The sequence below is a fragment of the Myotis brandtii genome, unplaced genomic scaffold, assembly GCF_000412655.1.
Source record: "Myotis brandtii unplaced genomic scaffold, ASM41265v1 scaffold506, whole genome shotgun sequence".
NCBI classification, from domain to species: Eukaryota; Metazoa; Chordata; class Mammalia; order Chiroptera; family Vespertilionidae; genus Myotis; species Myotis brandtii.
This window is the reverse complement of record NW_005369287.1, coordinates 3,354,273-3,425,909: the sequence shown is the minus strand read 5'-3', so window position 1 is coordinate 3,425,909 and position 71,637 is coordinate 3,354,273. Positions and strand designations below refer to the sequence as shown.

Here is a 71,637-nt window from a genome sequence, read left to right as displayed (position 1 = left end):
TCTGTTTCCCAGCAGAGGCATGGTCTTCCTCAGCACGATCCCCGTGTCTTCCCCCTGTGCCCCAGCTGGGGTCTGTCCGTCAGGGTTCCCCCAGCAGAAGGCCCACCACGGGAGACCTCTCGTGGGTTAACATGAGTTGCAGTTGATGGCGTCCTTTGAGCTGAAGTCCATCACAGGGTTTACCCTTCTAACCACATGTCCCTCCGTTTCCCTTCACCTCTTGTCCTGCACAGAACTGTGAATCCCTTCTTCCTTATTTATCTCTGATTGAATGGTGAGCCTTTGAGAGCAAAAGCATTGCCTTTCCTCTGTTGTGGCACCAGCGCCTTAGACAGAAGCTACTCAGTAAATATTCGATAACTGAGATAAGTGAGTGAGTGAGGTTATTGAGGAGGCCAGGGAGGAGGCAGCATGAGGTCCCAGTGACCTCACGTGAGTAAATAATATAACTGGAGTTTCCCTGACTTATTTTCGTCCTGACGTTTTATGCCCCATCACACCCCAAAGGATTCACAGACATGGTCTGGTGGGCTTAGTTCTTAAACAGTTCTAATGTTCACTTAAATTTTTCCAACTTAGTCATTTCAGCGGATGCTACAGGTTTGCTTCTGGTTTTATTTTTTATTTTTTTTTTTTAATATATTTTATTGATTTTTTACAGAGAGGAAGGGAGAGGGATAGAGAGTTAGAAACACCGATGAGAGAGAAACATCAATCAGCTGCCTCCTGCACATCTCCCACTGGGGATGTGCCCGCAACCCAGGTACATGCCCCTGACCGGAATCGAACCTGGGACCCCTCAGTCCACAGGCCGACGCTCTATCCACTGAGCCAAACCGGTTTCGGCTGCTTCTGGTTTTAAATAAATGCTTGGCTTCCCCACCAGGGGGCTGAAAAGGGAGTGTACTCCAGTAAGATCATGGGGAAGGGTCTTGTGGTTTGGTTTATTTTCCCACTTGATTTATTTGACTTGGATTCCTAGTGTCTTAGAGACGCCCCCCCTCAATTTGCTCAATTCCCCAGAATCATGCTTGCTCTCTTGTTGACCTTGTGTGAGTTTCTTAATGTCAGGGAACCCTGAGTCTGAGCTGCTATCTTGCCGTGACGACGTGAGCAGCTATTTCCAAGATGAGAATAAAGGTGAGAGTGATGGTGGGGAGATTCTTGGCCTCTTTTTTTTTTTTTACAGAGTGTCAGGAGGAGAATTGCATCGATGGGTATTTAGCTAATAAACTGTCCTGCTGGCATAGAATAAGGATTTTACAGGTAAAGCCTCAGAGCTTTGCTATTGACAGCTCTTCTCTTGTGAGGGAGGAGGCACCAATGTTCTAGATCATTCAGCAGATCTGCTGTTCTCAGTCCCTGGCTGCTCACATCAGTCCCTGGGGAGCTCTAAAAACTGCCAGTGCCTGATCCCACTCCAGAAGAACCGATTTCGTTGGCCTGGGGTGTGGCCTGGGACTCTGGGGATGTCCCAGGTAATTCTAAGGGGCAGCCAAAGTTGAGAACCACTGGCTTAGCTTATCCATTCTATCTCAGGAATGGGAAAATAATTCTAATATAGAGATAATTATTTGATTTTTTCTGGTTGTTAAAGCACAAAGGTTTATATGCTGGGATGAATTAGGGTTGGGTTAGAATAACTGAGATTTATCAGAGAGTAAGGATAAAGATCTCCAGTATGTTCCTCTTGTCAGCTTAGGCCCCACCGTCTTCTGATATCACCCATTCCTTTATCCCACCAAATTGTCTCCAGAATTGACTGTCATTTAAGATTGCAAAATAGGAATGCAACATTTCCCAGTTTTCAAATTTCTTCCAAGTTCCTCCGATTTGATTCATCGCAGATATTCTCTGTTGTTATTAAATGGGCTCATTACACAGTGTATTGTCGTCGGTGAAGGAATTTTGTTAATACATTTTTTAATGTATCTGTGATGTAAAAACAGTCCTCCGTTTTCAGAAAATACTTGTGAATTAATTTAGCATAGAATTCTCTGCCTAACAAGAACCATGATTTCACTCATCTGTGGGATATGAAAGCAACAAAAAAGTTTTCTTGAGAAAACTAGAGAATTAAACTGTAATTTTATGCTCTTAAGCTGCTGCGTTTCACCAAATTTAGAATTCATCTCAGTTTCTTATTAGAAAAAGCAATGACCACCCCAACACATGAATTTGCAAAGCGCTGTTTACCTTTCTTTCGTTTGCTCATCACACCAGGAAACTTGTCTAAGAAACAAACTATTTCTCTCGTTCAAAGTCCTACAGTAGAAGCTTCTTGGCCCAGCTGGGATCAGGTTCCCACCCCGGACCAATCAGTGGCCCCATCAGCAGAGCCTTGGCCCACTGTGCAATGAGCACATTTGTGAGGTGGGCACAGGTGCCTGGACCAACCATGAACTCCTCTGTCACGGTCACTAGCCGCAGACCCTTAGCCCTTGTCTGTAGGACCGGCATTAACTAGTCGGAGTGCCTTCTCTTCCCTTGTTGGAAAGCCTAAGGGGCAACTGGTTTGTTACCAGAATGTTTGGTCAACAGAGATGCAGAAGATGGGAGCTTGCTGGGCTGGGGGCCAGCTGGATGTCTGCTGGGGGAACCAAACACTCAGGCCCCCCAGAACATGGGCTCTCACTCTGCTCTTTTTCTGGAATCCACTCTGGTTCTTATCTTTCCATTATGACTGTAGTTCCCCCAGAACATAGTTTATAATCTGGGGGTTGGCCATCCAGAGCTGTCATGGCATCTCTACTCAATGGCATCGGTGTCCAGGCTCCTTCTCTTGTTACGTTGCTGTGTGTAATTTTCACTCCTAAGATCTCCTCACAGCCCAGAGGGCTGCTGGAGTCCCAACAATCACGCTCTGTCTTCTAGCCACAGAAAGAAGGAGGGGATAAAGAAAAAGGAGACCAAGGGCACCTCACAGTAATTACATTTGTTATTTTTATTCCATCTTTTAGGTGGATTTCTCTTCTGCCTGTGATCCTCTCTTCCAAGACAGGTTGACCTTTCCTAGTTTTAAGGGGTGGTGCTTTTTGACCTTGTACCTAATTCTGGGGCTTTCCTGATCACAGGGGTGGTATTTGCAGATGAAAACCACTAAGTTTCGCATGGCTCATGGCTTCACATCTTGAGTTACAAGTTCAGTGCTTGAATCAGAACCAGAATGCGAGGCTTCTGAATTAGAATCTAATGCATTTTCTCTTCCGCCCAAGTGAGTTTAATTTTGTTTTCCACTGTTTCTTGTAGGGGTTCCGCTGTTGCAAAAATAATTGGTAATAATGTCAAGAAGCTTCAGAAGTTCGCCTCCACGGTCAACATGTGGGTCTTTGAAGAAATGGTTGACGGGAGAAAACTGACAGACATCATAAATAATGACCACGAGAATGTGAAATATCTCCCTGGACACAAGCTGCCTGACAATGTGGTAAGGCTGTAGGAATGAAAAGTACATCTGGTTAGGTTGGAAAGCTATGTTTACCTGAGTCAACACCTGGGACTTGAGGAAATACAAAAACTATTTCCCTCTTCCCCTCTTCCTTCCACCTACCAAGTTCTTGGCTTGGTCAGTTTTGGTTTTCTAGACTCTGAAATGGGCTCTGGTTTAGTTTGCTAGGGCTGCCATAACAAAGGACAATAGACCAGATGGCTTAAACCACAGAATTTTATTTGTTCACAATGCCGGAGGCTTCATGTCTACTAAGATCAAGATGTCAGTAGGGTTGGTTTCTCCTGAAGTTCTCTCCTTGACCTGTAGGTGGCCACCTTCTTCCTGTGTCTCCACATGGTCTTCCCTCTGTGTTGTCTGTGTCCTAATCGTGTTGGTATTAGGGCGTCTCCTAAGGACCTTGTTTTAGCCTAATTACCTCTACAAAGACCCTATCTCCAAACACAGTCACATTCCGAGGTACTAGGGTTATGACATAGGAATCTTGGGGAGACACAATTTGGCTCATGACAGGTTACTTTCTTAGCATTCAAAGTGCAGGTCCCATCAAAGCTGGACTAACAACCTTGCCTTTGGCCGGTCGTGTTCCCTGGTAACTCCCAATATATCCTTTCTGGGTACGTGGACTTTGATCCACTCCCTAGGACACTTGACCTTGGTCTGTAATTACAATCAGGGTCAAGGGCTAAATTACAGGAGATCAGAAAAAAAATAGAAAATTGTAAGACTGACAGTTTAAAATTCAAGCTTATTAGGTCTGGGAGGGGAAAATACAGGTTACTGCCTGGCCTCATTCCAGTGACTTGCAGGGGAAGGAAGAAATGAGCATGTGACACAGAAAGAGGCTACCCCGCTGCTTGTCTGAGTGGAGTGTATGAACTTCTGTTGCCAGCGTCACCCCTGGGTAGCTTTCTGTAATTGTTTGAAAACCAGATCACCGAGGCTGCCTCATTCCTGTGGTTAACCAGCAAAGCTCTCCTTTGTTAAAGAAATACCCATCCCTGCACATATTCACTCACCAAACCTTGCTGAGCAGGCACTGTGCATGCAAAGCCCAGCGCTGGGTGCTGGAAACAGAGGAGTAAGATGACCTTGCTTCCCTCATGAGTCCGGCAGGGGGGCAGGTTTGTAACCTGACAAGTGCCGGGAGTTGGGAGCGACAGAGAGCTGGCTCCCCGAAGACTGTTGTTTGGCTTTTGGTTACAGAGCTCATTAGTGTTAAGCACTATGCTAAGTAGTTCACGGATATTGTCCCATGCTGTCAATAACCCTCTTGGGTTTGGTAAAGAACAAAATTCAACCAAGTAAACTTGAGGACCCAATTGGCTTTGATTAAGCTATTCATGAATTCCATCTAGCATTCCACCCAGCAAGGAGAGAGGTGCTCAGAGTTGTACAAAATGGGGTTTTTTTATGGGCAGAAAGAGAGTTGAACAAGAAAGTTAAACGAGTGGGTTAGCCCAGCGGGCATGGCTCAGTGGTTGAACGTCAACCTATGAACCAGGAGGTCACCGTTCAATTCTCTGTTCAGAGCACATGCCTGGGTTTGGGGCTCAATAGGGGGTGTGCAGGAGGCAGCCGATCAATGATTCTCTTTCATCATTGATGTTTCTATATCTCTCTCTCCCTTCCTCTCTGAAATCAATAAAAATATATTTTAAAAAATAAAATAAAAGAGTGGTTTATTTCAAGCACAGTCACCGTCCTGTAGGGGAAAGCAGGGGATTTTAGGGCAGATTACCTCACTAGTGTTGATCAGGAAATCAGAGTGATTGGTTTAAAAAGTCCACTCCCCAGAGAGACTGAAACTGCAGTTAGGTTAGTTATTAAGTTTTGTTTTGGTGACTTGGCTTAGCAAAAGCGATTCTATTATGGCCTGTTGTTTCTTTCTTCCTTCCTTTTTATTCTAACGGGTTGTAACTATGAGTTTTCCTATGATGCTGATGATTCTGATTTCATAGGGGAAGAAACCAAGGCTTAGAGAGGTTAATGAACTTGTCCGAGGCCACATAGTTAGACCTCGGGTTGGAATTTGATTCCTGGTGGACTCATTCCTGTGCCTGCTGAATCTGTTGCCTTCTAACGATGATGATTCTCTATTCTGTGTCACAGAACTAAGGCCAGGCAGCATTTCCCATGGTTATGCTTTTTTTAAATTTTTACCGACAGTTGACATTTAACATTATTTTTTACTAGTTTCAGGCCCACGGTTATTCTTGACGCTGGTGGTGGAGAGAGAAAGGATCCCTAGGGTTCTGACTTGGGAAGTTAAGTTTATCCAAGTATCTGATGGAAAGAATTAGGGGGGAAGCTAGCTATTCCCACGGCAGTGCAAGACCTTCTATGTGCCCATTGGCTTGAACAAGTTGAAGGTCACCTGTGGAGCAGAGGAGGGGCCAATTCCACCTAAATTGCAAGGTTAAAGTGGAGAAGCCTTTCCTGGCATTTATGAGCCTAGCCCCAAACTGGGGGTTTTCTTGCTAAGGAAGAAGGTAGAACAGTCATCGGGCACCAACAGACAGCCTCTGCCAGAGACCACACACTCCCTCGTCCTCACTAGATGCCCTCACCTCTGTCCTAGTGTCTGAGTCTGTGTCTCTCTGCCCATGTTAAATTTTAAAACCCGTTTCTGTATTTAACTGAAGGAAACAAATCATCCTAAGAGCTGACATGTATTAAGTGCATGCCAGGTGTCAGGAATTTTTCTGAATCATTTATTCTTTTTTTAAAAAATATATTTTTATGGATTTCAGAGAGGAAGGGAGGGGAAGAGAGAGATAGAAACATCAATGATGAGAGAGAACCATTGATCAGCTGCCTCTTGCACGCCCCACACTGGGGACCGAGCCTGCAACACGGGCATGTGCCCAGACCGGGAATTGAACCATGACCTTCTGGTTCATAGATCTGTGCTCAACCACTGAGCCACGCTGGCTGGGCTGAATCATTTATTCTTCACAACAGCACTCTCAAAGTGCTTAACCAGGGAGAGTTTACTGTGGGACTGTTCACCGAATGTGGGGAGAATCGAGGGAACCAAAAGGCGTTGGTGCAGTGCCCAGAGATTAGCAACAGCAGGAAGCCATGCCACCCCTGAAAGGACAAGGGGACAGACTGGTGTCACCACACAAGCCTGACAAGAGCTTAGAGACGTGGAAGAGGGGGCTGCCCGTCAGGAGGTATAACTGTAGAATGACGCCATGCCAGCACGCCTGCGAGCCCAGGCAGGAGTGGCCCAAGGAAACCGTGGCCTGTCTGTCGTCCCCTGACCGTGCCCCTCTTTGGCTAAAGCAACTGGAGGGCAGAGAGCAAGGGGCCCAGAGGAAACAGCCCGTAATAAGCAGCCCCCCAGGGAACAGAGTGGGGCAAAGATGGACAGAAAATGGGTTGGGGGGCTGGGTGAGCAACAGGGAACAGCCCACACAGTATCATGATGACTCTTACAAGGGGTAAGGAAACTGAGGCATGGAGAGGCAGGACCCTCCTGGCTTCAGGAGCAAGTCGGGAATGAGGAAGGCAGAGCACAGCCCACACTTGCCTGGACTGTCTGTCCGCACAGTGCTTGCTCTGCACATAGTAGGCATCTGATAAAGGGTCCGAGAATGGAATCACTTGGCCCGGCATGTTTGGGTAGAGGTGTAACCATTTCCTCCTCCTCGCCATGGCAGGTTGCCGTCCCAAACCTCCAAGAGGCCGTGCAGGATGCAGACATGCTGGTGTTCGTCATTCCCCACCAGTTCATCCACAGAATCTGCGACGAGATCACCGGGAAAGTGCCCAAGAAAGCGCGGGGAATCACGCTCATCAAGGTGATGCGCCCGAGATGGTGGCTGGGGCAGGAGAACATCGCTAGACATTAGTTCCTGGGAAGTGTCGCTTCCTCTCACTTTCATCTGTTGGAGACAAGGAAGTGAAGGGAAGGTGATGGCAGGTTTTAGGGGTTTTGTTTTTGTAAAGATGCCTGGAAGGGGGTGGCTCCTCCTGGTGGGCCTCGCTGTCAGAAAGATCCTTCCCGACCAGGTCCTGGGTCTCACCCACATTCTGGAAATCACCAGTGGTTTGTATTAGTTCCCACGCCTGGTATTTTCCCTAAAGAGGGAGTTTATTTTATTTTATTTTTTTATATATATATTTTACTGATTTTTTACAGAGAGGAAGGGAGAGGGATAGAGAGTTAGAAACATCGATGGGAGAGAAACATCGATCCGCTGCCTCCTGCATACCTCCTACTGGGGATGTTCCCGCAACCAAGGTACATGCCCTTGGCCGGAATCGAACCTGGGACCCTTCAGTCCGCAGGCCGACGCTCTATTCACTGAGCCATACCGGTCAGGGCTAAAGAGGGAGTTTTTAACCAGCAGTCCACGAACCACCCCCACAGATCCATGCACAGAATTCAGGAGGTCCATTGTTTTAACTGTGGGGGAGAAATTGCATTTTTATCTGTCTTAACCTCTAACTAAAATGAGCATTTTCTTCATTTGCAGAGGAAAACCACAAGGTAGAGTTTCAGTAACAGTATTAGCAGGACCTGGGACCCTCTTGTCAATAGAAATCGCGGATATGTTCATGTCAGATAGCTCAAGTGTCATTTATGCTCATCACTACTTTGAAATTACAGTAATTGTTAGACCTGCCATGACATCTCTTTCTAATTGCATTAATAAAACGGCACATTTATTACTTTTATAAAAAAAATTTTTTTAATCATCACCCAAGGATATTTTTAGAGAGAGTGGAAGAGAGAGGGAAAGACAGACAGAGCTAGTCGGTTTGGCTCAGTGGGTAGAGTGTCGGCTTGCAGACTGAAGGGTCCTGGGTTCCATTCCGATCAAGGGCACTTGCCCAGGTTGCAGGCTGGATCCCCAGTGGGGGGCATACAGGAAGCAGCCACTCAATGATTCTCTCTCATCATTGCTGTTTCCTATCTCTCCCTCTCCCTTCCTCTCTGAAATCAATAAAATCATATTTTTAAAAAAAGAATCAACCAATGAATATAAATAAGTGGAACAACAAATCGGTGTTTTTTCTCCCTTCCTCGATCTAAGATCAATAAATTTTTTTAAAAAGAATTTTAAAAAAAGAAAGAAAAAAGAAAGAAAAGCATGGAAGCGGTGCATATAGAATTCAGGATAGTGGTTCACCCTGGAGGATGGATGGACTTGGGGAGAGACGCAGGGGATTTCAATGGTGTTGGTCATGTTCTGTATCTTCACCTGGGCAGTTCCACATGTTCATTTTCTTGTTATTCTTTAAACAGTACATTCTCAGCATATGTGTTTTCTCTTGCAAGAGATGTTTTTCAAGATGTACATACTATTGGATGTTTGAACCTAGATAACTTACAAAGCAATGATCCCATACCTCTTCTCTACGGGTGGTTTGCTTTTCCCTAACTTCTTAACCTCCTTATAGGGCATAGACGAGGGCCCCGAGGGGCTGAAACTCATCTCCGACATCATCCGAGAGAAGATGGGCATTGACATCAGTGTGCTGATGGGAGCCAACATTGCCAACGAGGTGGCAGCGGAGAAGTTCTGTGAGACCACCATCGGTGAGCTGCGGGGCGCGGGGCCTGGGCCTCTGGTGGTGTTACATGTACATTTCCCCTGTCTGAGATTTCATGGAGTGGACTCTCCCCTGCCCCTTCACATTCCTGCGGTGGACCTTTAGGGGGTTGGGATTTTAAGCAAAGAGGCCCTTCTGAGGAACTGAAGTGTTTTTAGCAACTTCCAGAATGAAGGGAAAGCCACACATTCCTGCGGTGGACCTTTAGGGGGTTGGGATTTTATGCAAAGAGGCCCTTCTGAGGAACTGAAGTGTTTCAGCAACTTCCAGAATGAAGGGAAAGCCATGGGGGCCATTTTGACCCGATAACATTATCGAGGTTAAACACAGAAATAACGGTTGCTTGTGCCAACGCGCAGGTGATTACGTCTGGTGGGGCTCTCCCCTGGCCGTAGAAAACCAGCTTTTGTTTACTCACAGATGCCAGTATCTGGATCATCATTGGGTTCCATTGAGGTCTGAAAATGGGTGGGAATGACCTGTTTTCAGGTGAATAAGCTGAGGCTCAGGGAATGTTACCTGCCCCAAGATCACACAGCTCATACAGAACCCAGGCATGAACTAGGATCTCCTGTTTCCTGAAAGAGAAAGTTCTTTGTAGTCTTACATACAACCTTGACGTAAAAAAGTTTTGTTTCTTTAGGAATTCTCAAGTGCTTGTGTATCATAATAAAGGGCTCAGTGGTCTTACATACAACCTTGACGTAAAAAAGTTTTGTTTCTCTAGGGCTTTGGAATTCTCAAGTGCTTGTGTATCATAGTAAAGGGCTCGTAGAAGAGTAATATGTTTGTATTTGCAGTTGTTTTGCAAGAGTTTATTTAAATGTCTCTACCACTTGCGAACTTAATTCCACCCTTGTCAAACACTCGGGCAGTGTGAGTCATCTCGCCCTGGCAGATTTGTAACCGGAAGCTCTGAGGGAGGTCAGGCTCTCCTCACTAAGATGGGATGCATGGGGAGATGTAGCTCCTGATTCTCATAGGGCATTTATACTTTTTTTTTGCATTTTTCACTTTATTTTTAATTGCATAGATATTATGCCATTAGTGTGGAAAATAAAGGTAATCAAAAGAAAACCATTTTTATTATTTCATTTGATTTCCATTATTTTTTCTGTTTGTCCACAAAGTTTATGGTTTGTAGTTTAAATCCATGTTATTTTATAGTTGCTTTATTAATATATAACAACTTTCAAAGTCCCATCAACATATATCTTCATAGCTGCATAGTATTCCACCGACAATCCCATATGTGTGGGCACTTAAAACTCTTTTTTTCTGAGAAATAATATTTTTGGAGAGGAGAGGTATCACAAATAATATAAAGAACAAAACAAAGTGACCTAGAATATCATTTCCCAGGTTGACATTTTCAAAAGTGATACAGCCACTGATAAATCAATTCAAACAATATGAGAAGTTACAAAATTAGAATTAAGATGGTAATTTCCCACCTACTCCCTCTTCCCAAAGGGAATCACTGTTAGCAGTTTCTAAGTATCCTTCCAGAAAAAAAATTTACATATGTATATATACCACTGTATATAAAGGTTTTATTTTTTCAGTTAATTCTTTTATCCATCTGTGATTTAATATAGCCTGTGAAATGATGCAATTCAGTTTTTCCCAAAAAATTATTAACCAGTTTTTCCAGCACAGTCCTATTTGCCAATAATCGATTGGCAATCAGTTTTGCCAATTAGTTGGTTGGAATCGACTGGTTATCCCAACCATTCCATAAGGCTGAGCCTTGCTCTCCAATCCCTGATTTAAACCTTGTGTCTACCTATAGATTTTGGTGAGGATTTTTACCTGCCTCTAAGCTCTGTTTGCTGTAGGAAGGTTTCCAGTGGGGTGCAATAGGCTCTGCTGGTTTGTAAAGACAGACAAACGCACAGAACACCACCTCTTTCCCTCTGGCTTCTGTTGACCCAGTGCATCCACTGCCTTCGCTGTGGGTTGGATCATAAATGACAATAAAAGGCTTAAGGAAGTGTCACAGGCTAAAGAAGGTCAGGGAGTGAAGGACAACACTGAAAGACAGCATCGCCATCATTGTTAAGATTGGAATATGGTTGTATGCCAGATCATTTATTTGACATTAAATTCCCTGTATTTGATAATTGCACTGTGCTTATCTGGATCCCCTTTCTTGATGACATTAGCAACCAACACATTTTTAATTATGGTAGATGCAGGGATTTCAGCCCACTTGAGTCTTCCATAGAAGAAGAAGAGAAAATGGCATTGTTTTTAGTATCTTCTATAAATATTAACTGTCATGGTGAACTATGGTGCCCCCTTGTGGTAAGAGTTCCCTTCATACTTGGGACTGATCTCACAGAATCCAGTACTTTTACTCAGTCATCCCCCAAGTATTTTTCAAAGCCTATTATGTGTCAGGCACGCCCTAACCAAGTGAGCTACCCGGCCAGGACTGACCATTTTTTATTTCATCTGTTTCCCCGCACTCTCTCCACTCACCCCTGGATTGCATCGAGGGTTTCGAAGGAGTCATTAAAGAGGTTGACTCTCTCCCTGACTTGGCCTGAAAGAGAAGGGGATTTTCCTGTCCTTTGGTTCCTACTGAGTTTGGAGCGGCCCTTCCACCTGGCTGTTGGGCGTTACCTGTTCCGTACCAGATGGTCTGGGGCCCTGCTTGCCACTTTACTGCTTATGACTGGTAATAGTCATAATACGGTTAGGGCTTTCTTAGCCATGATTTAAAACAATCTTCTCAAAGTACACTTGAGAAACAGCGTTGATTGCTGTAAATCGAGCTCACCTCTCGTCGACACTGTGAGTGATTTGCTGCCGCAGAAGAACTGACAGATCCCACTTTGTGTCTGCGGCAAATGGAGAGCGCACTTCTCCCGGCCTGTTTCTCAGATGGCTCACAGCAGACAGCTGGGTGAGCATCACGTGGTGCTCAGAAGCATCCTTCATGTTGGAGGCACTGAGCAGTGGCCATGGTGAGGGACAGAGGAGAGAGACAGCAACGATGTCGTGGTGTGGAGGCCGGGAGCTAGTTGACCCAACCCGGGTGATGAAACAGGATTGCACAGAATCACCCAGGTGGTCTGGGGACTGTTTAAAAAAAGGAAGAGGACGGTTTGCTCAAACGGACACAGTTATATTTGGAAAAAGGAGAACTCTGCTAAATAATTGGTAATAGCAATGCATGTAGAATAGAAAACGTGTTTCTAGGTATTGGGTATAGATACTTTAGACATTTTATTATGGAAAATCTCCTAAAAAACAAAAGTAAGTAGAACAATATCATGAGCCCCATGCGCCCCTTGCCCATCTTTAGTAATGATTAACTTCTGGCCATTCTTTTTTTTTTTTTTAAATTGATGAGCAAGAGAGAAACATTAATTTGTTGTTCCACTTATTTATGCATTGTTTTTTTTCTTGTATGTGCCCTGACCAGGGATCGAACCTGCTCTAACCAACTCAGTTACCCAGCCATTCTTATTTCATCTGTGTCCCTACCCTCTCTCCACTCACCCCTGGATTGTTTTGAAATTATGTCATTTGTGAGTGTAATTTTAATGTTGACAATCATTTTTTTTTTCTGCATTGGAAGAATAGAGTTCTACTAGTATTGTTTTTTGCTGGTTTATCTTCTCTTTTTTCTTACCCCTGAGAGGCACCATAGCATAGAGAGTCAGCGCTCTGGAGCCAGGACCCCTGGGTTAGAATTTGGGCTCTGCCTCCTACTGGCTTTGTGACTCTGGACAAGTTGGTGAACCTCTCTGGGCCTCCTCTCTGTAAATGTGGAAAATCATAGTCACAAGCATGAGGATTGTCACCTCGCTCACCGTTATTACATGAGACCTTGAGTGCTCGTTACGACAGATAGCCTGTTCCACACCTGATTCTCACAGTGACCTCACAGTAGGCCTAAAAGTGCCCTCGTGCTTTACTCATGAAGAAACTGAGGCTAGAGGAAGTTAAATCAGGTTTGCAAACTCGTCTGCCCATTGGAATTGCCTGGGGAGCTTCACTAATGACTGATGCCTGCTCTACCCCAGAGACCAATTTCATGGGTCTGGAATGTGGCCTGGGCTTTGGTGTTTTTAAAGATCCCCGGGTGACTGTAATGTGCAGACAGGCTCGGGAACAAGCACAGGAGCCTAGACCAGCGGTCGCCAACCTTTTGGGCCTCCGGTTGGCGATCGCTGGCCTAGAGGCCTAGTACTGTAGCCTTCAGTGAGCGTTCTGCCATCTGGTGGAGACGTTGACTTGGGAGCCAGGGCTTGGGTGGTGGGTTTATCATCTGATTTCTAGAGCCAAGCCCTCCCCTCTGGGCCCCAACAACGAGAGCACACTTCACATCAGGTTTTATGTGTAACGTTTTACTTTTGTTTGTTTTTAACCCGAAGTCCCTAAACCACAGCAACAAAAAGTCCAAAAACTACTGAGCATCCGTCTCATTCTAGGAACTGTCCTGAGGGAGGGGATCTAGTGGTAGCAAAAACAAGGACTCTGAATGCTGTTCTGTGTGAAAATATTTGTCGGTGTTGCATCCGTTCTCTATTGTCATAGTGATGCCAAGTAATAATCACAGAATCTCAGTGGCGTACAAAATAAGCACAGCTAACACTTCCGTGGGCCTCTGGGAGTCCACAGATCTTGGCCGGGACAGCCAGTTGGCTCTGGTCCATGTGTCTGTCATCTTCCTGCTGGGCCTCGTGGGTGAACCAGGGCATCTTCTCTCTTTTTTTTAAATTTTTAATATATATTTTTATTGATTTCAGAGAGGAAGGGAGAGGGAGAGAGAGATAAAAACATCAATGATGAGAGAGAATCATTGATCAGCTGCCCCCTGCATGCCCCCTGGTGGGGATCAAGCCTGCCACCCAGCATGTACCCTTGGTCGGAATCAAGCCCGGACCCTTCAGTCCGCAGGCTGACGCTCTATCCACTGAGCCAACCTGACTAGGGTGAGCCAGGGCATCTTCTCACAGCGACGGCAGAGGCACAAGGGAACGAGCCCTACTGCACAGAGGGCATCACGCTTCTCCTGCATCCTGTCTGTTAATGTCCCCTTGACCAAAGCAAATCCCACGGCTGAGCCCAAAGGCGGCAGGCAGGGACGTATGCCCACTTGCTGTGAGTCTAAGCATGTTGGATAGTCAAGCCTAACGTCCATAGAAAGGGATGCACTCTGCTTCCTCGGAAACAGGGTGGATGATTTTTAACAATAATCTGTAATAGATACAAACACAGAAATCCAGCTTATAAGTGTTCATGGTAGCAAAAAGTTGGCAATAGTTTTAGATTGAAAATGGTGTACAAGCCCTGGTCGGTTTGTCTCAGTAGATAGAGTGTTGGCCTGTGGACTGAAGGGTTCCAGGTTCGATTCCATTCAAGGGCACATGCCAGGATTGCGGGCTCGATCCCCAGTGGGGGGGGGGGGTGTGCAGGAGGCAGCCAATCAATGATTCTCTCTCATCATTGATGTTTCTGTCTCTTTCTCCCTCTCCGTTCCTCTCTGAAATCAATAAAAATATTTTTAAAAAATAAAGAAGAAATAAAAGAAAACTTTTAAAGAAAGAAAGAGAGAGAGAAAATGATGTAGAAAAGATATGCTGTCGTTGAAAATTAGTCATGCTGAGGCCCTGGCCGGGTAGCTCAGTTGGTTAGAGCATCATCCCAATGCACCAAGGTTTCGGGTTTGATCCCTGATCAGGGCACATAGAGGAGTCAACCAATGAATGAGTAAATAAGTGGACCAACAAATTGATGTTTCTCTCTCCCCTTCCTCTCTTTCTCTAAAATCAATCAATCAATAAATAAAAACAAAGAAAATTAGTTATGCCATAAGATGAGAACCACATATACATTATGTTCCCAAGTTTGAGAACAGCTATGTATATTCATACTTCAGTCAGTGGAAGATGTATGCCAAATTGTGAGTGATCGTCTGTGGTGAAATTCTGGAATATTTTTATCTTCTACTTCTACTCTTACGAATTTTGTAAATGCTCTATAATGACCATATGTTACTGTTATAATAAGGAAAAACGTATTTAAAACTGTGTTAGGTGTGAACAGTTAAGATTAGAGATGGTTATGAGTTTCCTTTTTTCCTAACTTTTCAACAGGCAGCAAAGTACTGGAGAATGGCCTTCTCTTCAAAGAACTTCTGCAGACTCCAAATTTTCGCATCACGGTGGTTCAGGACGCAGATACTGTTGAGCTCTGTGGTGCTCTGAAGGTAAAGTCAGCCTCTTATTCCTGCTCAGGGGGAGGAATCCATCCTGTTAGCGTTGCTGAATCTAATCCGGAAGAATGGGCCCCGTGTTCTGTGCACTTAACTACGGCAAAGAATAGTGAATGGCGAGCCTTGTTTATCACTTCCTGCTCTGCCCTCGCCTTTCCTGGGTGGGCCCAGTTCCTCTCTCACTTCTGGTTTGCTTTTCTAAATCTGGGAGAATTGTGGTGTTTTGTTCTTTGGGCAGTTGGCAGCATTAATGTTTGGGAAGCATGGTGAGCACCTCGATTGCAGAGGTCTACCCGGGGGCAAAGTCTCCTAGGAAAAGGAACTGTTGCCTCTGAATTACACAGTCTGTTGGTGTGATGGTTCAGTTGGTTGTTCTTGTTAAAGAAAAGGAGTCTGCTGCTTAGGGAGGTTTCTTTTTTCAAGAATCGTTTTATCTCAGGGGAAAGATCAGCTTCAAGAAGCAGTTCTGTTAACGTAAAAAAACCATTGAAACCTGTAAAGAATTTTTGTGAGTTTATTTGAGCCAAACTGTCGACATATGCGAGGAAGCAGAACCCCAACGAATTGAGATAGTGCTCCGGAGAATGGCGGGGTTACATCCGTATTTATACATTCCAATCAAAGGAGGAACATAGGTGGGTTACATGAAATTCATTGGTGATAGATTAAGGAGGTGGGATTAAGCGAAGCAGGGAAACCTCTGGGATAGGATAAAAAGTAAAATGACGGACACATACTTAGGTGGGTGCAGGATCAATTAGCATGATGATGAAGGAATTTGTGGTATCTGTCCTGGGGCCCAGCACACCTGGTTGTGCCCCAGGGGCTCCAGATACAGGGAAGTCACAAGTTACCCAGACATTTCAAGGGTGTGTTATCATAGATGCAAAAAGACAGATAGACTCAGTTAAGGTAAAGGTTGACCTTATCAGTGAAGATACTGGCCTAGGACGTAACTGCCCACCATAACTGCTTTTAGTTAAAGTTTAATTTCAGACCATCCTTTGTGGTTGCTTTAGGTCTTTGAGTCTGCAAAACTGCCATGCAGGCCTCTCCTGAGCTTGTCAGGTCAGCATGTGGCCCCTTTTGTCCACAGTTCCTATTGGCCAGGGGCTTGGGAGGGTAAAATAAAGGGAAGTTTTCACACTTGGGCTCCTTACTTGCCTCCACTTTAAAAATATATATATATAAATAATATTTTTTTTATATAAAAAATATATTTTTTTTCATTGATTTCAGAGAGGGAGAGAGATAGAAACATCAATGATGAGAGAGAATCATCAATCGGACCTCCTGCACACCCCTCACTGGGGATCAAGCCTAAAACCTGGACATGTACCCTGACTGGGAATTGAACAGTGACCTCCAGGTTCATGGGTCAACGTTCAAGCAGTGAGCCACGCCGGCCGGGCTTGCCTCTACTTTGACTAGGTCAAAGTCCCTCTCACTATCCTGGCTCTGGGAGTAGCCTGGAGCTGGGTTGCTGAGTCATTCCTTTTGTCAGCAAAAACTGCTTTCCAGGAATTTGAACACCTAGGGAAGGAAATTAGGTGATCTGGCATTCACCTCACTTTGTTAGGTAAGAATTGCAACGATAAAAAGAATGTCAAGGAGACCAAAATCCAAAGAATGCCTTCCCACTCTTTCTCTAAATTGTACGTCTTGTTTTCTCGTCAAAATTTAAAGCCACTTATTAGAATTAATATGTGTGTACATGCGGCCACATGTCCCTGTACAATGAGAATTTTAAAAAATTAAAGCCAATCAAAGGCCTGGGCTCCCAGGCAGCACATGCCTATATTTCTAAATGCTTGTGTGGGGCGTTCTTCTCATTCTAGGCAGGTCCTCTTATATATTTGAGATGCTGGCTTCTGCTGCTCTGTTTATGTTTGTTGGTTGGGATTTTTATGTGTTTTTAATGGTCCTTCGTTAGTTTAATGACCACTCGGCAGCAGGAGCATCATGAATGCCTAATTGCTCAGCGCTGGTCTGTGTGGCTCCAGAGCTGTTTTTAAGTGACTGGATATTTTGGGTGGTGGATGGGGAAGCACTGAGATCCTGTGCTGGGGAGAAGATTCTAGAAAGATGGACAGCTCTGGCAAAGCTCTGCAAATGAACGGGACCCATGCTGGTCTCATGTTTGAGCTTAGAATGGCTTTTCATTTGTGTTGGCAGGAAGCTAGCTCGGCTCCCCCACCTTGCCGACACAGCGACAGGAAGCAGAGAGAGAGAGAACTCTGTGTGGAGAGGGGTTTTATAGGGGGTTGGAGTAAGGGGAGGAGAAAGGGCTGTGGCCTTGCCGATTGGCCAGGCGCAAGTCGGTGTCTTGTTCCTGGGTGTGGTTAGCAGAGGCTTAGACTTCCGGGAAGAAGCTCCTTGCCAACCACATGGCCAAGGTAAGATGGAGCGCTTACCCTGGGGCAAGATGGAGGGCGTAGCCCTCACCCTTTCAGTGAGAACCGTCTATCTTCCTTCCCCTCGGCCATCCTCTGAAACAGGATCAGTTACGCTCATTCCTGTTGGCTTGCATCGAAGCTGGGATTTTTGCAGGCCGAGAAACAGGCATTTTGGCAGTAATTGAGTCTAACCATGCCATCGCACAGATAGGGAGATAGAGATCCAGAGACCGTAAGTGGCTCAAACAGCAAATATTGGCACCAATGCAGGTTTCAAGTGTCTTGGTCTGGTTCCTTGGTTACTATGTCCAACCTGACTTTTCTGGTTTGTGTCTGGGCAGTTGAATAAAATGAAGCCCTCCCTTGTCAGAGCTTTCCAAAGCAAGGACAAATGGACATATGTTGGTTTTATTACATAATTAATCATTGTGTTTTCCTGATTATAAAGTCGTGCACATTTTACACAACAGCAGAGAGATGTAAAGAAGAAAGTCACCAGTAATCCTTATATCCTGAGACAACCACGTCAGTGTTCGCTGTATCCCCTTCTAATCTTTCAGCAAGTGAGTGTATGTCCCCTTTTTATCTCAGGGAAAGGGAAGGAGAGGGAGAGAGAGATAGAAACATCAGTGATGAGAGAGAATCATCGATCAGCTGCCTCCTGCATGTCCCCTACTGGGGATGGAGCCCGCAACCCCGGTATGTGCTCTGACTGGGAATTGAACCGTGACCTCCTGGCTCATGGATGGATGCTCAACCACTGAGCCATACCAGCCAGGTACTATGTCCCCTTTTAAAACGAAGACTGGATCTTACTGTTCAAATAGTTTGGCATGTTTTACTCCTTTTCTCATTAACCTTTAGTAATCTCCATACTCGAAAATTTTAAAAATGTACATTCTTTTTTGTGCTCAAAAACATGAGGTCATGTGACTGGGGGTGGGGGGAGGGAGGAAAACAGCTCCTTACAAGGAAAACAATAAAAAGAAAATGCAAAAGGATTATGCAAAATCATTTTGTACCAGTGCCTTCAGAATGTCCTGCACCTCCTACCTATGTTCATCTCTGAAGCAGTAACGGAATGTTCTTTTTTAAATGTCAACTTTCTTTAAGCACAATTCATGTACGTTAAACTGCATCTATTTAAAGGATGTAATGCACTGGGCCCATTCCCTGCCCCAGTCAGGCAGCCACTGATCTGCTTTTTTTTTTTTTTAAATGTATTACTTTATTGATTTCAGAAAGAAAGGGAGAGGGAGAGGGAGAGAGAAACATCAATGATGAAAATCATTGATTGGCTGCCTCCAGCATGTCCCCTACTGGCATGTGCCCTTGGCCGGAATTGAAACTGGGGCCCTTCAGTCCACAGGCCAACGCTCTATCCACTGAGTCAAACCAGCTAGGATTGATCTGCTTTTGTACACGAGATACTTGCATTTTCTAGAAATTTTATAATGAAGTTATACAGGGTATCTCCTTCTGTGTCTGGCTTCTTTCACTGGGGAGGTATTTGTGTTTTCATGTAAATTTTAAGAGGTACTTCATACAGAAAAGTAGAAAAATCTTAAGTGTAGAGCTCAACCTATGTTATCATTTTGAAAAATGCTTTATCAGGATTAAGTTTCTTTAATGGAGACCCAACATAATAGTGGCTGTGAACAGGTAAAAGTGTATTTCTTAGGTAAAAATCCTGAATCCCTATGACAACTCAATTGCACAGAATTCTTAGGAACCCAGGCTCCTTCCAGCTCACAAGGGTGTGGCCCTTGTCCTTGTGGGGCAGGAAGAGACGTTCCTCTACCCATTCTAGGTCCTTCTGTCTGGTCTAATCATTAAATTGACTATGAGCCAGATTCGCAAGAGAAAATAACAAAATTTAATTACATACCTATGTACGGGAACCCCATATACCTGACCGAGTCAGAGACCCCACATAATGAGAGGTTCCAGAACAGAAGTATACGTGACTTTCTGGGCTAAGGAAGGAGGTGAGGCTCCTGGGGTTCTGGATTCACATGCCAAAGTGGCACATGTTGGGGAGGCCTGTGCTGAACCCCTTCATCATCCTTATGTTCTAAGATGGTGACCAGAGCTCCAACCTTCACATCTGCCTTCCAGGCAGGGAAAGAAATAGAAACAAAGGACAAAGACCATGTGCAACTGTCTTTTATTTTTTTTAATATTCATTTCTTTTTTTAAAAAAAATATATTTTATTGATTTTAGAGAGGAAGGGAGAGGGAGAGAGAGATAGAAACATCAATGATGAGAGAGAATCATTGATTGGCTGCCTCCTGCTTGCCCCCTACCGGGGGTCGAGCCTGCAACCCAGGCTTGTGCCCTTGGCCAGAATTGAACCCGGGACCCTTCAGTCCGCAGGTTGACGCTCTATCTATTGAGCCAAACCAGCTAGGGCAATGTGCAACTGTCTTTTAAGGCAGGTTCTGGGAAGTTGCAATGGGGTCCTTTGCCCTCATCTCAATGGACAGTACTTAATTGTGTGACCACACCTCGCTGCAAGGGACATTGGGAATTGGTCACTCCCCCTCCCCCAGTAGTCATATACTTGCATGAAAATCAGGGACTCTGTTACTCTGGAAGACGGGGAGAATAGATTGGGGGATAAACCCGGGTCGTTCCTTCGTAGGGTTGTCTGTAGGGAGGTTAACCGCTCCTCCTTGCCGGAAACGTAGGTTTCCTCCAGGGTTTTGGCTTTGACAAACCTTGCTGTGATGACACCCTTGCGCCTCTTCTTTAGCCAGGCCCTTTGGCAATATGTGGTTATTTACTTTTACATTCAAGCTAATTAACACTTTAAAAAAATTCAATTCAGTTTCTGAGCCATAGTAGCCCCATTTCAAAGACTCAGTAGCCATGTGAGAGTCAGTGGCCAGTGGCTGCTGGCTGCTGTAATGGATAAGCAGATATAAAATATTTACATCATTGCAGAAACGTGTACGGACAACACTGCTCAAGCTAAGACATCTTTCAGGGTGCCGGGCCTGGCGGTCCACGGGTGGGCTTACTCAGCCCCCTTGACATCATCTCAGCCAGGCTGCCTTCTCCAGGGCCCAGCCTGCAAACCACACGTGCTCTTTCCCCTTATGGTCGGCCCACCCTCTGCAGACAGAACTTCGTCTTAGGTCACGTGCCCTGGGAGCTGTCATCTTAGGTCACGTGCCCTGGGAGCTGGCCTCTGGACGAGTGGGCTGGGTTGTGGACTTACAGAAAATAGCGAGCACTGACTTGGTTTTCGTGGAGCCATTCTTCCTAGGTGGTGAGAGTGTCGGCATGGCCTGCGGGTAGCCTGGGCCGCCTCGCCAGTTTTATATTCCTTTTGTGGGAGGATAGGATGGGAGCGGGAGGAATTGAGTCCGCCTAACCGCCCCGAGTCAGAATTGCAAAGGTGGCACTGCGGGGTGGATGAATGCCATCACCCAGGAAATGGAGAAGGGCTTAAGCACGTCTGTCTTCTGAAAACCGCGGTATGTTTAGCTCCACAGCAGTTTAAAGCAGATTTAAATGCACAGTGGATAGTGATAACTTTCACAGCTGAGCGGCCTCGGAGGACATCTGCTCGGATGCTATGCAAACACAATCTGCCTGGCTCCGTGTGTTTATTTTTCTTTTGACAGTGATAAGTGCTAGAGGGAGAGAGCGAGGATTTCAAGATCCATCATAGAGTAAACTGGGTTGGGGCCCAAGGTCTCCTCGGAAGGAAGAGTTTACGCTGCAGTAGCCCCTTTTCCCCCCAACCCCACCCCCCATGGGGAGATTGGATGTCTAGTGGAGACAGTGAGGTGGTCTGCCGGGGTTCTTGTTCCAGCATCTAGAAGGGTTCAGCAATCTGGAGAAGGGCTGTGTGTAGCTTAATAAAGAGTCCAGAGACAAGCAAAGGGTCAGGTTTCATTTACAGAGTCCATTGTCAGATTGGAAGAATTTGCCTACGGCTGTTCAGGTGTTTGGCCAGTAGGAGGCAATAACATGTAGATTAAGATGCCCTGAGCTGTCTGGCAGCCAAGCAATCATCCCTTTTCAGGTTTGGGGAAATGCCCTTGCCACTCCAGACGATTCAGCCCTGCTGTCATGCTGGAATTGGCTTCCGGCAGTGGTCCTGACCTGTGTGTTCTGCAGTGAAGGGGCCGACAGAGTGGCCGGAGCCCCCAGGCCACGGGCACCTTCATCTGCCTTTTCTCTGGGTGCAGTGACATGAAAGGTCAGAGGCAGTTCGTTGGAGCTCAGGGCCGGGATCCTTCCAGTGGCTGACAGCTCACCCCTTTGTCTAAGTCTCTTCGGTTGGGTGGGGTCAGCTCTTCCTGTTAGAAAGTTCTCATCTTGACTCTGCGGTGGCCCCTCTGTGCCCTGGAGCAATGAGCTGTGACCTGCTCCCTGGAGAGGACTGGGGAGACGGCTCCTGGGTTGGAGACCCAGCTCTGCAGTCCTGGCTGTGTGGCCCTGCAGGCTACTTATCCTGTGCCCTTGAGTTTCCTACTTCCCACCCCGCATCTACTAGGACCTGCCTCGTAGGAATGTTGTGAAGATTGAATGCGTTAATAATATATGAAGCATTGAGAACATTTTGCTAAGGTTAACTTGTGTTGTTACTTTTATTATTTGCTCCCATAAATCTTTTTCCTCCTAAGCCTCCTTGCAGGCAGGCAGGTGGGTGGTCACCCCTCCCCCCTGACATCTAACCAGAGGGTTCAGGCAGGTCTCTGACCCAGGGAGGAGCGGGTGGCCAGGCCAAATTGGCCACAGCGTGGAAGCTGGCAGGCACAGGGAAGAGTGGAGCTGTGGAACCAGGCAGTCGACCCTTAGTGCTGACCCCTGCACTGGATTATCACCTTCTGCAGAGGCAGGTCTAGCACGGGCAATGACTTAGCAATTCCACTCCTAGGTATGTACCCAAGAGAAATACCTGTGTGTGGTCGCCGACGGATATGTACCTGGGTGTCCTTACAGCACCCTTTGAAAGCTACCCCAATGCCAACTAATAAAAGAATGGATAAATAGATTGCACTGTGTTCACACAGTGGAATACAATACAGCAATGAAAATAATTGTTCTGTGTGTAAAAACAGGGCTGAATCTCACAAACATGTCAAATTCGAGACAAAGCTAGACAGAAAAGATTACATGCTGTATGATTCTATTCGTATAAAGTTTAAAGACAGGTAAAGCGAATCTGCTGTTATAAGTCAGGAGAGTGGTTACCTTTGGTGGGAGGGGATGGCCAGGAGGGCACCTGAAGGGTGACTCGGGGCCCTGGTTATGTTCTCTGTGTGTTTTTTTTAATCAGGGCGTGTTCAATTTGTGAAAATTATGATTTGTGCTTTTCTTTATAAATGTTATATTTAAATAAAGTATTTGATTTGAAAACAAACCCAAAAGGTAAGGCAGTTGATCCAAACAGTATTTCACTGGAGACCACTATCAGCGTTCTAGTTTTCTGGCTGATGCTCGTCAATTGCTGCCTCCTGGTGACCCCAGATCTGGGCTCCTGTCCTGAAAATGGGCCCCTTCTTTCATCTCTCTTGCTCACGGTCCAAGAGCAGAACCGAGGACTGTGCGGGAACCCGTGGTCCTGCCTTGGCCTCCCCCCACCTGCCCCGCGTCCTTACCCGCAGGGATGTGTGACAGCTTTCTGGCCTCCTTGTCTCCTTCGCAGAACATCGTAGCGGTGGGAGCGGGCTTCTGCGACGGTCTCCACTGCGGAGACAACACCAAAGCTGCCGTCATCCGCCTGGGACTCATGGAAATGATCGCCTTTGCCAAGATCTTCTGCAAGGGCCAGGTGTCCACAGCCACCTTCCTGGAGAGCTGCGGCGTGGCCGACCTGATCACCACCTGCTATGGGGGCCGGAACCGCAGGGTGGCCGAGGCCTTTGCCCGGACTGGAAAGGTAGCCCCTGGCCTGCCCTCCCCACCCCCATCTCCCACTTGTGACCCCTGGGCTGGGTGGGGTGAGCACAGTGCAGCGGAGGTGGAGGCCAGGGTTTGATGGGTGCTGGTTTGTCCTGTTTACCTGTCTGCTTTCACTTAAAGTGCTTCAGTCTTACATCCTTTATCTTCTACATCTGTTTTTTAATATATATATTTATATTGATTTCAGAGAGGAAGGGAGAGGGAGAGAGAGAGAGAAAAACATCAATGATGAGAGATCATTGATTGTATATATTTATATTGATTTCAGAGAGGAAGGGAGAGGGAGAGAGAGAGAGAAAAACATCAATGATGAGAGAGAATCATTGATTGGCTGCCTCCTGCACGCCCCACACTGGGGATCCAGCCTGCAACCTGGGCATGTGCCCTGACTGGGAATTGAACCGTGACCTCCTGGTTCCTAGTCAATGCTCAACCACTGAGCCATGCCGGCCGGGCTGTCTTGTACGTCTTCATCTTTCTTAGGCTTGTAGCAGAGGAATGCAGCTCCGCTTCCCCACTCTCCTCCGGAAATGAGTGACTCTCTAGTCCTTACCGGAGATTATTTCTCATCCTTTGTTTTTAAGACCATTGAAGAACTGGAGAAGGAGATGCTGAATGGGCAGAAGCTCCAAGGACCTCTGACTTCGGCGGAAGTGTACCGCATCCTCAAGCAGAAGGGGCTGCTGGACAAGTAAGTCCCGTGTCTCCCTGACACCGGAGAAACACTCATCATCCCTCTCCCCTCATGACCTGGTCCGTGCACACGCGCACAGCTGTGTCACGAGTGTGCCAGGACTTTCTGAGGTTAGCGCCATCCTTTGTGTGACGTGAACATCTGTGGCAGGAAACACCCACCTGCCCTGAAAATGGGTGTTGACACAAAACACAGGCCCAGCTTAGCTTCGGGAAGAAGAGCTTCATTCTTCGTATTATAAAACAGGAAGTTTAGGACTCTGGATTGTTTGGTAAGAGCTACATGTTACCAGTTTTAAATTTAAAAAAAAAATGAATGCTTTGTTGGCTTTGTAAAAAGATAGAATCTTGTTAATAAACTGCCAAGCAATTCAGAAATGAAGGGAAGACACGTCACCCCAGAATTCAACTGCGGGCAGTGAAGGGACCTGTGTGAAGGATTGGTGAGCAGCCTTGCAGCCTGCCCTCGTGTGGATGGATGGATGGATGGATGGATGTTTGGACGGACGGACGGATGCATGCATGCATCCGGATAGAATCTTGTTAATAAACTGCCAAGCAATTCAGAAGTGAAGGGAAGACACGTCACCCCAGAATTCAACTGTGGGCGGTGAAGGGACCTGTGTGAAGGATCAGTGAGCAGCCTTGCAGCCTGCCCTCGTGTGGATGGATAGATGGATGTTTGGACGGACGGATGCATGCATGCATCCCGTCTCCGCTGCACCTTTCAGGCTGGTCACATGGTAAAGGTGGGCTCAGGTCAGCTGGATTTGCCACCCGATCGAGGGAGGAAGCCCCACAGCACCTCCAAAGCTACCCGGCCACCCTGAGGCTGCCCCTTGCTGATTTGTTGAGCCTTCCTCCATAATCACAATGCTTTACATTGATGTTTCCATCTCTCTCTCCCTCTCCCTTACTCTCTAATGCAGAGGTTCTCAACCTGTGGGTCGCGACCCCTTTGGCAGTCGAACGACCCTTTCACAGGGGTCACCTAAGACCATCCTGCATATCAGATATTTACATTACAATTCATAACAGTAGCAACATTACAGTTATGAAGTAGCAACGAAAATAATTTTGTGGTTGGGTCACAACATGAGGAACTGTATTTAAAGGGCCAGAAGGTTGAGAACCACTGCAATGCTTATGCAGTGTATCTGTGTATCCTTAACTCTCCGTAATTCTCTGTGGGACAGAGGATGTCTGATTGCCTGGGAGAGTAGGGAGCTAGGCAGCTCTGTGGATGCTGCCAGGAGGTGGGTTACAGGCAGCGTCTCTCTAGTTGCGTCTCCTTCATCCTCTCACGTCAGCCCAGGTGTCTGCTGGTCCCAACCTGGCATCCTTACCTTACCCTGCTCTCCTCTTTCTACCCATAGAATTCCCTAAGGAAAGTGGAAAATGAGGGAGGACAGGGCATTTGTCTTCCTTCTTTAATTTGCATTTTATATTTCCGAAATGGCTTTTAAAATCGGCCAGGCAGAGATGGAAGTCATAAACAAGCCCTCAGAGGAGGAGAATTACCTTTAAACCGTGACTTCCAGGAAAACACCTCCGACACGCATGGTTCTCCTCACATACTTAACAGCAGACAGTGATGCGCTGGTGTGCGTGGCTGGCCTCCTCAGTGGCCATTCGTTCTTTATCAGGGATGTGTCTAAAGTCTTAAACAATACCTGGGTGTTTGGTGATGGTTAGTATCTCCCAATCACCATTTTAAAGAGGGATCCGTGTGACGAGTTTATAAATTCACAAGTTGGCTGGCCGTCTGCATTCATCACTTCACCTGGGAGAACACAGCCTGGAACGGGCATTCTGGGATCGGGCCCTGCCTGCTTTAAAAAGCAGATGTAATCAAGCAGGCGCAGCTCGGCTCTGAGCAGACGCCTCTCCTCAGTCATGTCCCATTTTCTCCCTTCTGACTAGAAATCGAACAGGCTGTGCCTGTGCTTAATGAGGTCTCTGGAGGGGGCGCCCCCTTCTCCCGGGCTGGAGTGTAGAGCATGTGGGACTCTCCCTCCCCTGCACCTGCTTCCCCAGCCTGCCCAGGCGGAGTCGAGCTCTAACCTTCTCCTGTGTGCCACCTCTTGGCCTTGATTTTTTTCTTTTTTCATTCCGGCCTGGTCTCCCTCTTATGTCCTTCTCTCCTCCCTCCTCCATTGCTACGAAAAGAGCCCCGAGCAGGAGGGCAGCATTTAAGGCCATCTGCATCTTACTAGCCACGTAGTCTCAGACAGGTCAGCATTTTAGCTGTTCTATGCCCTAGGCTCTTTATCCACAAAACGGAACTGGTAGACCAGATGATCACCATGGTCCCTTGTCCCTCGAGTATTCAGATTCAGAGGCCTCCTGCTCTGACAGAATGAGGTCTACAGTCCTTGGGCTGACATTTGAGGCTGCCCTCTCGGTCCAGTACAGGCATACCGCATTTTGTTGTACTTCACCGATATTGCTTTTTTCATAAGTCAAGATCCCCCCCCCCCCCCCCCCGCCAGTAAAAAAAGATTTACCTGCTTTATTGCGATACTTGCTTTGTTGTAGTGGTCTGGAACTGAACCCCCAATACTCTAAGGCAGTGTTTCTCAACCTTGGCTGCACATTAGAATCACCTGGGAATCTTTTTTAAATCCTGATTTCTGGGCCTCATCCCCCGGAAATTCTGTTTCTTTGTTATGGGGTGGGGGCACATATATATATAGATATAGATATCTAGATATAGATATATATAGATATAGATATTTTTTTAAGGAATGTAGGAGATGGTCACAGGTAGCACACTAATCTGCCATCTGTTAGGTCAAAAAAACTGATCCGTTGTCTGAGGTAAACCAGATAGCTTAACTTGTCTTTTCCTATTTCCCCCCTCCACCCCAACTAGGTTTCCATTGTTTACTGCCGTCTATCAGATCTGCTATGAAGGCAAGCCCGTGCAAGAGATGCTGTCTTGTCTCCAGAGCCATCCAGAGCATTTGTAAAGTGGACCATGCAGCATGTCAGGCAGCGTAAATCATGTTTGGGGTTCACGTGGAAACTGGGACTTGGCAACAAGAAGTTGGCTTGACTGTAATCCCATCATGGATGTGTATGAATTTTTACAGGCTCGCTTTTGAATTTCAAGAAGGAGATCATTGGCTAAGATGCACTGGGCAACAACTAGACGCACATATGTGAGCGCATGAGTGTGTGTGTTCATTTCTCATTCTGTGGATGTTTGCATGCATGAACCAAAATTAAAAGTCCTTTTTAAAGATTACTTTTGAAACTTTCCCACTGTGGTAGCTTATAAGACTGGAACTATCTCAGCTGAGTTTTTTAGATCTAATTTATATCTTTGAGTGAAGGAATTTTTTTTTTCTCATTCTCTTGATATTAAAATTTAACCAGCATTGATAACGTGGTAGAATGAAAGAGCGAATGCGTTCAAAGATCAACAGACTGTAACTTTTAAACACTATCTCAAAGCCAGCGTAATTAATGACTTTGTGAGGCGATCTCTTTTTTTAACAACTAGATGTTTTTAATTAGGTAATCCACTCTGTAATTCCCTCTCACTGCAGTTTTCTGCGTTTTTAGCCTCTTTTCTCTTCATGAGCTGCCAGGATGTGCAGAACACAGAAAACTCATCTGGAATTTTCCTGCTGTGACTGGCACATCTTTCTGATTAACCACACTAGTGCAATGGTTTTTGTTTTGTGCAAACATTTCCTTTAAGCTTCACAGATCCTCTGAGAGGGGCTGCTGTTATTCCTTTTGAAGATGCTGTCACTGTGCCTGGTCACCTGATAAGGAGGGGGCAGAGCCAGGAGTCAACTCTAGTGCTCCCCCCACCCCACCCCACCCCACCCCCTAAGGTGCCCTGGGACCTTCTCAGATGTCCCTGGGCTGATTTGACCTCCAGCCAATTGGTTGCGTCAGAGGCCACAGGCAGCCTTTCTGGAGGCCATGGGAGGGCTTCCTGCAGCTGAGATTTGTGTGGGGCATTGTTGATGCCACTCAAAGCGTGGCCCTCGCTCCATCAGCTCCACTTGGAGTCTCTTAGAAATGCAGGCTCCCAGGTCCCACCACAGACCTCGGAAGTGGGAACGGTATCTGTGCTTTAACACCCCTCCCACATGTTTCTGACGTTCACTACGATTTTAGAAGCACTACTGTAGAAACTTAACTTTACAATAGCATTTCTCAACCCTTGTTCCATAGGCGACTAGTGTCCTGGGACCCAGCAGGGGGGGCTTCTGGGTGTTCCCTGGCAAGGTCAGGTGAGTTTGGGGAAAGCTGAATCTTAAAGGTATAGAATGTATGTTAGCATGTCAGTGGAACCTGTTTATGTAACCTAGCCAGGCCCAAGCACATTCGATTACGGAGATTTTATTTTGGCAAGGAAACCTGTGAAAGTTTCTAAGGGACACTGTTCTAGGCTGAGGTCACCTTCGATAACTCAAGTTTACCCATCTCTCCCTGCACAAAATTAGGATGAATAATGACCTGTGGTCGTGTTCATTCTCACCTTTTCCAGCTCAGGCCTGCCACGAAGCTCTGATGAAGCTTTAAGGTGACACTGGCAAGTACAACCAAGTAGGTGTCAGCTCCGCTGAAACGCACATTATGGGGAATACGTGCTTTTAATTCTAGAATTAGAATGGGAATCACTGTATCTTCTTAAATGAGATTGGTTTCAGGATAGCATTACAATGACCTTAGATAGCACTTGATAAACTATTAAGGGAACATATGAATGTCACTTACATATTTATGGATTTTCAGTCACTTTGTGAGATTTTTGACCTTTTATATTTCTGTGGGAATTTTAAGAACTCTATCCAAATCATTTTGGGGGTGTTATAAAGCCCCATCCACAGAAGAATGTGAAAGCACACAAAATGCTCCAAGTTTTATTGATTTTAGTGCCACTATTAAGTTGATCAATTTTTGCTTGTCACATGATTCATGTTTTTTAAAAGTTTGTACATAGGTAACAAAGTGTTACTTTTTAAGATACATAAAAGGGCTGTGAGCTAATTGTGGTGTCTATTAAGTAGGATAATCAGAGCTGAGGAATTCTGTCTTTCGTGTGTTCTCATCTGCATTCACCCTTCCTGCTCTGGGTTTTGTACGTGAGTGTTTTTTCTTTACAAATGCTCTCTTACCGCTCGGAAGTCTGCTGACTGTACCTCTTGAACATACTTATAGTATGCCGCGCATCATGGAAAAACGCAAATTTTATTGTAAGTTTGTGCTCTGTTGTCAATATTTATTACTCTATGAGTTATCTACTAGTATTTTTTGTAATCACCTGTTGTCTACCATCTCTCATTAATTATGGTAACAAAGAGGGAGACATCTAGAAGAGAAGCTTAATTTGTACTATTTCAGCCAATCTGTGAATGTAAAAACTATACTGTTGCCTTGTTGTATCCCAACCTACTGTAATGCGGAACAGTTGTCTGTCTTGAAACCCGGCCTAGCCGGTAGAGTGGAGCTAAACTCCTCCTGGCTTTTCACTAAACTGTTTTAACTGTAACAAGGCGCCATGGCATCGGCCCAAGGAGTGTTGGGATGCCAGCATGCAAAGGGTTCTGTAGTTTTTCCATTAATTCTAATCAAAGAGCCTTTTACTTACATGTGTACTGTATTTGTTTACAGACTATATAGGTGGATATAATTGATATAATTTAAAAGCTTGGTTTAATAAACATTTAACCCCTAAACCTGTGCTACTGATCTTATCCTTTTTAAAAATCAGTTAATAGCTTTATCTATTTAGGGAAGCTCTTTTTTCCCCCCCTAAAATTGTACTGCATTAACAATAATAAAAAGGCAATTTTTAAAAGAAAGGCTTCATTTCTAATTCCAGTCTTCAAACACAGCCCTGGTCAGGGCACTGGGGGAAGGCAACCAATCTCTCTCTCTCTCTCTCTCTCTCTCTCTCTCTTCCTTCCTCCCTCCCTCCCCACCTCCTTCCCTCTCTTTCACTCTCTAAAAATTAATGGAAAAAGTATCCTTGAATGAAGATTAACAACAAAGAATTTAGAAGACTACCCTACCAATCCCACTGTAAAAAGTAAAAATTTGTTACTCAAAACTACAATTTTGTTAAAGCAGCCAATAGTTGGTGGTGCTGAAAGTTTATATAGGCACAAAATGGGACATATAAGTGAAATGTTTATAAGCAAGAAAAATTAATATTAAAAACAAACAAAAAAAACACTGCAAATTGACCTTTTAGGCAAAAGCCCAGAAGACTCCTATGAAAAACCAGCTGACCATGGGGTAAGATGCTGTCTGAGGAAATTCATTTCCAGTGAACCATGACCCTCCTGTCCACTAGGGGTCACTCTTTGGGAATGACTTTTCCTGAGGCGGTTGGCAGTCTGAAAAAAAGTTGCATCATTGTCCCTGTGACTTTCTGGTCAAGTTTTCAGAATACATTTCTTATGAACAAAGCTGAGTTTTTGCTTGGCAGTTGTCAAGTGTCTGGGTTTCATTTGGACTTTTTAACTCAACACCGACCACACATTTTGAGGTACAACAATTTTACTTTCACTCTGCCCTCTATCCACTTACACATCTGGTTGGATTTTTTGTTGTTTCTGTATCTTTTTCCCTTCCCTGATGTTGGACACCCACTTATGTCTGATTTGGCTAAATATCTGTCTTCTCCCCCTCATTCTGACACTGCCATTCTAACAAAAGCAGAAACACCTGCTGCTTGCTTTTTGCTCTCAAGAAAGACCTGGGAACATACCTGGGAAATACTTTTAAAGGGTGGACCTTTCATGCTTTAAAGAAGTTTTAGCAAATAGGGTGGTAGACATTGAAAAGAAAAATCCTGCCCAGCTGGCATGGCTCAGTGGTGAGCGTTGACCTATGAACCAGGATGTCATGGTTCGATTCCAGGTCAGGACACATGCCCGGGTTGTGGGCTCCTCCCAGCAGGAGGCAGCCGATCAATGATTCTCTTTCATCGATGTTTCTCTCTCTCTTTCTCCCTCTCCCTTCCTCTCTGAAATCAATATATATATATATTTTATTTAAAGTAAAAATCCTTCCCTCTGGTTTCCCTCTCCATTCTCTTTGGAGATAGATATGTCTATCTCTGAATTTTCACTTTGAGGCCATTTTGTCAAGTCCCTTCTAAGGCCCTGTACCTATCTTTGTTTTCTTCCACTCATACTCTTTTTCTTAGAGTTCTTTGCCCTCCAGTTGCAAAAGCTTCTGGCCCCTTAAAATGAGTTCACACTACGTTTCAGGATTTTGGAGTCAGGTGGGGATTCAAACTTTGAATCTCTGTGAATTTGGGCGAGTTACTTAACCTCCCTGGGCTCCAATTTTCTGATCTATGAACAGTGTCAGGCTTCATGAGAAGTCAGAAAACAAGTCATTTGCTTTTCACAGTTCCCTGAGCACACCAGGGGACTTCAAGATGGAAAGTACCCAGGGAGAAAAGGACATCCATATTTGGTTTGAATTGCTTGGGGGCCCTCAAAGCTCCGCAGATGTCCTGGAGGCAAGAGCACATTCTGGTCTATAGATCAGAAGGGAATGAGGCACTAAGGAGTTGTCTGGGTGAGGCAGTTATGAGGCCAGAGCAGAGTGGAGGAGGTGTCTGTGAGCCAGGAGGGAAGGGGGAGGTCAGGGCCCAGTAACAGCTTCGTGAGCTAAGACGGGAGTGTCCAGGTAAGGTCTGGACAGAAGCTCACTTTTCATTACACCCATTCCTCAAGGCCCTGTTCTCATGTTCGTTTCAGCTTTATTGAGGCAGGATTGACCAACGTGATGATTTGATATATGTATACATTGCGAAAATGGTTGCCACAAGCTAACTGACATATTCATCACTCATGTTTACCTTTCTGTTGTGGTAGTGGTGGTAGGAACCCTTAGGATCTATTCTCTTAGCAAATTTCAGGTATAAAATACGGTATTATTAACTAGAGTCACCAGTATGTACATTAGGTCACCAGAACTTATTTATCTTATACATGAGAATCTGTATCCTTTGGCCAACATATTTCCACTTCTCCCCCAAGCTCCTGGCAATCCCCACTCTCCTCTCTGATTCTATCAGTTCAACTTGTTTAGGTTCCACGTAAAAGTGAGATCACACAGTATTTGTCTTTCTCTGTCTGGCTTATTTCACTTAGCATTTGTCTTCCAGCTTCATTCATGTTTTCACAAATGGCAGAATTTCCTTTTTTGTAGCCGAGTAATATTCTTGTGTATAAATATACTGCATTTATTTATGCATCCATTCATTGACAGACACATAGGTTTCCATACCTTGGGTATTGTGAACAATGCTGCAATGAACATGGGAGTGCAGATATCTCTTCAAGATAGTGATTTCATTTCCTTTGGAGATATACCCAGAAGTGGGATTGCTGGATCATACGGTAGTTCTAGGTTTAATTTTTTGAGGAAATTCCATGCTGGTTTGTATTTGTACTTACATTCCCACTAACAGTATGCAAGGGTTCCCTTTTCTCCAGATCCTTGCCAATACTTGTTATCTATTGTCATTTTTTAAAATTTTTTATTAAATCTTTATTGTTCAGATTACATTTGTTCCTCTTTTTTTCCCCCCCCATGACTCCCCTCCTCCCAGTTCCCGCCCCACCCTCCGCCCTCACTCCCCACCCACTGTCCTCATCCATAGGTGCACGATTTTTGTCCAGTCTCTTCCCGCATCTCCCATTTCCCTTTCCCCCCAAGAATAGTCAGTCCATTCCCTTTCTATGTCCCTGATTCATTATAATCACCAGTTCATTCTGTACATCAGATTATTTATTCACTTGGTTCTTAGATTCACTTGTTGATAGATGCATGTTTGTTGTTCACAATTTGTATCTTTACCTTTTTCTTCTTCCTCTTCTTAAAGGATACCTTTCAGCATTTCGTATAATACTGGTTTAGTGGTGATGAACTCCTTTAGCTTTTCCTTATCTGTGAAGCTCTTTATCTGACCTTCAATTCTGAATGATAGCTTTGCTGGATAAAGTATTCTTGGTTGTAGGTTCTTGGTATTCAGCACTTTGAATATTTCTTGCCATTCCCTTCTGGCCTGCAAAGTTTCTGTTGAGAAATCAGCTGACAGTCGTATGGGTATTCCCTTGTAGGTAATTGAGTCTCTTTCTCTTGCTGCTTTTAAGATTCTCTCTTTGTCTTTTGCTCTTGGCATTTTAATTATGATGTGTCTTGGTGTGGTCCTCTTTGGATTCCTTTTGTTTGGGGTTCTCTGCTCTTCTTGGACCTGTAAGTCCATTTCTTTCACCAGGTGGGGGAAGTTTTCTGCCATTATTTCTTCAAATAGGTTTTCAATATCTTGCTGTCTCTCATCTTCTGGCACCCCTATTATTCTGATGTTTGTACGCTTGAAGCTGTCCCAGAGGCTCCTTACACTATCTTCGTATTTTCGGATTCTTTTTTCATTTTGCTTTTCCGGTTGGGTGTTTTTTGCTTCTTCGCATTTCAAATCTTTGGCTTGATTCTTGGGCTCCTCTGGTCTGCTATTGGGTGTAATATTCTTTATTTCCGACCGTGTATGCTTAATTTCTAGTTGTTTCTTTATCATAGCATCGAGGGTCTCATTAGTTTTCGTGACTCTCTCCTCAAGTTTATTGACAGCTTCTAGCACATTTTTGCAAGCCCTCAAAATTGCGTTTTTTAGCTCTATATCCTCCATTTCTGTCATGTTTTTTTGTCTCCGCATTTTTTATGCTTTCTTGGTGCACCCCCTTGTGGTCTTTGTGCGCAGTCTTGTTCTAGTTAAGCCTTGATTGTTGTAGTTAATACTAGAGGGATTTGACCCTCTATTGTCATTTTGATAATAGCCATCCTAACAGCTGTGAAGTGATAGTTCACTGTGGTTTTGATCATCTTTTCTCAACGGTTTGTGATATTGGGCACCTTTTCATGCACCTATTGGGCTCCATATTCATATGATTCTCCACTCAACAAAGCCATTGACAGGCAGTTTAAAATCAATCATTGCAATGCCCAGAGCAACCACTTGAGGGCAGCACTGCACAAGGGTAATGCAACCAACATCATTGATTCAACAGATAGGTATTGAGGGCATATAATGTGCTAAGTGAGTTTGTAACCACAGCATTGACCTAGCCTGAGGAAGTCACCCTTGAACCAGGATGCAGTAGAACTAAGTAGGGGAGGGAGACGTTTTCCCAGTAAAGGGCACAGCACATGCCAAGGCCATGCAATGGCCACAGGCCTAGTGAGTGAGGGATAAAAGGATGGGGTGGTGGGAGCTGAGAGAGAGTGTGGGATGTAGAGGCAGGTCAGGGTTAGAGCTAAATTTCTAGGTTCTGTTAACATTTATTGAGAGGCTACTATGCACCACTTTCCCATGACATTTCATTTTCAAGGCAGCTGGCATTAGTCCCATTTTACAGGCACGGAGGCATGGCTACTACACACCTTTCTTTAAGCTGCCTCTTCTTATCAGAGTATCCTTTTCTCTACTGGCCACTAATCCCTACCTTTCTCTCTTCAAGGTGAATGTTACTGACCTTTTTGTGCACGTGTCTTGTCTTCCCAACTAGACTATCTCCCTGAGCCAGATGGTTCTGCAGGTACCTGTGTGTCCTCGTGTCCAGCCCAGAGCTGATATCGAGGGCTTGCTCCATCCCAGGTGGTTCCTGAAGCAGTCACGTTGATGAGATGACACAAAGACATGGCATGTGGGAGAGTTCCATCATGCCCCAACTCTTTTTTATTCTTTTGTTGTTGTTAAGCCTCACCCAAGGATATTTTTTCCAGATTTTTAAAAATATATATAATTTTATTGATTTCAGAGAGGTAGGGAGAGAGAGAGAGATGATGATGAGAGAGAATCATTTTTAGAGAGAGTGGAAGGGAGGGGGAGAGACAGAAAGAGAGAAACATCAATGTGAGAGAGACACATCAATTGGTTGCCTCCTGCACACGCCCAACCAGGTCCGGGCATCGAGTCTGCAACCGAGGTACATGCCCTTGACCAGAATCAAACCTGGGATTCTTTAGTTCACAGGCTGACACTCTATCCACTAAGCCAAACTGGCTAGAGCATACCCCAATTCTTCACCCCTTCCCAAATGCATGTCCTTAGCCACGAGGCTTCACAGTCTGTTTACCAGCCCCTGGGATCAGGGCTTGGCCTGTGACTTGCTTTGCCAGTGCAATCTAGCAGAAGTGATGGTGCGACAGGTCCAAGAACTCTTGTTCTCTTTAGTCTCATTTCTAGGAAATAATATGAATCATGTTTAAATATTTCTATTACATTCAGTAGCTCAAATTCATTTATTTTTAACTGCTGTCTCATTTTCCATTATATGGATAAACCTTAATATAGTTACCCATCTCCCTATTGATGGCATATAGGTTGAAGACTTTTACTAATATGGAAAATGGCAAGATAGTCCTATGCATGCCTCCTATATACATGGATGAGACTTCCTCTCATGAACTTACTAGCAAGTCATGGGATATACACGCTTCACATTTATTTTTATTTTTTATTTTTTTTTCACATTTATTGAAATATTGCTAAATTGCTTCCCAAAGATTTTGGACCAATCTGCTCTCCCACCAGCAATATAGGAAATTTCTCATTTCTCCATATTTGCCATCACTTAGTATCATCATATTAATTTGTATAGTTTTTTTCCCCCAACCTGATGGGTCTAAAATGGTAGTTGGTTGATATCTTAATGTTTATTTTGCTGATTTCCAAAGAGGTTTGGCCTCTTCCCATGTGTACATCGGCCCTTCCGGTTTCCTCTGTAGTGAATTGTCTGTGCATATCCTCTGTTTATTTTTCTGCTGAATTGTTTGCCTTAAAAAAAAAAAAAAGATTTGCTCGTACAAATCTTTATGTAATCTTTATATTTCATATTATATATTCTATATATAATATATATCATACATGAAGATAGTATATAAATAATATATTGTATATTTATATACAACACATAAAGAATAGTATATTTTCTAAAGCACTTTTGATGTTTCTCTTGAAAAAAAAAGAATAGTATATTTTCTTTAATATGTTTGTTTGGTTGCAAAAACCTTCTTCCAGTAATTTGTTTTGTTTCGTTTTGTTAATCCTCATTGATCAAATCCATTGATTTTCAGAGAGAGTGGAAGGGAGTGGAGAGAGGGAGAGAGAAACATTGATGTGAGAGAGACACATCTGTTGGTTGCCTCCTGCACAAGTCCCAACTAGGGCTAGGGATCACACCTGCAACCCAGGTACATGCCCTTGACCGGGAATCGAACCCACAACCCTTTGGTGTGCAGGCTGGCACTCTAACCACTGAACACGCTGGCCAGGACTCTTCCAGTAATTTTTAACAGCTTTATTGAGATACAGTTCACATACCATACAATTCGCCCATTTTTAAATGTGTAGTCATTTTACTAGAACTTTTTCACAATCTCAAAAAGAATCCCTGTACCCACTAGCCATCCCTCCTAAGCAACCACTAATCTACTTTCTGTCTCTAAAAACATGCCTATTCTGGATATTTTATATAAATGAAACTGTATTACATGTGCCCTTTGGTGACTTTTACTTAGCATAATATTTTCAAGGTTCAACCATGTTGTAGTATGCATCAGAACTTTATTCCTTTTTATGGCTGAATAACTGTCCATGGCAGGGATATACCACCTTTTGTTTACTGATTCATCAGTTGAAGTAACTAAACTGTAATTAAACATTGCTTTTCTCATTTCTGCTCATCTGGCCTGCTTGCTTACTCTTCCCACACATAGGAAAGCCTTTTTTTACCAAAAGGATGAAAAGGCTCACCATTGGCTTTGAATTGTACTTTATTGGTGAGAAGCCTTAGCTCCGATCCCATTACCAAAGAGCTAGCCCCAGCGACCCCTGTCATCCCAAACGTGGCCCCGGGTGGTCAGCTTCAGCATCCCCTGACACAGCTCTCCAGCCCTCCCAGACCTGCCTGTATCACACGCTGGGCAGGAGATCCCCAGGTGATTTGCGTGCCCATTAAAGTTTGAAAAGCGCTGCTCTGACCACTACTTCTTCCCCTGCCTCCAAACCGAAACACGTGGGAGGCTTTTGAGGCAGCGCCAGTGACCTGCCCACTTGCGGTCAGCGATTCAGATCTCACTGGTCTAAACTAGAGTGGGTCAGGCTCCCCAGGTGATCCCACTGAGCGGCCAAACGGCATGAAGGAGCAATCCCACCTTTTTGCTGCAGGCCACTCTCATCGAGGGATATTGATGCTCCGGGTTGGAAGCCGAGTTTGCGGTTCTGTTTAGCAAACCTGACTGAGCAGCTTCCCAGGAGGGGTCCCTGTGTCCCTTTCCTCAGGAATTGGAGTGTGACGGCCAGTGACACCGTCTGCCCTCTGCCCTCCCGCTCCGAGTCCCTGTTCAAAGCTCTGCTGACAAAGATGGTCTGTGTTTTTAAGAAAACACAGCTGAAGCCCCTGCCAAGGCTGGGCTGGTTTTCCACGGTTCATTCTCAGTATCCAGTTTGCAAACTGGCTCTGCCAGGAACGGCTACCGCTTTAAGCAGTGTTTACCCAAATACGGCTTCTTCCTTGCTCCTGCCGACAGATTAAATGCGGTAAGAGCAAACATCTTGGGTAGACACCAGGATCTGTCTCTCTTTAAACAAACCCAGCCTCGATCTTATCTTTGCTGAGGAAGCTGTGGCAACAACAGGCTGTCAGGTCTGTTTCCCTCCCTTCTTCTCCTGGCTCTGCGAGTTTCCTCCCGCGCACTGGCTTCCTCCTGTGCCTGAATGTCATGGGATCTCAGGGCAGCAGCTACAGTCACATCTCATGGGTCAGGTGGGCTAGACGGCCTCCACCTTTCATACCCACAAAAGGTGTTACCGCTTTACCAGGGTTTTGTCTACGCCTCCTTGTCATTTTTTAAAAATATATTTTTATTGATTTCAGAGAGGGAGAGAGAGAGAGAAACATCAAGGATGAGAATCATTGATCGGCTGCCTCCTGCACACCGCCCTACTGGGGATCGAGTCCGTCGGCTGCCTCCTGCACGCCCCCCTACTGGGGATCGAGTCCGACCCAGGCATGTGCCCTTGACTGGAATTGAACCCAGGACCCTTCAGTCCACAGGCCGACGCTCTATCCAAGGAGCCAAACCCGCCAGGGCCTCCTTGTAGTTTATAATCCTGCCCTACATCTGCCTCGGATAGTGTCACAGCGATGCCCTGGCCCTCTGGCTGAGGCCACTGTTGGGAGTTAAATGAAACAGGAGGGAGGGGGAAGGAAGCTATTTTGTTCTGCGCATCCGGCCATTAACCAACTCACAGATACGTGTGCAAAGTCCTCCGAACGATCCCGTCTACATTATGTTCAGCCCCCTGAGCTCTTGGTCCGCCTGGACTTATTGAAAGGCATGACCGTGCAAGAATCACAAGAATCAAAGGCCCTGAGTTTCGTGAAATCCACACCACGCAGGGCGGGCGCTTACAGGTGTCGGGTAGCTTCTTGGGTTCTCTCTGCGGGGAGCTGAGTTGCTAAGCTGTTAACCTGATCCGCTTCTCTCAGACTGGGCCAAAGAGCCCTGCTTTATTTCCCAGCCACCGAGTGCTAAATTTCCTGTTTCTAACACTCTCCTAATTCCACCTCGGGGACATTTCCCTGTGGCTAAAGCCAACGCCCCGCCCCGGAGGGCTTTCATCCAGGAAAGAGGTCGCAAACCTGGGCAATTCAAGGTCTGAGTCTCAGTCTGAGAGAGGACAGGACTCATCAGACCCACCGTTTCAAAGCTGTCTCCGCGGGGCCAGCTCCGTACCAACAGGAGCCAGCCACGCAGGCTGGCTCGGTGGTGTGGAACCTGGGGCCTGCCGCCGGCAATTACTCCTGGTTTTGATCTTTGTTAAAGACTTTTGCTTAATTTGCTGCTACACTGCCTCTCTGATCCCATTACAGGCCTGCACCTGCGTGTGTGTGTCCTTTGTAAATAACAGCCTGTTCTTTTCTTCCAGCCAGTCCTTGCCTACTCCCGGACCCTGCCCTTTCAAATTTTTTAAAACTAGTTTCGTTCTTCTAGATTGGAACTCCAATAAATAATTCAGTAACCTGAGCCCGAGGTCCCTGCCTCCGGAGGTGGGGGCGCGTGCACGGTGTGCACCGGTGGGAACTCCAATAAATAATTCAGTAACCTGAGCCCGAGGCCCCTGCCTCCCGGAGGTGGGGGCGCGTGCACAGTTCCCACGCCAGGGCGCTGAGCCGTTGTGCAGGGAGATTTTGTTCTCCCTCTAGAACAGCCCACAGCAGCTCGCCCTGTCTCTGATGTCCTTGGCAGACTCCAGCCTGCATGCTCTGGCCCACGCTCCCTGACAAGGATTTGATGTGAACATCATTTCTTTCACTTTAATGCTTGTATCTGCACAAGGGCCTGTGTTCTTGTTGGTTCTGAGAGCCGCGTTCTTAGTTTGTTTCTTGTATAGAGCCTTCTTGAACCACATTTTTTTTTGGGGGGGGGGGGGCACTGAAACAGAGAGAGAGAACACAAAACAGTGTGCGTGGATTGATTTCATTGGATCATTCTAAGTTTCTAAGTCTTTCCTCTATCTATCTGTCTGCCTCTCCCCTTCCTCCCCTACACTATGCCACTTCTTACTTATTTATTTATTTATCTATCTTTATTGTGGAAAGTATTACAGATGTCCCCCCTTTCCCCCTCTTTCTTTACCCCACTTGTTTCTTTCCTTCATTTCTAGCCACTCATTTTAACTGATCTTAATACAGAGCATTATATGTAATTCCAAATTAATAGAACTTAATAATTTTTAGTGTTCTCTGTTATTAAATGGCAACAGAATAGAATGATTTCTCGTTTTTTCTTTTTCTTTTATTTTATTGTTGACAGTATTACAGATGTTTCCCAATTCCCCCCTTCGGTACCCCCTCTCCTCTCAGCCCCTACCCAGCCCCCCAGGTCTTCTCCACCCTATTGTTTGTGTCCATGTGCTATGCACATAAGTATATAAGTTCTTTGGTTTATCTCTCCTTGTCCCCCCACATGGAGGTATGTCAGTCTGTTCCATGCCTCCATGCTTCAGGTCTTATTTTGTTGGTTCATTCATTTTGTTCATTAGATTCCACAAATAAGTGAGATCCTGTGATATTTGTCTTTCTCAGTTTGGCTTATTTCACCTAGCATAACCCAAAGGATAAGAGATCCCTCTTTTCTCTCTCTCTTTTTTTTTTTTCTTAAAGAAAGGGACAGGGTGGTAATTAAAATGTTTCTTTTTCCTCTCAGTTTTTGTTCAATGCCATATATGTGGTTTTATTGCAGTCACCCTGTATGATTCCACTCTTTTCATTTTACCTTAAATCAAGAGTATTTTCCATAGTACAAAATATTCTTAGAAAATGTATTTTTTAAAAGTCAATGGCATTTCTGTGTTTGTTTTTTAATTTTAGGATATACAACCTAATTATATCCATTGGTTGAATTACAGGTAGTAAAATTACAGGATTTAAAAGGCATATTTTTAAAGATGTCAATAAATATAACCAAGTGGCCTACTAGTCATGTAGGAGGGCTCAGCTTGCTGCCCTTCTAGCTGGCATGGAGCAGTATCTTGAAAAATACAACTTTGCCCACTTACTAGGTAAACATAGCTATTTTAATTTGCATCTCATCAACTACCAATGAATTGGAAAACTCAGAGATAACAACATTTAGAAAAGGAAAGTAGTTTACTCGCAAGAAATGCGAGACTTGGAAGGACCTGCTCATCAAATAAGAAAACACAGCAGGTCATTAAAGCCAAATGCTGAAAAATCACCAAGGTAACTGAACTCATAATTGCTACGTTCATTGCCCAAAACCAGCAATTTCCTTACAGGGTTATCATTTCTGCAAAAGCTGTGGCCAGGCTTCAGACAGCAGCATTGCAAACGTCAGGGATAAAGCTGTTTGCATTAAACAGTCAGCAACTGAGGCAACGCTCAGGGGTCCATTCATTGGGGGTGGGGGCAGGAGGCTGGAGTTAGACACCTGAAAAGTGTTTACTGTCCCCTAACCATGGCACTAAATGGAGCCAAGATGTGAGTTGTGCTTCCACAAGATTTTTTTGTGTGTAGGAAGGATCACATATTTCATTTGGAAATATGTATAATGTGGGGCAAAAGTAGGTTTACATTTGTGAGTACGCGAAACACCGAATTCATTCTTGTGTTATTTTCTATTAATTATTGTATCATTTTCCATATGCACAACTGTAAACCCACTTTTGCCCCACTCTTTAGTTTGCATCTTTCTTTTCTATCTGAATGCCTTTTATTTCACCTCCTTGGGTAACTGCCTTGTCAATTAGCTGAAGGTTGAAGAGAAGGAGTGAGAACAGACCTTCTTATCTTGTTCCTGATCTTAGGAAGAAAACCTCTGTCATGCCCCAATAAGTGTGATGTTAGCTGGGGCTTTGTTTTGTTTTGATCAGGTTTAGGAGGTCCCTCCTGGTCCTAGATTATTGTGTGTCTCTTTCATGAAAGGTGGTTGGATTTGACCAAATGCCTTTTCTCTGTCTGTTGATATAATCATGTGGCTGTTTTCCCTTTTCCAATGCATTGATTGATTTTCATAGATTGCCACCTTGCATTTCTGGGATAAATCCCACTTGGTCATGGTGTGTCATTCTTTTTATACACTGCTGGATTGTGTGCACCTAGTATTTTGCTGAGGATTTAAACATCTATATTTATAAGAGATATTGGTCTGTAGTTTCCTTATGATGTCTCTGTTTGGTTTTGATATGAGGGTAACACTGGCATCATGCAATGAATTGGGAAGTGTTCCCTTCTCGTCTATATTTGGGAAAAGTTTGTGACGAATTGGTATTCACGGTTCTTCAAATGTTTGGCAGCCTTGACCAGTGAAGCCATCTGCATGTGGGTAGTTTCTCTTATTACTCATTCAATCTCTTTACTTGTTATTGGTCTCTTCATGAGCTTTTTTGTTTTTTTTTTTTTTTTTTTTTTTTTTTAATGGTTACACAATACTGTGTCAGTTGGAGTGCCAATTCTTAGATTTCTTTTGGGATAATCAAACACGAAGAAGAGGGAGAGTGGCTGGATTCACACTTATGCAGGTGTTCTTTCAAAAGACTTCTAGGGCACCTCTAGTTGGTTCTGTACAAGGCGCTGCGGCTACTGAGACAAACAAAACAGTCAGAGGAATGACCCTGAGGAACACAAAGTAGACGAGTTGATTTTATTTTTTTTAAATATATTTTTATTGATTTTGGAGAGGAAGGGAGAGGGAGAGAGATAGAAACATCAATGACGAGAGAGAATCATTAATTGGCTGCCTTCTGCAGGCTCGAAACATCAATGACGAGAGAGAATCATTAATCGGCTGCCTTCTGCAGGCTCCCTACAACCCGGGCATGTGCCCTGACCGGGAATCAAACCGTGACCTCCTGGTTCATACGTCGAAGCTCAACCACTGAGCCACTCCAGCTGGGCGACAAGCTGATTTTAGATCTGAGTTTGGGCTGCCCCTTGGAGGTTCTAGCAGGGGAGTGCAGCTACTCGTATACTCTTGACCGAAGACAGGTCCTCTCCTCTGGGGGGAAGGTCGTCCTCTTCAACCGAGCGCGCAGCTTCCGGAGGGACGCACATGGATCGGTGAGGGAGGAGGGGGACACCTGCCTAGCCAGCCAGATCAGCTGAATCAACCCTGGCGATCAATGGGGTGACAGATGTCGCAGCCAGATCGCCCTCACATCCTAGATCTGAGTTTCGGCTGCCCCTCCCATGAGTGACAGGAGACTCAGGTGTGCTCCACACAGCAATGTCTTGGAGTCCTCTGGCATGTTCCCAGTTACCAAACACTCTCTCTCATAAAATCTCAGATCCTTAAGGACAACTTGGCCAAGTTCGTTATCCCTCTTTCCAAAAACTAAGGAAACCAAGGTACAGAGAAGGCCAGTATGAATTCAGACATTTAGGTAGTGCCTCTCCTGTACCAGCTGCAAGTAAGGTACTAGGAGATAAAGATGAAATCGTGAGCTCCAGCCGGTTAGACAGATGTCGCAGCCAGATCGCCCTCACATCCTAGATCTGAGTTTCGGCTGCCCCTCCCATGAGTGACAGGAGACTCAGGTGTGCTCCACACAGCAATGTCTTGGAGTCCTCTGGCATGTTCCCAGTTACCAAACACTCTCTCTCATAAAATCTCAGATCCTTAAGGACAACTTGGCCAAGTTCGTTATCCCTCTTTCCAAAAACTAAGGAAACCAAGGTACAGAGAAGGACAGTGTGAATTCAGACATTTAGGTAGTGCCTCTCCTCTACCAGCTGCAAGTAAGGTAGTAGGAGATAAAGATGAAATGGTGAGGTCCTTGCCTTCAAGGAGCTCTCAGTCTGAGAGCAACAAGGAATTAGAAGTACTCTTAAGTGTTTCAAGTCTTTAATGGACATCTCTCCAGGGTGTGAAATGCTGGCAGAGTAGTGGGAGGCTCTGAAAAGGCCCCACTGCAAATGTGGCCCATGAGCTGTGGCTGGGAACAGCCTGGCCATTATAACAGGAAGTCATAAAAGTCTTTCAGAACTAGGGCGATCGTGTATCCCAGTGTTTCCAGAATAATCCTGGTTTCTTTGTGTTACCCTCCCCCCCCCGTTACTCTCAAAACATCCATTTGATATTTACATAGTTTCAAAGTATTTTCCTAAAAGATTATCATAATTATAAAGGGAAAAAAACAGTAAGTTTATAGTGGAGAAATCTGGCGAACACTTAACCCAGTGACCAAGGTTAACATCATCACTAATGGGTCAAATAAACATCATGCCTCCTGATATGATGTGCTGAGGACACAGCAGTACCTCTGAATACAAAAATACATCATCTGAATCTATTCACCAAGAAACAGCAGACAACCCCAAATTGAGGGACATTCTGCAAAATAACTGGTCTATACTCTTGAGAAATGTCAAGGTGCTGAAAGATGAGAAAGACAAAGGGCCTATTCTAGATTAAAGGAGACTTACAAAATGACAACTAAACATAACACATAGTATGGGATTAGACCTTGAGCAAGGAAAAGAAAAAAACATTAGTGAACCACGTAGTGAAATCTTAATAAAGTCGGTGGATTAGACAGTCGTACTGTCATCATGGTAGACTGTCATTGGGTTTAGAGTGGATGGTAAATAACGAGAGCTCCCTCTCCAGAACCCAGTGAGAGCCCAGGTACACACGCCCCAGCCCTAGAGCATGGCCTTCCAAAAACCATTTTTATTTCCCTGTCTCTTGTCAATGAATGTTAGCTCCCCACATGCTGATAGATTACCCGGTGCCCCTGCTCTGCCTCTGATCTCCACTCTATGAAGCACCTGGAAGCACTGGAAGTTGCTCCAGGGCTGGGAGGAGACCCCCAGCTCCCTGCAAGCTCAACCAGAACTTTGTGGCAGTGGCCGGACAACCCATTGTCTGGGATTATCTGATCTCTCTCAGTAGGATTGCTTTCCTGTTGATACCTGATGCCCTCAACAATGAGCATAAAAATAGAATTTTCCTGAGTAGTCCAGGGCTTTAACATGACCAACAAAATGGCTTAGCAGATGCCTTGGTTGAACTTAGACACTCATTTTTGTTTTGTTTTGTTAATCTTCACTCAAGGATGTTTTTTCAATTGATTTTTTTTTCCAGAGACAGTGGGAGGGAAAGAGAGACAGAGACACATCGATTGGCTGCCTCCTGGGGCAGGGACCAACTCTGCAACCAAGGTACGTGCCTCTGACTGGGAATCGAACCAGAGAAGCTTCGGTCCGAGGGCCGATGCTCTAACGACTGAGAAAACTGGCCAGGACAACCTTAGACATTTTTTAAAGGTTATTCTTTTTGACACTTACAATGAAAGAAATTGGACATTACATTCAAATGACCCAATTTTCCTTTCTAAAGTGGTGAGGCAGGGATTAGTGGAGGGGTGGTAATTTGGGCAACAGATATTTGGGTTGATGTACATACATTACTATAGTTCTTTGTAACTCATTTATGTCATGAATTATGTCTGATATGCTACAACCAGTCTAGTTACACTGAAGTGCCATAACTCTGGAAAAAGTGATCAATTGATTTGGAAAATAGCAAATGAAGGGACTTTTTTTAAATGTCAGAGAGAAGTACACATTCATTCATTCAAGATTTTCTGGAGGGTCTTTGAATTGGTGTGGCATTTCGTGGGGTACTGTTTATTTTATTTATTTAAATATATTTTTATTGATTTCAGAGAGGAAGGGAGAGGGAGAGACAGAAACACCAATGATGAGAGAGATTCATCGATGGGCCGTCTCCCGCACGCCCCCCCACTGGGGACCAAGCCCGAGACCTGGGCATGTGCCCTTGACCAGAATCGGACCCGGGACCTTTCAGTCCACAGACTGACACTATAGCCACTGAGCCAAACCAGCTAGGGCGGGTACTGTTTATTGTTGTGTCCACATTTTATAAAATCAACCATTAATTTAAAAACAAAAGCCTTAAAAGTCATGCTTATCCATTTTGCAAGATGACCCTAAACTTGGAAAATGACAAATAAAAAAGATGGTGTGATCAAGATTTAAATGATTTTGACAGATCAGAAAGCTGAGCTGCAACCGACAAGACAAAATGGAAACTATTGCTGTACTTAAGTACAAAATACGTGAACCTGCAGATTCAGGATGAAAGGTGCATGGCATTGTCCCAGTCCGTGTGAAAAAGGTTTGCTGCAGAAACCAGGTAAGATAATACGGTTTTCGCTGTACAATCGGAAAAAAAGGTAGTCATGACCTTGAGAGATAATAGCAGCCCTTGGTACTCTGTCTTTATCTCCTCTGAGTCACTGTAAGATCCTCGAGGCATAGATCTGTCCGCCTGACTCTCTGGTCCCGGTGCCTGGCCCACATAGGTGCTCCACGCATAGTTGATGAGAGGATGAAGAAATACTGAATTGAAAGCAGGCACCCCACTGTCAGAGGGAACATTTAAAATTAAGAGTCCATCTTGCTCTGGCCAGTGTTTTCCAGTGGTTAGAGCATTGGCCCGCGCAAAGGGTTGGGGGTGGTAATTTGGGCAACAGATATTTGGGTTGATGTACATACATTACTATAGTTCTTTGTAACTCATTTATGTCATGAATTATGTCTGATATGCTACAACCAGTCTAGTTACACTGAAGTGCCATAACTCTGGAAAAAGTGATCAATTGATTTGGAAAATAGCAAATGAAGGGACTTTTTTAAAATGTCAGAGAGAAGTACACATTCATTCATTCAAGATTTTCTGGAGGGTCTTTGAATTAGTGTGGCATTTCGTAGGGTACTGTTTATTTTATTTATTTAAATATATTTTTATTGATTTCAGAGAGGAAGGGAGAGGGAGAGACAGAAACACCAATGATGAGAGAGATTCATCGATGGGCCGTCTCCCGCACGCCCCCCCACTGGGGACCAAGCCCGAGACCTGGGCATGTGCCCTTGACCAGAATCGGACCCGGGACCTTTCAGTCCACAGACTGACACTATAGCCACTGAGCCAAACCAGCTAGGGCGGGTACTGTTTATTGTTGTGTCCACATTTTATAAAATCAACCATTAATTTAAAAACAAAAGCCTTAAAAGTCATGCTTATCCATTTTGCAAGATGACCCTAAACTTGGAAAATGACAAATAAAAAAGATGGTGTGATCAAGATTTAAATGATTTTGACAGATCAGAAAGCTGAGCTGCAACCGACAAGACAAAATGGAAACTATTGCTGTACTTAAGTACAAAATACGTGAACCTGCAGATTCAGGATGAAAGGTGCATGGCATTGTCCCAGTCCGTGTGAAAAAGGTTTGCTGCAGAAACCAGGTAAGATAATACAGTTTTTGCTGTACAATCAGAAAAAAAGGTAGTCATGACCTTGAGAGATAATAGCAGCCCTTGGTACTCTGTCTTTATCTCCTCTGAGTCACTGTAAGGTCCTCAAGGCATAGATCTGTCCGCCTGACTCTCTGGTCCCAGTGCCTGGCCCACATAGGTCTCCACGCATAGTTGGTAAGAGAATGAAGAAATACTGAATTGAATGCAGGCACCCCACTATCAGAGGGAACATTTAAAATTAAGAGTCCATCTTGCTCTGGCCAGTGTTTTCCAGTGGTTAGAGCATTGGCCCGCATACCAAAGGGTTGCAGGGTGTATCTTGTTTATATCCATGTTCCTGAAATACCTTTCGTGAGTTTTTTCACTTTGAGAGATTGAAGTGATTCAAGGGACTGTGCTGATTGATTACTTTAGGAGGATGGTCCCAGGGAGGAAACCGGGTCCCACCACAGGACGCCCTCTTGGGATGTCCTGCCAAGCCCGAGTTCCTTCCTATAAACCCAACAATTCATTTTTGTGCTAGACCGTTACATAGGATGGCAATGTTTTATTCAGAAAACTTGGGCAAAATCTTAAGAAATATCTTAAGAATGAAGGTAAAAGAGTGAGGGTGAGGCAATGCACTTCAGAGTAAGTATCTGATATATCGCACTTCTTTTGTTGCAAGGAATTACTAACAGATGAAAAGTAAAAATCCCCTCTTGGATAATCAGCTATCAAATACACGTAACAGAACACACTGGAATCATGCATCTCTTCCATCTGGCTGTTCCTGAGTTATATCCTTTTAAAATAAATCAGTGATCCCATGAGTTAAAATAATAAAAGAAAGAAAGAAAGAAAAGGAAAGGCAGAAAGAAAGGAAGAAAGAAAGAAAGAAAGAAAGAAAGAAAGAAAGAAAGAAAGGGAGGAAGAGAGAGAGAGAAAGAGGAAGGAAGGAAGAAAGAAAAGTATTTAAAACACTATTTTAAATTCTACCCATTGAAGTTTAAATTGCTGGTGGAAATGGATGCTGTAATTTTTAGCTGGAGCCAGATTATGGAAGGTCTTGACTATCTGGCCCCCAAATCTAGTTTTTATTCGATGTTCTCAAGTAGCTTCTTTTTTTTTTTTAATATATATTTTGATTTTTTTTTACAGAGAGGAAGAGAGAAAGAGGAAGGAAGGAAGAAAGAAAAGTATTTAAAACACTATTTTAAATTCTACCCATTGAAGTTTAAATTGCTGGTGGAAATGGATGCTGTAATTTTTAGCTGGAGCCAGATTATGGAAGGTCTTGACTATCTGGCCCCCAAATCTAGTTTTTATTCGATGTTCTCAAGTAGCTTCTTGTCTTTAGGGCCAATGCTGGCTTTCAAAAGCTGAAATGTTCAACCAAACAAGTTGTTCTGAGAAACATCTGTGGGTAGCTTGCAGCCATCAAGGATCATATAACTTGAAACTTCACACCTTCTCAGAGCAGAGATTTCCGGAAAGAAATGAATCGCATTTATTGCTAAGCCTGCTGGGTTTGTTTCTTTAAACATAAATCTCCACAACATCCACCCAAACCTGCATTAAATTGTCAGAATTGAGTCTATAAAGTAATACAAGTCCTCTCTTGGGGTTGCAGCCAGGGAGCCTGTTTACCAGGCCCTGGCTGCCTTCCTTGTCACTTGGTGGAGGAGGGAAGAACAGTTTTTATGAGCAAGTCCTCTAAGACAGCATGCCTTAAAGTCAGGACTCGGTGCCTGTGGTGCATGGCTATTGGTCTGTCAGCTCAGCATGGCATCCCTCCCTTCTTCTGGATGCCATCTTCCTTCAGATCTCACCCCCTAGGCCAGTGATTGGTAGAGTGGTAGGCCCCTGGCCCCAAATAAGCCAATCACATTATTCAATCTGTTACCACTGTAATTGGTACAAAGATCCACCCCAAACTGGGCCAAAGGCAAGAGGGGCATCCCTCTCAGATGATGGAGCTGAAGGTGGGAGCCTGAGAGTCATGGTTGGCCATATCATCCATGCCTAGCAGAAATCCCCCAAGGGAATGAGGACAATACATGGTATGACATTCTGTGTTTCCAAAAAATGGCCACAGTATTATTTCTCATCCCACATGCTTTTCCAGAACCTGGCCACTCCCCATCAAGAGGTGGAGTTTATGACTGTCCCCATTCCTTAAACTGGGTGGGCCTTTGTGACTGCCTTCACTGAGAGGGAAGGACAGAATGTTACTATCTGATGTCTGAGGCTAGCTCATAGGAGGAAATACAGCTTCCTCCTGGTTCTCTCTCCCCTGCTTGTCCTTGGAATCGAGCCCTCAGCCCAGCTGATCTCCCAGCTTACAGCACCACTTGCCAGCGTGATGGAGCCACCCTAGAAGCAGATCCTCCAGCCCCTAGTTGAGGATTCCAGCTCTCACCACGTGGAGCAGAGAGGAGCCTTCCATTCTCTGCTAAACCTCGTCAAAGTTGCAGATTCATGAGCATAATAAATGGCTGTAGTTGCTTTAAGCTACTAAGTTTTAGGTTGGTTTATCATGCAGCAATACCTAGTGGGTATGCATGGGAAGATGGAGAGAGTCACAGTGGCTTTCCAGTGCATAGTTCCATTGTCTGTGATGACCTTCTTGAAGTAATGAGAGCCTTGCAAATTCCCCTTTTGTCTAAGATCATTGGATTTCTGTCACTTGCCATCAAAAGAATCCTGATTAACACTAGTGGTCATGATTAAGGAAGGATTCTGCTCAAATAAGAATGTTGCCTGACACCCATGGGGCCTGGTACATTCCCTGGGACACTAATTCTAGATTACTGAATTTCAAGATGAATAAAATTGCCCTTCCCGCAGTCCTGGCTCTCTCTCCCCTGCTTGTCCTTGGAATGGAGCCCTCAGCCCAGCTGATCTCCCAGCTTACAGCACCACTTGCCAGCGTGATGGAGCCACCCTAGAAGCAGATCCTCCAGCCCCTAGTTGAGGATTCCAGCTCTCACCCCGTGGAGCAGAGATGAGCCTTCTATTCTCTGCTAAACCTTGTCTTAAACACACACACACACACAAAAAAAAAATTTTTGATATTTATTTTATATATTTAAATGCCATTTAACAAAGAAAAATCAACCAAAAAAATGAGTTCACGTGTCACCTCTGACACGCATGTCATAGGTTCACCATCACTGGATTAGACCATTTAAAAATATGTCAACTGCTATCTACTCTTACTACAATCTTATATAAGAAAAGATATTTAAACATGAAAAATGTAGGAAGGACATTATCTCAGAGTGAAGAAGAATCCTTTATATTGAACACATTTGGTTTTATGAAAAATTTACCACATTGACTTTTTTTTCCCTTGCCACTGTGGCATAGTGAAAAGTTCATCATAGCCAGGTATTGGTTCCCAAAGCTTGGATATTGGAAAGTTGCTGGGTGCTATGGGGAGGGGAGTAAAGTCGAATATAGCACAGTCTGCCCTCAAAGAACTAACTTAAAAAAACCCTAGGGTGGTGGATAAAAGGCAACTGAGTTGGGGTGGCTGGCCCTTCCTAGCAGTGTTTTGTCCAGAGCTGTCCTTCTCTGGAGAGACCTAGATGTTAACTGATGGCCTTTGTTACACAAAGCAGTATTGGGTATAATGGGTAAGTTTGCAGATTTGAGAATCAGAAGTCAGGTTTAAATTTCAGTGTCACTCACTTTTTTTATTTTTTTAAGCTTGAGCAATGTACTTCTCAGTTTCCCTGATTGCTAAACAGAAACGTCTTAGATTGACTTTCCCAGAAATAGACCCTGAGGCCAGGATTCAGGTGAAAGTATGTATCCGGAAGTGTTCCCAGGAAAAACCCATGGGGGAATCAGATGGTGAGACAGGGAAGGGAAGAGCAATATGGAGCCAAATCCCCGGGTCATTCTGGCTCACTTCCAAAGGGCTAAGGACACCAGGCATTTACAGAGGCTCCCAGTAGCCTGAGGGACTTTCTGGGACAAGGTAACCAAGGAGACTCCGGTGCTGGCTAGGGAGCTTGTGTGCAGGGGAGGAGTAATGAAAGCCACGGGGATGTAGGACACAGATAGCACCAAATAGGGGATAATAACAGTACTTACCACCTCATTTTGTCACTGTGCCTGGCTCTTGGTCACTACTTAATTTAAAAAGAAGAAAGAGGAGGAGGTGGAGGAGAAGAAGGAAAAGAAAAAGGAGGAAGGGAAGGAGGAAGGGGAGGACAGGTACAAGGTCTGCTTGGGAGTCTAACACCCCGTGTGGCTGTCACTCATAAAGGGAAGAAGCAGGACTGGGAGGCTCAGACTCATTTCTTCAATCTTCGTGACCAAAGCAGAAGGCGAAACAGCTTGGGTAGCTAGGCCTCCTTTCCTCTCCAGTCATATTTTGTTTTTGTTTTTTTAAGATGATGGAACCATTTTCTTTAATGCTCTAAAGAATGGATTTACAAAGCTAAAAATGATGATGTCCAGAGAACGCAAAAGTCCCATGCCAGTTGGTAATGAAGACACACAAGGTTTGAGCTCCAAAGAGAAACTTACTGACAGGTTTTTTCCATTTCATACGAGGACAAAGAACACGCTCTAGGAGAGACCTCCTAGGCAAGGCTCAACCCTTTCAGGAAACCCTTAACCCAACTCTGAGTTTGGGTGAATGAGATCAGTCCACTTCTGTCTTTCCCTCCCACCCCCGCCCCCAATAGTACCTGATGAGTTGGACAAAGCTGTACTCTTTGAAAAAACAGTGTTGGTTATCAACTTACCACTTCTCAGCTCCAAATACCCTCTTCGATATATGCTCTGTGATCAACAACAGAATTCTTGTAAGCGTTCTGTCGAGTTGAGCATGATGTCAATCAGGCTTTCTCTGTAGAGGGCGCAGGAGGAACACTGAGCAGGAAGAGGCCCTCTTGCCTTTCCTGGAGTCAACCTGTAGGTGTATGCACTTGGAGGACCTCCCATAGAGCCTGCCCCAGCCACAGGCCCAGAACGCAGTCCCTCTGTGACATTATGGCTTTGGCCTGGCAATAACCTTTCATGACCTTCTTGACATGGAAACCAAAGCCCCCGTGTAGCCTGCGTGCTTCGAAGCATCCTACCCTGAATGGACTCTCACTCCCTGCTCACGCCGCCACAACCTGGGCTGCATATAGGTAAAAGGAAAATATATTTGTTAATATATACATAACGTGTATACTTTATATATAATGTGTATATATGTTATACATATGTTATGTGTGTAAATATAATGTGTAACAAAATTCACATTTTTAGTCTTATTCTTCTGAATCACTTTTCAATCCAGAGTTTTTATGTAAACGTTTTTCCATGTATATTGTTAAATATATTTTTTAAATTGATTTCAGAGAGGAAGGAAGAGGGGGGGAGAGAGAGAGAGAGAGAGAGAGAGAGAGAGAGAGAGAGAAACATCAATGATGAGAGAGAATTAGCAATAGGCCCCACTCTGGCGATCAAGCCTGCAACCTGGGCATGTGCCCTGACCGGGAATCGAGCCACCTGGCCTTGTCTAACGCTTTTCCATATTATTTGTCCTCTAAGATATCAAGAATGTCATGTATTCAGGATCTCTTAGGACAATAGTACTCCACTATTATCTCCAGGATTTCCTTCAATGCCATGACACCCTTTTTGTAAGTTTAAATGTTGGTACTTCTAAGTATTACCCAAGGTGTCAATGAAAGATCTCAGACAACAGCTAGGACTCAAATTCCTTCTTCAAATGCTTCTTAAATGATTTGTGAAGAAATGTTTAATCCAGAATTTTGTACCCAGTGCCCAGGCCTGTGACTGCCCACCAGGTGATCTTCAGTAAGTCTTTCTTAAATAAATACGTTTATGTTTTCATCTTCAAGATTTCTTTGCCTTGCTATTTTCCTCTGTCCAGTAGTTCAGGCCTATACAAATATACTGTTATTATGTTTTCCAAGCCCCCAAACCACCTGCTTAATAACAACAAACTGTGTGGTGGGAATAATTTCCATATTATTGGTTTTCCTGGATTTTGCTTAATGCAACTTCAAGAAGGAGTTGATGTACCAAATAAAGGTGTTTCCAAAATAAATTAAAATACACTGCTTTTGAGGAACTAATGTGTGGCCCTGGGGGCAGGCATTTATATTACAGCTAAAATATTGGTGTCTTAATTCTATTATTGTTTACAGATGCTGCTGATTGCTCTTTGAAGCAATGCTCCACAGGGTACATAATGAATTTAAATAGTACTTTAAAGAAAAATTTATTCTCAATCTCATTACCACTAAGTATAACCGTGTTTGGTCCATCGATGTCATTTGTTACTCTAAATTCAGCTTATTTAAAGTAGGATGGCCCAGAATTTAAACCAACACATAGTCCATCAAAGCCCATTCAGTGTTTTGTGAGGCTTCTGGATTCTTGTTGTTGTTAATCTTCACCAGAGGTTATTTTTTTTCCATTGATTTTGAGGGAGAGAGAGAGAGAGAGAGAGAGAGAGAGAGAGAGAGAGAGAGAGAGAGAGATGAGACAGGCACATCGATTGGTTGCCTCTCCCTTGCACCCCAACTGGGATGGGTGATCGAGCCTGCAACCCAGGCAGGTGCCCTTGACTAGGAATCGAACCCGAAACCCTTGGGTATGTGGGCTGACACTCTAACCACTGAGTACTCCAGCCAGGGCTAGGCTTCTGGATTTTGACATCTGTCCAGGCCTGTGACTTGATGTCAGGTTACATATAATAATAAAACTTGCTCTTCGGTCCTGCTACTACATAGATACCTTGTAGAATAATTTTATTTGGGTGTAAAGAGTCCAAGGAGTCTCTTGTCATATTTATGTCAGGATATCCCCCAAATGCTAGGTATTTCAAAAAGAGATGATCTTGTCAATTTTCTGGTTTGGCTAGTATACTATTCAGATGTGGCCATTAGGGTGAAGGGTCCCTGGAACCTCTCTGAACTATTTTTGCAACTTCTTTTTCACTTGTCTTAGTTTAGGTTGCTATGCCAAAATATCATCAATGAGGTGGCTTATAAACAACACAAATTTATTTCTAACGTTTCTGGAAGCCTGGAGATCTGCGGTCAGGGTGCCAGTACTGGGTTCTGGTGAAATCCATTCTCTGGGTTGTATCCTCACAAGGTAGAAAGAAAGAAAGCTAGGCCAGCCAGCATGGCTCAGTGGTTGAGCGTCGGCCTATGAACCAGGAGGTCACAGTTAAATTCCCAGTCAGGGCACATGCCCAGGTTGTGAGCTTGATTCCCAGTAGGGAGGGTGTAGGACGCATCCTATTGATGACTCTCTCTTTTCATTGATGTTTCTATCTCTTTCTCCCTTTCCCTTCCTCTCTGAAATCAATAAAAATATATGAAAGAAAGAAGAAAGAAAGAAAGAAAGAAAGAAAGAAAGAAAGAAAGAAAGAAAGAAAGAAAGAAAGAAAGAAAGAAAGAAAGCTCTCTGACCTCCTCTTATAAGGTCACTAATCCTACTCAGGAGGAGTCCACCCTCATGACCTAACCTACTTCCAAATACCCTCCTAGTGGAAATAAGTTCAATAAGAGAATAAATGTATGCATCAAAATGACTATTTCTACTATCCTGCTAAATAAAAGTAAACTACATAATATTAAAACTGCATCTTAGCATACATTTCCCCAAGGGTTCTGGGTCTTTTCCTAAGGGATCAGACAACTATTATAATTCTTTCTATAAAGTATCATTTTTGTTTTCAAGATCAAAATATATCATTCTTGCCCTGACCGGTTTGGCTCAGTGGATAGAGCGTCGGCCTGTGGACTGAAGGGTCCCAGGTTCAATTCCGGTCAAGGGCATGTACCTTGGTTGCGGGCACATCCCCAGCAGGGGTTGTGCAGGAGGCAGCTGATCGATGTTTCTCTCTCATTGATGTTTCTAACTCTCTATCCCTCTCCCTTCCTCTCTGTAAAAAATCAATAAAATATATATATGTTCTACAGCTATAAGCACGTCGTATACTAGAAACAATTTTACCTTTCCAGGTATATGACTGTAAATATTGGAAGATCTTTATAATTTTTGACTGCAGGGCAGATTGCATTTTCCAGACTTTGGTTCTGCAGTAGCAGATCCTGTTAATTAAAAAGATGCTGGGGTCATTTCTGTATTTGGAACACTGCCTGGCTTTGGGTCATGTTCTCCTCCTCCTCTGTTTTCCTTTGCCTGGTATTTTTTTCTTTTGTCACTGTTTCTTTGTCGACCATACTAATGGCCAACTGCTGATTAGCTAATAGGCTCAAGCCCAATTCAGCAAATAGAATGAAATCATTACGGCTGCCCTTACTCAATATATCTCACTAGGAAATATCAGTCCTTTGGTGACTGGCTGGCTGTTAATCTTCAGTAAACACGTCCCGAGTAGCTCTCGTGTGTCAGATCCTGTTCTAGGCACTGAGGACAAAAGGGTAAAAAGAACAAAGACAGGGGTCCCCTCCCCAAGGAACCCAGAGTGTCCACAGGGAGACACCAGAACCCGGTGTGGCCTGCACTATCATTAGGGCGACCAGGTAATTTATCCTGAAGGTGGGACAGTTTTGAGGGTCACAGGAGACGCTATTAATATGATACCCAGACAAGATGTGTAAATTCAGACAGTCCCTGGTTCTGATGGGAGTTTATACAATGTGTGATGGTAACAAAAAGGAAGGAACTGGCTGGGGAAACAAAACAACTGAAATCAAAATGACCATCCATTTCAGATCCCCTCGTACTTTAAAGCTATTCTTTTAAAAATCATGGGCAATTAAGTTATTTAACTTGTGAAGGATGTTTATTTAAACAGCCATTGTATGAAAGGCATTTTTAAATTGATTTTTAATTGATTTTTTTTTTTTTAGAGAAAGAGAAACATCTATGTGAGAGAGAAACTCAATTGGCTGTCTCCCGCATGCACCCCAACTGGGGACCGAACCCACAACCTGGCCATGTGCCTTGACTGGGAATCCAACCCACCACCTTTTGGTATATGGGACAATGTTCCAACCAGCTGAGCCACACTGGCCAGGGCTGAAAGGCATTTTTAAAAGGTTGCCCAGTGTCATTTTTGAAAGTTGTGTGAGCATTTCGATACATGGAGAAGGTTAAAGATAATTTGTTCTTAGAATAAGTATTCCATAAATATATTCATTTAATATCAAAAGTTAATAAACCAGCTCTAATAGAGTAATTATTTGAAAGCCCTCATCCAAATCTTCCCTTTTGCACACAATTGCTATTCCCAGCACTTTAAAAAACAAAAACAAAAAACTGCAATCCTAGCTACAGAAGATCATTATATATGCTTGTCTGGCTTAAGGAGTAAATTAATTTTGCATGTAATTCCTCCCAAAGATCTATATGACAGGCAATTCTATTTTACACTTTTTTTTCAGAATGGCAAAAAACAGCACAAGATACTGATATGAGACCACACCTTGCTAGGGTTAAAATGTCAAACTATTTAAAAAACCTACTTGCTTAGGTATTTCCAATCCAAAAACCAAAAGTTTATTTTATTTTTTTCCTAGAGGGACTTAGTTAGAACCCTGTCAAGTAAATGTTCTGCATGCGTCTCTAATGGCTGTGCCTATCAACAAATACGTTTGTTTTCCCAAGTCAGCTGCATGGGGTGAGGTAAGGTGTACAGAGGCACTCAGAAGGAGCAAAGTCTTGTTTGCCATCCAAACAGGCCACTCCATCGGGCAGGTTGGAAATTATATTTGCATGTGGGTTGCAGGTGCCCGAGCAGAAGGTGCACTGTGAGAAAATACCTGAACACACACTCCATGACATTTTGACAAATGTGGGTTGGCCCTGTCCGGATGCCGGGTCCAGGCTGCTGTAAGGAGAGGAGGAAGTTCATGCCCTAGATCTGAGCACCCACCCATCCAGGTTCCCTTTGTATCTATAAATTGAGGGTTTGGGGGTCCATGGTCTCAGAACCCCCTTCCTACTAAAAGAATCCTAGCCCAGTCCACAGCCTTGAGACAACTCTTCATTGCAAGCAATTTTCTTTCCAGAAGAGATTTCAGGCTATTAACTAGATGGTGCAATGTGCCAACAGGGACGTGGGAGGTGACAAAGGAGGAGATGCAGTAACCCTGATTTGTATACATAAGGCTCTCTCCCCAGCCTGTGAGTTCACCTTCTTTGGGATACTTAAAAGCACAAAGATTCAGGGTAATAATATAACACCTTGGAAGTCACCTACAGCATTGCCTCATTTTCCAAAATAAAAAATAAAAAAAATAATAATAATATGCTATTGTTACCTAAATAATAATGATCTTGAAGGCAGACCCAGGCTTTGTGGGGTCAGAAGCTTTTGCAGTTTTGAGGGCTCACTTAAGAAAGAGTATACACAACTATGAGTACAAAATCAGGTGAGAAGTGAGAAATGGAAGACATTGGTTAGGGACCCTCATTGAGCCTGTGGAAGGACCTGTACAGAGAGTATACACAACTATGAGTACAAAATCAGGTGAGAAATCGAAGACATTGGTTAGGGACCCTCATTGAGCCTATGGAAGGACCTGTACAATTGAGGAGCTTATGGCTTAAGCTCCATGCCCTTCATGGTAAGGTTAACCCTGATGTCTACTATAATAGCATTAAAATGTAAGCTCCAAAAGGGCAGGGGATTAGTCTATTTTCTTCACTGCTGTCTCTCCCCCCACCCCCCTTACCCAAACCAGGGCTTGGCACACAGTAGCTGCTCACTAAAAACGTGTTGCCCAAATGAACAAAGGGTGAAAGTGATACCTAACATCCCATGTCCAGGAACTATGCTGAGTACCTTACATGTATGAACTCATTTGATACTTGCAATGTAATGATGAGATCATAACTGCCAATGGTTACTGTTATCTGGTAGCAGGTGGTAGCTGTTCTCAATGCTTTACGGTATTAATTAATATAATTCTGACACTAGCACTAGAAGGTGGGTGCTCTTATGAGGATCCCTGGTTTACAGTTGAAATATTACAGGTAAAATCAGTTGTTAACAGTCACACAGCGAGAAACGGCAGAGCTGGGATTCAAAGCCAGGTCTTCTGGCTTCAGAATCTGTGCTTTTGGCTACACTACTGCCTCCCAGGTCAGGATTAGAGAGATCCAGTGACCAGCACTATTTAAAATAGGCCAGCTTTTGTTCGTGCCTAAAATCAGCCCAAGCCTCTTGCATTTGCCTACAGCGTACAGTCCTTAGATACAAAAATATTGACTATTCACTAGCAAATGAGTCTCCGCGTGGTCTTTATTAGAACCCAGATGTGGTTGGAACATAAGAGAAAAGAGAGAATGGAGTTGAAGTCACATGGTAAACCTGTTTGAAAAAGAAAAAAGAAAAAAAAAGCTGGGCATGTTTCCATTTAAAAGATGGTAATTTCCAGGGCTCAGGGGAGTTACCTTAATCACTGACTCCCCTCACCATCCCCTGCTGTTAGCCCAGCCCCAGTCCCAGTCTGAGGAGAGACACTTTCTCCCAATGTGGCGATCTGGCATAAGATAATTTAATAGAAGATTCAAATATATTTAGATTATGTCCCACTGCCTCCTCCACCACCAAAGAATAAAAAATAGAAACTCTTGCTCTGATACCATCAAGGAACTTAAATGCAACGACATATTTCTTTTTTCCTTTTTTTTTTTTTTAAAAAATATATTGTTGTTGTTAATCCTCACCTGAGGATATTTTTCCATTGATTTTTAAAGAGAGTGGAAGGGGGAGGGGGAGAGATAGAGAGAAACATCGATGTGAGAGAGACACATCGATTGGTTGCCTCCCGCACACACCTCCAACTAGGATACAGGCACATCTGGCTTTATTGCACTTCACTTCCCAGATGTTGACTTTTTTGCAAAAAAAATTGAATGCAAGACCTTCCACCAGCAAAAGAAGATCACAACTCACTTCACTAAGATACTCACTTTATTGTAGTGGCCTGGGACCGAGCCCGCAATATCTCTGAGGTATGCCTGTACACAGTAGGTGCTCAAATCCATGCACCGGGCCTCTAGTTAGTTATAAAAACCAATAGCTCTCTCCAAGTTTCTAGGGCTAGCCTCCAGTAGTCATCATTGTCTTCAGAAAAGTCTTGTTTGTTTGTTTGTTTGTTATTTATACCTCTCTGGGTGCCAGGATGGACAGGAAGCAGCTGGAGAGAGCAAGAGGTTTATTGTCACCAGTAGTGATGTCACCCTGGGGCAGTCTTGACTGACTTCCCATCTCAGTTAATGGCAATTCCATCCTTCCTGATCTTCAGGCCAAAACCCTGGCAGTCATCATTGGTTCTTCTTTCTCCTCAATCCCTCAGAAAATCCTGTTGGCTCTATTTTGAAAATATACCCATAACCCACCACTTCCCGCCTCCTCCACAGTTTCAGGACCAGCGGGATCGAGCCACCATTATTGCTTATCTAGGTTTTTGCAGTTTTCTCCTCACGGGTCTCCCTGCTGTCTCTGCTCTGTAGTGTCACAGCGACCCTTCCAAAACCCAGGTCTGAATGGGCCCCTCCTTTGCTTGAAACCCTCCAATGGCTTCCTTTCCTCACTCATAAGAAATTCCAAGGTCCTTGCCACCATCTAGAAGACCCCGCAGCATCTGTCCCCAACGCCTCTCTGACCTCCACCTGTACTGCCTCCCTCCTGTTCATTCCCCTTCAGCCACACGGTTCCCTTTTTGGCCCTCGGTGCCTCTCCTTGAGGTCCTTGCTCTCGCTGTTCCCTCTGCCCAGAAGGTTCTCTCCCAGATCTTCCCAGGGGAACACGCTCCATTGTTCCTGTCGGGTCTTTGGGAAGATGCCACCATTCCTGAGAGGTCTTCCCGGCTAGATAAGCAGCACACACCTCCTTCCCTCTTTCCTCCCTTATCTTTCCACATGGCTCTTCTCCCCATTTACAATCCATTTTCTGTCTCCCCGTCTGGAATGAACGTTCTATGAGGACAGAGATTTTGCCTGTTTTGTTCACGGCTTTATTCTCAGTGCCTAGCTCAGTGTCTGTGTCATCAGCCCCCAATAGTTATCCAACGCTGTTGAATGAATTGAGTCACAGATTCTTGAAGCTCTGATGACAGCAAAGATCTTCTCTTCAGATACATGAACAGTTTTGCAGACACCCCCCCAATGATGGAGGGTATGATAAATGTGGGGGAGGCAACCTCACTGCCCACCATACCCAACCTGTCACACAGAAACTCATCCTTCAACTTTAAGCCCTGCTAAAGGAAGACCTAAGGAACTGTGGCCTATTTTCATCGTTTCCATTGGCCGCTCATCTAAGCCAGACTTGGGGAGATGATGAGGTTCCTGGTTCATTCAGTCTTTCTATGTCATCTCTGCCATATTCCACCCGTCACTGATTGCTGCAGGCCGCCTACCTCCCACAGATTTAAGTTCTCTGGTTTTGAGTTTCAACATCTGCCTCAACCCATCTTAGGTAACCTGACTCTTTCCCAAGAAATGAACAAGGAGGGAGTTGGGGAGATTGAAAGGTGACCAGGAAAAGCCCAGGATCGGGGTGATGACGGACATTGGGGGAGGGAGGGGCCCAGATCCTTTCCCGTGAAGCTAATTTGGAGGATAATAAAGCAAAGCCCCTCCCCCCCGTGAGGGTCACCTTGTATAAAAGGACAATTGTTCCGAAGTCGCTTTCAATTGTTGCCCTCTGATGCTATCTGGCGGAGAGAAAACAGGAGCCTGCTTGATGGGCGCAGTCCAGAGGCGGAGATCATAAGTAAAGTGGAAACTTGCCCTGGGTTCAGACATCGGATGAAGAAAACATGGCGTTCTGTGCTGTGGACAGGGAGGGGAGCACCAGGAGGCCTCATCTTTATTCCACCTTCCCCTGCCTTCAGAAAGCAGCCTGGAGAGAGCGAGCTCCAGGCTGACCCCTAGGGGTGCGGCTCTGGACTGGGCAGGGGTAGAGAATTAGGCAGGCAGGCAGTCCCAGAATCGATTCTTGTAAAGATACAAGAGGAACGGTTAGGGCTGCATTCTTGCCTGGAGCTATTTACCATCCGTAAGCCTAAGTCCAATAGCACAAATAGGATAACAGCTTTCTTGGAACTTGCCATCCTAATAGAGATAGAATGTTCAGCACTGATTCCTTCGTTTTGAAAGGGTTCTTTGCTAAGATACATTGCAGAAAACCTACTGTGGCCTACAAAGAATCACCTGGGGAACTTTCCCCAAAACACCAATGGCAGGACTCCACCCCCTCCAGACCAACTAAATCATAGTCTCTGGGGGGTGGAGCTTGGACTTTGATCGTTTTTTTACGTTCCCTGGGTGATCTTAACGTGCAGCTAGAGTGGAGTGAGGACCCCTGAACTGTCATCTGGTCCTTACTGATTCTAGGGGAGTGACCCTCCCCAATCCCACAGGATGCAAGTGCACCTGCCATTGTCAATGGGGCGAGGAGGCAGGCAGTGGGCTTAAGCTACAGTGTTGGGCCCCCTGCTGGGGAATTTGGGTGATAGATGCAAATGCCATCTCAGTCTGGCTGCCCTTGTTATCCCAGGAGGTTATGTAGTGGGGAACTTTTGGCCAGCATTTCCCCCCAGTAGACCAGGAACAGAGATAGCTGGTCTCCTGCAGGAAGGAAGAGAGGGGGCGCCACAGGACTTGGGACTGGGGGGTCTCAGGTCTCCCATCTTGAGGCCATCCATGGGCAGAGTGAGGGAGAACCTTGGGAACCATCGCCTTTGTCTCCAGAAGAGGGTCAGCTTCCAGGTTGGAGTTTTATGCGACTGTCCCCTGCAATCTGGAAGGTCTGATGTGACCAATAACCCTTGACTATAGTTAAACCTTTTAGGAAAAACCTCTAAAACTCAGGTTAGCAGCACTTCTGTGCCACCAACAACTGACCTGCCTCCACTCCCATCCTCCACCGTTGAATTCATACAAATGAGAAGACACTTCACAGATTTCAAGAATGAGGACTTCTGGGTTCCCAGATTGGTTCTATGTGTAGAACAGTCAACAGCCTTGATTTTCTGCAGCTGTGGCTTTTAAAACCTTGGCCTTCTGTTGACTTTGGGGATATAATTGTTTGTCTTGTTTTCTTATCCACAAAATGGAACTCAGAGTACCAATGTGATCAGATTGCTTTGAGGAGTAACTAATGAAAGGGCTGTGAACCATGACAGAGACGTAGACCTGCCTCTTATGAATGACTCACTGTAGAATGGTGAGAAAGAGGCCTTTGGGAAAGGTTTGTTGAAATTTTAGCCAAACTCTCAACCAAACTACGTGCTCTCAGGCAAGTGACTGAACCCCCCTGACCCTCAGATTCCTCATTGCAGATCCCGGCTAAGGCTGCCCATTTGCAGAACTTCTGTGTGGGGCCAAGGAGATAATGCCTGAAGACCCTGGATACAGGCACACCTGGCTTTATTGCACTTCACTTTCACAGATGTTGATTTTTTTGCAAAAAAACTGAAGGCAAGACCCTCCACCAGCAAAAGAAGATCTCAACTCACTTCACTGCGACACTCACTTTATTGCAGTGGCCTGGGACCGAGCCCGCAATATCTCAGGTATGCCTGTAGACAGTAGGTGCTCAAAGACATTGTGTCTCTTCCTCCACGACCTCCCTCTTTACCTAAGGTAAGTTAGTTAGGATGTAACTTCCCTTCCTTCCCCAAATGCCAGAGATGAAAGTCAGATAAAGGTCTCCTTCTCTCGTGTGTGACAAGCTGAGCATCAGGAGTCCAGACTGAAAGGCTAAGGTCCTATGGTGTTGGGCACTCAGGCTCCTCTACATGTGCCTTCCATCCTGTAGTTGAAGATGGTGATTTCTAGGAAGGAGAGTGGGGCGACGGAGAGCAAGCCTCTCCCCTTCGAGGGCACAGTCTGGAAGTTCTACTCACATCCTGTGCGGCTGAATGTGAGCTGGAATGCAACGCCGGGGCCTGCGTTTGGGGTTGAAAGCCAAGCTCCACCATTGACTTTCTGTGTGGTCTTGGCCAAGTCACTCAATGTCTTTGTGCCTCTGTTTCTTAATATTTCCTGAAGTGAATGTGAAGATTAAATGGGTTAATATACCCAAAGCACTCAGGATAGTTGCCTGGCACATAGGAGTGAAAGCTATTATTATTATTTTCATTTGTTTAGCCACATGGCCACACTTAACTGTGAGGGAGGCTGGGAAAGGTCCTTAACCAGCTGGCTGTGTGTCCACCTAAAAGCTTAGAGTTCCATTGTTCAAGGAAGGAGGGGACAGGGGACCTTCAAAGACACGTCTCTGTCATGTAAGACTTGCAAAATAACTAAAAAGACTGCTGGAGAGGATTTTGATCTCTAATTTGGGTCTAAAAAAAACCTATGGAAAGTCCTCCTTGTGTGATGGGGTGGGTGTGATCCATCCCTAGAGATGGAGACAGTCATAAAAATAATGAAAATGTGGGAGGCTCTGTCTCAATTGTCCACATGACCTGTTTCAAGGTCCCACAAAACTCTAGTTTTATGAAAACTACCACTTTTTTTTTTTTTACCCCATTCTCTCCCCAGATCTTACTGAGGGCTTATCTGCCAGGCGAGGTGTCCATGGTGAATGCCATCGTTGCTGGCAGTGCCACAATTCTCTCAAGTTTATGATACATATGAGGCTCTCCCAGGCAAGCCTCCAGGATTCCTGACTCTGAAAGGTGTAGATCCCATGAAGACAGCCCACCTGCTCCTTCTCCATCAGCCCCCACCGATGAGTGAGCCAGGAGATCCAACTGGCTTTTCTGGTTACAGATTCGCCACCGCAAGGAAGGGAAGGGACTGGAGTGCAAACTGTCATCCAGTCATAAACTTGATGCTAATATGACTTCAGCTTATGCAAAGGAGGCTGTGCTACCCAAGCTCAAAGCCTGTCTCCCAACACCCAAAACAAGTACATGCTGTGACCAAAGGAACAGGTACTTACCTTTGAGCAAAGTGGAGCTGACCACGGAAATTAAAAAACTAATAAATGAGGGGGTGACTTGGAGCATTATAAATAGGCAATAGAATTTCTCAAGCAACCCTACACTGAGTTTTATCTTTTGACTTTTTGCCAGCAACTCTTCAAGAATGCATACTTAAATGTATCCTTTTGTACACATTTGGTGTTTTATTGGTGCTTCTTGGTGATGACTCTTTGGATAAAGATCCCTGTCACCTTTAAATTTCTCAGCTCTATCATCTCTCCTCAATCAAACTCATCTATAAACAAAACTCTCCAATTAATCCTTTCTAAGGCCAAAGTACTTGGTAAGCAAATATCCACTCCTTAAATTGCTGGCCTACTATGTCCCTCTCCGAGAATCTTCTGGGGAGGCACATGATGAATATAATTATTCTGTGTTTCATCTCTGCCGCCCATTTTTTCTTGTGCGCTTCTGATTTCATTTCAGAAAATTCTTGGCACTTCCTCCGAAGGACAGGTTTTTGCTCATCCAGTACCTCGGGCAGAGGAATTCACGAGTGGGTGCGTAATTAACATAATAAATAAAAGGTGTTGGCATTAGGGTCTTCAACTTCACCTCTGTTTCAAATTGTTACCAGAGCCTGGAATTTTCTGTCCTACAAATAAAGCCTGTAGGTTTTGGCCCATGGAACTCCGGCAAGGCACCAATAATAAGCACAAGGTATTTTTGGCAGCGCTGCCTTCCCATTTCCCATCACTCTGCCCCGGAGGGGGCGGCGTGGGGGGCGGGGTCTACTCCAAACTCAGCGGATATCCTCCCTGAAACCAGTGTCCATGTCACTTGGGCCTCACCCTCAGATACAGTCCATTCATGGGTTTCCATCTGCTTGTGATTTGTCATCTGCTTCCTGGTTTGAATGTGATACATGGGTCCCTGCAAGACGTGTTGCCGGAAAAGCTGCCCGTCCTTCAACAAACCTCAGTGATTTTCCACTCTGCAACCTGCGTGGGGGGTCCACTAAGCCACCCTGCAGGAGAAAGTTCATGGCTACCTTCCCCACCTCCCAGTCCTCTTATTGACCTTTGGTTTTGTAGACTATCATATATATTATTAATTTAATTTTCTACAGGCTTTTAAAAAAACTAATTGCTAGGGGGGAAAAAATGTATGCAGACCAAGAGTCTCAAGTATATGACCCTACTTTACTCATCCCTTTAACAAAAATTACATATACGTAAAAGACACACACACACACACACACACACACACACACACACACACACATTCCCGCACCCCTCCCATGTCTCAAACGGGGGAAGGTATGGTATAACCTCAACCTTCATAAATGCTCACTGGTGGAATTTCTCCACATCTTTCCCTTTGCCAAGCACAGTTTAAGAACCACATGGAGAAGGAGCAGCGAGGGCCCACTGCTTTCTATGCGAGATGGCAAGAAAGGCTGAAACTCCCTCTGGCCACATCTCTCAGCAAACACACTGGGCCGGTGGTTCCTGATCAGAGGGGTGGTGTCCTTCCTCCTGGAATTTTATCCTCTATCCTCGTATTCTTTGCTTTGTTAACTTTGAATGGCCCTTGAAATCAGTTTAAATGTCTTCTCTTAGAGGAAACTGGCCCTGGGCCTCCTTGCCACCCTCCCCCTGTGTGGGCTGGCCTGGCAGGGATCCCACCCATCAGTAATTTACTGGTCACTCTCCCACCCTCTTAATGACATATTCATTAAGGGAAGGGACAGTATCTTACTGAGCTGTGGGCTGCAGTAGTGCATGGTACATTGTAGGTATCAAATGTTTTTTGAGCCAGTGAACACAGCTAAAAACTTTGGGGAGTCCATCTTTGAGATCCCTAAGGTTTTTTAAAAAAATCAGTGACTTAATGGAACTATTTAGAGTTAAGGCAGTGCTTCACACAAAATAGGCCAATAATAAATACGTTACTATTTAGTTGTGATTATTATTACATCTTCCAAGAACCCCATCTATATATATAAAAGCCTAATATGCAAAGTGTCCCCTTGGGAGTTCGACCGACCCAGAGTTTGATAGCTTGCTATGATGTGCACTGACCACCAGGGGGGCAGCATGGAATGAAGGAAGGCCCCAACCAGCAGTTGGCATCTGGCAGCCACTAGGGACCCTACCGGTGCACAAATTTCGTGCACTGGGCCTCTAGTTTCTAAATAAACTGATTCTATATTTTCCCAGCCTTACCCTTCCTTGGCTTCAGAAAATCCTCTTCTGCCCTCAGTACCATTTCATTTATTTCACATTTTACTCACCCCCTCCTCAGTATTTCCTCCAGCTACTCTGCTCTTGGAGTCATCCTCTCTACCTAAAATCTGTCCTCCTAGGCAGCTAGAGGGCCTCCAAGGGGAAGTCAGGGTCTGAGGGGGCTGGGAGGGAGAAAAGGGCCTATCCCTTTGCTTGAATCTAACGGTGCCAATTGACAGTTCTCAGATACATTTTGTTCAGCCCACAAAGGTGGCACATTGTGTTTTAAAAGAATGGACATTAGTTACCAATATTTAAAAATCCGTATCCCTGGCAATGCTAGGCCCAAATTCTCACATTGTAACAATGAGATGATTCATTGATTCCACCTCAGGGTATATATCTGAAGAGACCCAAAACACTAATTCAAAAGAATATATGCACCCCTATGTTCACTGAAATTTTATTTACAATAGCCAAGATATGGAAGCAGTCCAAGTGCCCATTACTAGATGAGTGGATAAAAAAGTTGTGGTGATATACACAATGGAATATTACTTGGCCATAAAAAAGAATGAAATCTTACCATCTGTGACAGTATGGATGGACCTAGAAGGTATTATGCTAAGTGAAATAAGTCAATTCGAGGAAGACAAATACCATATGATTTCACTTATATGTGGAATGTAAAGAACAAAATAAAACAAACAAAATTGAAACAGACTCATTGACACAGAGAATGGACTGATGATTGCCAGAGGGTAGGGGGTTTAGGGGACTGGGTAAAAAAGGTGAAGGGATTCAGAAATACAAATTGGGCCCTGACTGGTTTGGCTCAGTGGATAGAGAGTCAGCCTGCGGACTGAAGGGTCCCAGGTTCGATTCCGGTCAGGGGCATGTGCCTTGTTTGCAGGCACATCCCCATTGGGGGGTGTGCGGGAGGCAGCTGATTGATGTTTCTCTCTCATCGATGTTTCTAACTCTCTATCCCTCTCCCTTCCTCTCTGTAAAAAATCAGAAATACAAATTGGTAGTTACAAAACAGTCATGAGGATGTATAGCATAGGGAATATAGTCAATAATATTGTAATAACTATGCCTGGTGCCAGGTGGGTACTGGAAATATCGGGGGACACACTTTATAAAGTATGTGATAGTCTAACCACTATGTACACCTCCTGAAACTAAAACACAATAATATTTTAAAATATATTTTTATTAATCTCAAAGAAGAATAGAAGGGAGAGATAGAAACATCAGTGATAAGAGAGAATCATTGATCGGCTGTCTCCTGCATGACCCCTACTGGGGATCGAGCCCACAACACTGGGCATGTGCCCTGACAGGGAATCGAACCATGACCTCCTGGTTCACTCAACCACTGAGCCACACCTGCTGGGCCAAAATAATATTGAAAAATAAAAATTCAGCTGAGTACACGTAAAGTTCTAGTTGGCCTTTTTAAGTGATTAATGAATTGGGCAGTGTCTCATCTAGCAATTAGAAGGGTGCTTGGAGGAGTTGTACAAAATGGAAGGGTCTTATAGGCAAAAAGAGTGGGATAAGCAAGTTAAAAGAGTGGATTATTTCAGGCAAAGCCACCCTCCCTTAAGGAGAAGAAGCGGAGGGGGGCGGGGGAGTTATCAGGCAAATTATCTCACTAGGACTGACCAGGAAATTCCAGACTAATTGGTTTAAAATTCCACTCCTGGGAGAGGCTCTAACTGCAATTAAGTTAGGAATTAAGTCTTGATGGGGCTTAGCAAGAGTGATTCTATTTTGGGTCTGTTGTTTATTTTTAACAGCTCTTAATAAAATGCCCCTTCATTTTAGCCTATCTGTTCTCTCATCATGATTAAATTCAGGATATTTATTTTGGTAAGAATACCACAGAAGTGATGTTGTATCTTACTCAGTGCATCATAGCAGGAGGTACATGCTGTCTGGTGATATTAATTTCGAAATCTGCTGGTGGCTCACAAGTTTCTCCATTGCAAAATTACTTATGAATTAGGAAGGGAGAATAGTATCTTCTAGGGAAATACTTCGAGATGAGATAAAGATCCCCTTTTTTTCCCCCATCATACTGTCACCCACTAATTCTAATATCCATTGATGATTCTTGCCTGAAACAACCACAGATAATTTTAAACTAGAATAATAATGAAGAGAAACATGATCGGCTAGTCTATGAAAAGTACTTCATAAATGAGAATGCCCCTTAATCTTCTCTTCCTCAGATAGCAGGTGGAAGTCACAGGGTGTCCACTTTTTTCAGTGAATTATTTATGAGCCCGGGTCCCCACTGAATGGCCTGGGTTCCAGGTGGTGATGTCCTCGCCTGCCCACCTTCTCATCCATTTTTACAAGTCATATACTTCCCACAAGTCTCAGCTCAAAGCTCTCTTCTGCATAAAGTCTTTTATGGGAGGGCAGGGTCTACCCTTATTTCCTTTGATATTTTTCTGCATTTAACAATAACGTTCGGGTCTCAGCACTCCCCCGTGGCAGTGGTAGGAAACAAAGAAAAGGTGATTCATAGTTCCCCAAGAAATAGTAAAGAGAAGTGCATAAAAATTAATGAATTCTAAAGAAAAGAACAAGCATTGTGGAAATCCAGAGGAAATAATAGAGAAAGTGGCTTTTGAAATGGGACTTGAAGGACGCAGAATTTGAGCTGTGGCTGAAGGTAGGAGGCGTTCTAGATTGAGAAGAGGTGATTGTGGGCATAAAATGGTCATACCTGCACAAACATGTGACTATGTACTGGGGGCTGGGCAGGCCTGGCAAGCATTCTAGGCTGGTTGGGTAAAGGGCTGGGAAGAGATTCAACCACTTTATAGAGGCTTTCACACTGCTAGTGTGGGATGTTAGCCCAGATTTGAGCCTGGGGTTTCAGGACAATAATTCTTGCAGGAAAATGGGGGCGGGGGGCGGATTGGATGAATATATTATTGGAGGAATGGATGCCAATCAGGAGTGTTCTAGACAGAATATGAGCACCTGAGTTTAGGTAGCTGTTAGAAAGGAGCAGCCAACTGGTCAACAACCAGTGTTCCACTGCTTCTTTGTAATTCTGAAATCTAAAAAGTTGAAAACCACCCGGCTGGTGTAGCTCAGTGGTTGAACATCTACCTATGAACCAGGAGGTCACGTTCAATTCCCAGTCAGGGCACATGCACGGGTTGCAGGCTCCATCCCCAGTAGGGGGCCTACAGGAGACAACCGATCAATGATTCTCTCTCATCACTGATGTTTCTATCTCTCCCTCTCCCTTCCTCTCTGAAATCAATAAAAATGTATTTTAAAAAATAAAAAATTGAAAACCAAGAATTTCCTCTTAAGTTTGCAGACAATTTATTCAGTAGGAAACCCTGAGCCCACCATGCTGGGAGGAAGCCTAAGCTTCGTGGAGAGAGGCCAGGTGGAGGAGCGCTGAGGTGCCAGCATGCGAGTGAACAGAATGAGTGAAGCCTTTTGGAGTTTCCTAGGCCTGCCCACTGGGAAGCAGCTGCGTGAATGACTCCAACCAACACCACATGGAGCAGAAGAGCCTCCAGCCAAACTCTGCCCAAATTCCTGAGCCACAGACTCATGAACAGATAAACACCACTGTCATTTTACACCACTAATGTTTGAGGCGTGTTTATGAAATTGCAACAGATAAACACACACTTAACGTCATTCATATATTTTCATTGCACAAAATCAGTGTATTTCATGAAAAGGCCACTCCAGCCCTTACTGAGGGTGTTTTGGCGCATATGGTGTATGTACAGTTTACCTTTCTAAAAAAAAAAATCTGAATTTTGAAATCCATCTGGCTGCAAGGGTTTTTTGAGGAGGAATTGTCCTTTGTATTACAGAAATAGAGTTGTCTAGAGTTCCTTCCTGTCTTCCTGCATTCCCAAAATGTCACGAGTGATGCCATAGACTCCTCCAGGCATTTCACATGTGTATCTCATATTTCCCCAGTGACATTATCGCTTTCTCGAAATCAGTAACTCTCACACTTCAGCGTGTATCACAGTCACTTGGGAGGACTGGTTCAAACACAGCTTCCCCGTGCCTGCCCCCCCCCCCCCCCCCCCCAGTTTCTGACTCAATGGGTCTGAAGTGAGGCTTGAGAACTTGCATTTCTGACAGTTTCCTAGGTGATGCTGCTGCCGCTGGTCCAGGGACCATACTTGGAGAACCACTCCTCCTGGGGAGAGTGCCATGTTTTAATTTTTGTTGCATTTGCCCACCAGTGCAAGGTGCTTAATAAATGCTCATGGATAGAATTTCCCCAAACCTTTATCTTTGCACTGTGTTGCAAACCTTTATCTTTGCACTGAATAAAACCTTAACTTTTATTCCTGAGGTCCTCCAGGTTGGCCCTAGACTGAAAAGAAACGAATTCCTTGTTTTCTCAGATGGTAGTTTTTGCTCTTCTTAGTTCAGCTGCTAGGACATTGTGGATAAAATGTTACTTCTGACCTCTTTTTTTTAGCCTGTGTTGGAACAGACCAGAGCGAATGCCTTCCTGTGAACCCAAAGCTATTCTCTATTCGTTACCAGGATTATGTCCTTTCCTTTCGGTGGTTTCCAAATAACATTTGTTTCTTGTCATCCTTTCACGAAACAGAAGGAGGGGCCACCCAGAACACGCTCTTTTTGATGAGAAGTCCATCTGTCAAAGCCGCATTTTACAGATGGTACCATTGAGGCCCAGAGAGGTGCAGCCACTTGCTCATGGTCGCACAGCTGAGGAAGGCCAGTGCCTCAGCGCTGGAGCTCAGGTCGAACTGACCCTATAACAAGGTGCTCACTAAATAGGACTCTGGCATCTCCCTCGCCTCGGCTCCAGGGTCCCCGACACCGCCACTAAGTGCTTTCTGAAACCCTGACTCACTAATGCATCTACCCAACAGCAGCTCCTTGAGGAGGAAACTGATTCGTTGAATGAAATGGTTTGGCAGCCCAGCCCGCATGGCTCAGTGGTTGAGCACTGACCTTTGAACCAAGAGGTCACTGTTGGATTCCTGGTCAGGGCACATGCCCTGGTTTCGGACTCAATCCTCATGTGAGCATGCAATGATTCTCTTTCATTATTGATGTTTCTCTCTCCCTTCCTCTCTTAAGTCAATAAAAATATATTTTTTTTAAAAAAGAAGAAAGAAATGGCTTGGCGGCCCTTTGCACCTTGGCGTGCAGAGGCGCATATTCTAATACTGAGTACGAAAAGCACAGTCCGTGTGTCATAACATTCCCTTTGCACACCCACACTGTTTGAGCTTCTTCCCCGCAAACATTTCCTTCCGAGAGTGACGGGAGACCCAAGTACCTCTCCTCCCCCATCACCGCGCCAGGAGCCGTCCCCTCGGCTCCACGGATCCCCGCGACGGGGCCACTGCGTGCGCCC

General features: G+C 44.6%; 1 protein-coding gene and 2 long non-coding RNA genes across 5 annotated transcripts in view; 2 read left to right on the top strand and 1 right to left on the bottom strand.

Annotated features, from left to right (window-relative positions):
• The window catches only part of GPD1L (glycerol-3-phosphate dehydrogenase 1-like), a gene marked incomplete at its 5' end in the record, with an annotated part of 37,200 nt that extends 7,116 nt beyond the window's left edge, over positions 1 to 30,084 (top strand). Inside the window, 7 exons of the mRNA XM_014548386.1 lie at positions 3,250 to 3,427; positions 7,117 to 7,257; positions 8,864 to 9,002; positions 15,130 to 15,242; positions 23,311 to 23,544; positions 24,152 to 24,258; positions 27,136 to 30,084. Of these exons, the coding sequence (XP_014403872.1) occupies positions 3,250 to 3,427; positions 7,117 to 7,257; positions 8,864 to 9,002; positions 15,130 to 15,242; positions 23,311 to 23,544; positions 24,152 to 24,258; positions 27,136 to 27,232 (1,009 nt within the window). The remainder of the gene's footprint in view (positions 1 to 3,249; positions 3,428 to 7,116; positions 7,258 to 8,863; positions 9,003 to 15,129; positions 15,243 to 23,310; positions 23,545 to 24,151; positions 24,259 to 27,135) is intronic.
• Positions 30,085 to 58,343: 28,259 nt separating this feature from the next.
• Positions 58,344 to 65,169, bottom strand: LOC106727958. Of its 2 annotated transcripts, none has more exons than XR_001364192.1 (4): positions 64,857 to 65,169; positions 62,607 to 63,118; positions 60,726 to 60,860; positions 58,344 to 58,430 (listed from the first exon to the last, which is right to left on the bottom strand). It is a non-coding gene; the product is annotated as an uncharacterized LOC106727958 (long non-coding RNA). The 2 variants fall into 2 exon arrangements; XR_001364193.1 differs by having other exon boundaries at positions 60,726 to 60,901; positions 62,980 to 63,118.
• On the top strand, positions 62,575 to 64,712 carry LOC106727959. Of its 2 annotated transcripts, XR_001364195.1 has the most exons (3): positions 62,575 to 62,646; positions 63,620 to 64,348; positions 64,492 to 64,712. It is a non-coding gene; the product is annotated as an uncharacterized LOC106727959 (long non-coding RNA). The 2 variants fall into 2 exon arrangements; XR_001364194.1 differs by lacking the exon at positions 62,575 to 62,646 and having other exon boundaries at positions 63,300 to 64,348.
• Positions 65,170 to 71,637: the final 6,468 nt, after the last annotated feature.